The 72,089-nt window shown below is 31.0% G+C and overlaps 1 protein-coding gene and 1 long non-coding RNA gene across 2 annotated transcripts; one reads left to right on the top strand and one right to left on the bottom strand.

The window, feature by feature from the left end:
• Positions 1-20,951: 20,951 nt before the first annotated feature.
• On the bottom strand, positions 20,952-37,031 carry LOC149957270 (uncharacterized). Its single transcript, XR_016478197.1, has 5 exons — positions 36,931-37,031; positions 36,790-36,877; positions 30,674-30,796; positions 30,393-30,603; positions 20,952-21,840 (listed from the first exon to the last, which is right to left on the bottom strand). It is a non-coding gene; the product is annotated as an uncharacterized LOC149957270 (long non-coding RNA).
• Positions 37,032-51,920: 14,889 nt separating this feature from the next.
• Positions 51,921-60,618, top strand: LOC149957269 (uncharacterized). The gene is made up of 4 exons (XM_090164761.1): positions 51,921-52,156; positions 57,367-57,516; positions 58,726-59,769; positions 60,167-60,618. The coding sequence occupies exons 1-4, from the start codon at positions 51,964-51,966 to the stop codon at positions 60,280-60,282; spliced, it is 1,503 nt and encodes a 500-aa protein (XP_090020887.1). The 5' UTR covers positions 51,921-51,963; the 3' UTR covers positions 60,283-60,618.
• Positions 60,619-72,089: the final 11,471 nt, after the last annotated feature.

Here is a 72,089-nt window from a genome sequence, read left to right as displayed (position 1 = left end):
TCTCCAAAAATCCAATTTGACCTAAGTTGATTGTTAGTTTTGTTACGGACTTCAATATAAAGTAACGGTAACTGAAGTGAAAATTAATATCCTAGTAGTCCTACCTGAAATTATCGTCTGAATACTTGATAAAATACCGACCGTAAAATACTTTATAAGAGTAAGATACTATTTTGGCGAAAATCAATAATAATTAAAAATATCTTTCGACAATTGTGACTAATTCAGCAACAAAAAGATCTTCAAATATACCGATGTCTGGAATTTCATTACTTACTTCTAACGTCGTTGGTTCTGTTCTACCAAACATTTTATATTATTTATTGATTAAATTCCCAACACTATCAAAACGAGATCCGTCCGTCCTTCGACATTTTTTACTCTCCGAGGGAACTTTGTACCCTAGGAGGGGTTATACAACCACCGTGTCTGTCTGTGGGTCTGTCTGTCAGGCCTGCGAACGCGTTCGCATTTTCGGGGCAAAGGGTAATCACTGCGTACGCAGTTTCTTAGAATCAGGGAAAAGGTTTTTCCAAAAGCGACCTCTATTTGTCATTGGGTGTAGTATAATTTTTTAAACGGCCGGGATTCGAACCCGAGCCCGCTTGCACGACAGGTGAGTGTTCTACCGCAGAACCACGGATACAGTTACGCTTCATTGAAAATTAAAAACTCTTCCGAGGAGAGGTATATTTTGGCTTGTCAACTTGTTTTAAAGTGTACTAGGTGTACACTCTGTTAAAAAAGTCTTTGCCTCTTGAAATGTTTGCGCTTTGTTGCTAATTTCTCGAAATGTATTATAGATAGAAAGATGAAACCAATTTCATTCTTAATATTTTTTCAGTTCCGTCGACCAATTTAAATTTTGCCCGGAAATGACAAATATCATTTTAACAACCTTTAAAATAATAGAGTTACGCCTCTGAAAACGACTTTAATGGATTCAGGGTGGTCAATTTATATTTACGAAGTGTTACTTTTATGTCTCTAAGACCAATAGGTGACGAGTTATAGGCTTTCAAACTTTAAGACGGGAATCAGTTTTGTATAAAATGCTTAACCGGACTTTTCATCAAACACGACTAATTTCCACAGCATTTCAAAACGCCGTGCAAATTTAGCTTCTGAGGGATACGTTAAACAAAAGTAAATGAAAAACCTGCATGCAAAATAGAAATACTCGGGTTTCTTTTCCTCTCGCGGATCAACGCGAAAATTGTTATGCGCAGTGGTTTGTAGCGTTTGGATAAGAAATAACCTTTTATTTTAATACATCCATATCTAAAATGTATCAGAACAAAATTTTATATTTTTCATAATAAATCGAACAATGACCGCGAATAATTTCCAGAAATAAACAGATAAAAGAAATAAACGAGCATTTATTATCCAAACGCCAAGCTCTAGAAATCTTTGCATGACGACACAAACTCGATTTGCATGTAGAATGTAAACAATGATGGTGTAAATTGTTCCCTCTGTTGATTCGTGGAAACCAATATCCCTTTTTGGAGCCATCTTGGATCGTTCCTTCAGATTTTGGGACCGCCAGCAACTCCACTCCATGGGCCTTTTTTTTAATTTACCGTTTAGAAGCGTAAGGTCCTAATTTTGAATGGGCCCCTCCCAGGCTCGTGGCCCCGCCCGCATTGCGGGCTCTGCTCTCCCGTAGCCACGCCACTAGTTCCAATGCGTAGTGTGGAAAACGCCTTTAATTAGTTAGGCCCGTGGACGCATTTCTAGTTGCTTGAAATAAACGCACGGACAAATTATGTTTATTATTTCTGGTGTTTGATAGATATGAAATAGTTAATATTTCCAGGCTCTTCGAATAGATTCCGGGCGGAAAATAATCAATTGGCCCGATCTGACGAAAAGATCAGCGCACCCTTCGCACCAGATATATAGAAAGAATATCTTAATTTATATTATGTTCACAAATACCAGTAAAGCCTGATTTTCATAGTCGAAATCTAGCGAAATATCTGAGCTTACACAGAACCGGAAAACATTTAAGCAAGTTTCGTTTTCGGCTCCATCTAGCATTTTTCCGTTTCCACGGAAATGTTTTTCGCACGACAGATTGGCGGTATTTCGAGTATTGACACCAAAAATGGAAGCGATTACGGTGTATTACCATAAGTTTATAATATTTTTTACATAGTTAAGACACTTCTTATTCTTAACACACAAAAGGTTCACTGAGAGCGAGTCATAAGAGAGACTATAAAACAGGTTTAGGCACCGTTTCGCGCCCGCTCGCTCTTGACTGGGATAGCCTTTAACGGGGCTTCGCTAGGAGGCGATTATCTTACCGTGATGACGTCACTCCGTGAATAACTCTCACTTAAATATTTCCCAAAGAGACACACTTACGTAAAATATTATAAACTTATGGTATTACTAAAACATCAAACCGAGAACCGAGTGGCCCCTGTTGCGAACAAGATGGTAATGGCCGGCACCGCTTGGTAGGCACTACTCACCGCCACACTATTGGCTGTTTACGGCACTCGTGACATGACGTCAAGCGTAAAAATAGCAAATATAGCGTGAATATCAAATTCATATGATATCATTCATTCTGATCAGCGCGTAAAGCTATTATACGGTTAGGCAAAGGAAATATTCAACGTTTTCCACACCCTCATTACTATAAAATTTGAGAAATAGGAAGCGGAATCGGAAAAATAGAATTCCACTTCCGTTAACCACCTAAACAAGGATTAAAAGAAAAACAACTAAAATATTTTCGGAAATTTATTTATTGATTTATGAAAATATTGAAATGAACCTTTAATTTTCTCCTAATAGGGAATTGCGTCACCCCTTCTCCTTAAACATTCCCTTAACCTTCTTCGGAACGAGTTAGTTAAGTTTCGCAGGTGTTGGGGAGTCACACGGTTGAAGGCGGCGATGACCATATTTTTTAGTTCTTCGGCGTGTAAAGGAATCTTTTTCTCCATTAGAGATTGTATAAGCGACCACAGGTTTTTCATCGGATTTAGGTCGGGTGACAAAGCTGGCCACTCTAACAACTCAATTTCTTCATCGGACAAAAATTGCCTTACCACTCTAGCTGTGTGCGCCGGGCAATATCTTGCATGAAATAGACCCTAAATAATCATGGTGAAAATAAAATATTTTTAGTTAATTAAGAGATTACAGAAATACAACCGCTACATTATTACCTGCCAACATTCTCCAAACCATAAATGGCCGCAAGCGAGGGCAACATAGAATAACGCAGGATTTGAATGTAACTTTGCGCGTTGAGACGACCAACTACAGGTCTGAGAATTCCCGGTTGCCCGTCTCCAATACACCCCCAAACGTTGACAGCAAATCATCCACTCCTTTTAGTTCTTGTGGTAAACCTGGTATAAAATGTTCATAAAAAACAGTTAACCGAACTTTTTATGGTTAATCGAAATTTTGCCGGTTAATTTTTTCGTTCCGCCGACCTCTAGCCTTAATTTTTTTCTAAGCAAAGCTGTTTAAAAAGAATAAAAATATAGAAAAACATTTGAAATTAAGCATTTAAAACTTATTTTTACAAAAGGTAAATCAGGAGATTCAATTAGTGCTCGGAATTGTTTATTCATTATCCACAAATTTTCCGATTTATTTAAAAAACGTTGGTAAAAAGAATATAATTTTAACTTATTTAATTATGTTTTTTATGCAACCAAGCATTTATTTGAATAAAAGTGGTATTTATTTAAATAATAGGCTTATTCACTTTCGATTATTTAAACATTTTACATTTTTTATTCAACTATTGGTTATTTAAATAAATATTATTTAAACATCGCCGAGCTTATTTTATTCATGGATAATCTCTTCATTGGGCAAAGATATTAATTTTGAAGCGTTTTTTAAAGTCTACCCCTGAAATTATATTTAATACAAACAATTTATGACTATATCGATGATAATTAAAATTGTAATACTAACCATTCGACTTTTTAGATTTGGGTTGTTTCTTTTGACAATAAGCGTGATCCTTTTTAGCCCGAGGCACGAACGAGGTCCAGATACCGAAGCAGACGAACCCGCTGAAACTTTTCAGACTAAACTTCCACCCCACCTCTCCCACTAGGGATCCCATTAGGGAATCGCATGAGACAACGCATTTCGCGTACGTTTCTACCCCCTGGTCAAATTAATACAATGGCCCCACTGCCGATGGTATGAAACCGCCACGGCTTCGGAATAAGTTGCTGACTGAATGCGCTCGAATGATTCGATAATTTTTACCAAAGAAAACCATCGAGAAGAATAACCTTTAACCGTGGCCATTGATCCGTTAGTAACTTTCGAAAAATGATCATTTCGTTCTTCGTTACAAATTAAACACACTTTATGAAGCTGAGCCTTCAATAAAATAGGATGAAGTGAAAATTCTCAGTGAACTATAAATGAAGCGTACTGATACCATTGAAAGTGGTCAAAGAAATAACTACAGAACCAATTATACAACATTCCTAAAATGTTTAGACACTATAGGACAATACAAAGCCTTATCTATTTCAACTCTTGTGTGAATTTCCTGTGAACTTGGTACTTTGGCTAGATTCTAAAAAAAGGGGTTGGCTTCTTTTAAAGAAATAGAGCTAGACCGGGAATATTTTAAAATAAAATTAGCACTTTTGTTCAATAATTTTAGTATTACCAAAATTAATTAAATTATCTACATAAGCGAGTAATATTAATTTACTTGTGCTGTAGCTTACAAAAAAATGTTGGTTGAATATGGTGTATGTTAGATATATTTTTACTTTCTAATTATTATACACACCGTGTTGACAAAAAAATGCAGTTTTTCTTCTTAATTAAAATGTTAAAAACTAATTGAAATATGTTTCACATTTTTATATGACAAGGCTTAATATTTTCATTATGATGTGTTAAAACTATTCCACTTGAAAAATTAAATTTGGCAAATTTTCCGAAGTAGAGACCTAATATTAGTGTTGTAAGTCGGAAAATTTTCCGCGGAAAATTACCGAGGCCTTTTTTCCGGAAAATATTTTCCGTATTTTTCCGAAAAATATTAAAAACGTTTTCATTCCATGATTTGTCTAATATATTGTTTGCAAATTTAAATAAAGCGGCATTTTCACCTCATTTTTTCTAATCTAAAAGTAAAACTAAACCTATAGACTAGTTTAAACTGGTTGAAATGTAACACTATTAATGTTTTGTAGTATGTTTACTGATATTAGTCATTTTAAATCGATAAAAAGTTTAAAACATTAAAAACCCTTGAAAAGTAATTTATGTTTAAATTTTTTATTTTTCCGATTTGCGGAAAATTTTCCGCATTTTATTTTTCCGGAAAATTAACAACCCTACCTAATATTAACAACTGCTTCCTGACTAATTTACCACCGAGAGAAATTGGTATAGTGATGGGATAAATTTGGATATTTTAAACACTAATTTATGCATAAAGTAAGTTTGGGTAAACCACCTCTCCTAAAATATTTATCAGCTCTAGCATATTAACTTCATCACCTTTTCATAAATATGCTTTTCTCTTCGGTGACATAATTGGTAATTCTGAGCAGAATTGATTGCTTTGAAAGTAACTACTATACGTCTATTATAAATTAATATACGTTTATAAGATTTGACTATAAGAATGTCACTTCCTATTCATTTGCGAACGTTTTACAAGAGAGACGGTTTAGCGGTCCTTAATAGCAAAGATACATTTTTATGCCATAATAGTATACTTATGGTAGTATGCATTGGGAAGAAAAGTGAGTTTATTAAGCCTAATTGCAAAAACGTGGGAAACCTTTGAAAAGGCCTAGCAGATTTATTAATTTTAGGCCAACAGAAACGAATGATACCAACATCCATGTAAATTAGTTAAAAAATGAACAAAAATACCATAGAGTATTTAACCTAACATAGTATTGAGGGATCTATTCATTTAATTATCACCAATAATAATGTTGGCCGATAGCGTTATTTAACCTATACTAATTTAAAAAATATACCGATAGCGATTATTACCAATATCAAGGCGATTTTTACCGATATCAAGTTTAGTGGCGCCATCTGCCTTGTTTTTGAGAATATTAGTTTGAAAATATCGGAATCGGGTAAAATGGGTAATTTAGACTTGAACCGATTATCGGCAAAATTACGATATCGGTAACCGATACCGATCATATCGGTTAAAGCCCATCACTTAAGCCGTGTTCACACTAGACACTTTGGAACCGTTTTTAAACGGTTTCGAAAGATAAAAATGAACATTTTCGGTGTCAACTGTATTAATAGCCATACTATAAATACATTCGATATCAAAATTTTACAATTCGATCTTTTGAAACCGTTTTAAAACGGTTCCAAAGTGTCTAGTGTGAACGCGGCTTAATAGAAATGAAACACTTTTTTTATAAGTAATTACATGTAAAGCGTTCGAAGAATAAATTAATGTCTGTCTTTTCCCTCATGCAGTTCGTGCCTAACATGAACTTATTTAATTATAAAAATCTTACAATCATGGATCGTAACGATTTTAGTGATAATGCAAAGAAATGCATCTACTCCCCTATCATTAACTAACTCTTTAGCCCATCTCTGCACAGATATTGCTAATTAAACCAAGACACTTCAATTTCTTTGGTGAAAAGTCTTATCTCAGCCTACACTCTTTTTGGTTTTTGAGAATAATAACTTATCTTTGGCTAAAATGCATTCTTACCTTGTTTGTGAAACTCGCGTTTTGTCTCGCAGCTTTAGAAACTTGAGGGTGGCCATTACCGGTGATAAGAGGAAAATGTAATAAGAACTTTTTTAAAACAGTTTCCCTTGTGATATTAAAGGGTAAAATATTTTTACATTTAATACTTATATCAAATTTAACTTTGTCAGGTCATTGGTATTCAGCCTCAGCTGCTATAGTTCATTCGTAGCCCCATTATTCCTCGTCCAATACTGGGATCACAAATCTGATACGAACATTATAATTTTATACTTTTTATTTAACTGTTAATATTAATTAAATAGTAAATCACTCATTTTTAATGCGAACCTAACATTAAATGTTTAATATTTTGTTAATTAACTCGCACCCACATCCCTATTGAATTATTATTCTGTTCAATCAGAATCCTTTATTTCGACATAAGTAAACGCAATGAAATCATACCAAATGCGCCAAATAAATGGGCCTCGGGTATTTCCAGCCTGTCAACTCCTAACGCTAATAACAATTGGTTAGTAATAAGAATCTTACACTTAAGATCAAAAGTAAGTTTTTGCACCATTTTCACCATAAGAAATTGCTGATACCAATTGAATGATAATTCAAAAATAACCTCTCTTATCCGTATTTGTTATTTTTTACTGAGGATGATTTGATATTGACACGCACAAAGTCAATAGCTTCAATTATTGTCTGGCAGTTTGTAACTCTTCAAGAAAGAAGTCTGAAAATGTGTAATTATTATTATAAGAAGATGCGGTTTTTCTACCATTATTTCTAAAAAATCTTCCTCTTCCCTAGAGAATGAGACGAGGCCATTGTTTGAAACCCAAACCATCAGCGACCTGGTACCATTATTACAAATGTTAAATTAAAAATACTTCTCAACATGAAAATGTTCATACCAGTTCTTCGTTTATTGAGTAATTTGCATTCTTATTGTAACTCGACCACCTGAATTAAAGGCTTCAAAAGTCGCTTGATGACTTAGGCCTAAGGTAGTGCCTTGGGTATTAGCCTAGCTGATTATTATTATTATTATTATTATTATCCATACCGTCATTTGGTTTGCGCTTTGGAGGTTTCATCGCGACGTATTTACAGGCAATAGTGCCAATGTTTTGAGTCTAATAGTAGTACATTGGCATGAACGCGATTTAAAACTACTAAATTCATCTAAGAATTACACCTTATCTTAATTTTGCAGATGATGAGATAAAACCTCTTCGGCTTGCAAACGAAGATCTTAATTGGATAATAATAAAGCAAGGGTTACAGGCCTCCATTCCTGCACGTCTGAAACCTTCAAATATACCTTCTTCGTAAAAATATGCACTCCACACCTAATTTTTTAACCTCCAGAACGTGTAAATTAAGGTTTAAATATAATCTTTCTCGACATTTTTGCAATTTAACTCACGACACTAGCACACACGTTCGAGAAATATTTTCCACAGATTCACACGCCATTTTGAAATATGGAGTGACCTTTAGTACTCTTTCCGGTTGACCGTGACTTTTTGACAAGCTCACTTCCGTTCGAATTTTCATGATGTTAGTTTTCTTGCTCAAAGACCGAAGGCGCCTCCAAGCTAAAAGTTCTTTTCCCCTGGAATTTCGTCAGAGATATCGCCAAATTCCCGGGTGAAACCTTTCCGCATTTACAATTCTAGAGCCAATTACAATAGGCATGCGTCACGGCTACTTCTGCCTATGAGATTTCTTAACCGCCGGTTAAGCTTAACCACGGTTCACCGGGGACCAGCAGAATCCGGCTGCAAGTGACAAGTCGAAAACTTCCATCCCCGTTCCCCATTTACTATTGTATTACCATTTGGAGTTAGCTATTGGCCGTTAAGAATAAATTGCCATCAGCTTAATTGTAGTTTCTTCAATTGAAGTGTGTAGTGTTTAGTGTATAATTTGTTTTCCCCTTCACTTTCGAGCTTGAAATTCCCGAGACAGTGAATGCAATGACTTATCTCATAGAAAATCGTAAGACATATTTTATGTCTCATATTCCCCGCTTTTAATATTCGAAGAGAATATAACTGTTGTCGTGGTGGCCTAACCATCACGAGAAACGAAGAGAATATTTATATTAAGAAAAACAATAATTAATTATTCCCTTTTTTGGTTTATTTTTTTACATGGTTTTGTTTATGTGGTGTTAAATAAAGGTTTTGTGATTGATTATAAACAGCGTGTCCATTCTGAATTGTGATTTATTATAGACAGCGTTTCAATTCTGAATTGTGATTGATTATAGACAGCGTTTCTATTCTGAATTCGAATCTTTCCTCTTTCTCTTTTATCTTATGTAACCCCCTCTCTCTAATTTGATTCACCCTACGAATGGTCACGACACACATTTTGTCGCCATCTTCCCGCGCTTTGGTAAATTAATCATCTTGAGCAAGTGCTACGAATATATTCCATACCATATTCGCAGAGGCGTTCTGAGTATATGGCACCCAGTTCACAATTTTAAAATGGGTGCCCCCCTTTATACAAAAATGATAAATAGCTTTTATATTTAAAAGTTAGGAGTATTTTTGGCGCCTCTTACATGCAAGATGTACCCCCGGAACCTGGGTCGGTACGGCTCTGATTATTCGTTATCCCGAACCAATTCTGGACGCGTTAGGAATTATCCCGAGAGTATGCATATAATTTAAGTTACTGAGATATAAACATTATATTTGAATGTGTTGAAGTGGCTTTTAAACCTCTTAGTCTAAATTGTTTGTAATTTTTATTGATTTGTATGAATTTTTTAAACTGCAACAGCCATTTAATTAAAATTAAAATGGACAAGCCCTGTGTGGCTTTAATTTATTCGGCATATTAATATGATCTGTCGTTTTCGAATGGTGGATTTAATGTTTTAAATGCCTTTCATTTTCTTAAGTGAAAATGGTTACTTGGTTTAAATGAGGAATTAATTAACGTTGTCCCTTCCGTTTCTAAGGTTGACATTTCTGCACCATTCTTTATGTTTTTTACTTCACTATTTTTAAATGGTTTTCAAACAGTTTATCAAAGAGATTTTGCTACCTGGCATCAGTAACAAAAAGCTCCGGATGTACCAAATAAAACATAGCCAAAACCACTATTTCAATACCCAAAATATCATAATATAGCAAAGCCCACATCTCATCTTATAATTGTCCAGATAGTATAATGTAGCATCTGTATAAAAAATGCGCTGTGCCCTAAAAAGTACGCCAAAAGTATCTAACGCCCCGTACAAGACCATGGACACAGTTCGTAGAGGTTTTCAAGGTACATGTAAATGATTAAATATTTGGAGACAGATGGCGCTTGCTTTATGAAACACGAATTGATACGAAATTCAAATATCACAATAGGCGTAAGTGTGCTGTGGTGACACGCGAATTGGCTAGAAATATAACTTTAAATTAATTTAATTGCAATTAAAATATTTACAATTAAACCCTTAATTACACGTTGCAATTAATATAATAGAAATTTAACCATTAATGGCCAATTACAATTAATTTAATTGAAATTAAACCATTAATCGTCCATGGAAATTAAATTAATTGTAATTAAGTTTAATTGGAATTTAATCATTAATTCCACTTTGCAATTAAATTCATAGCAATTAAAATTAGTTGCAATTCAACCATTAATTCCACATTGCAATTAGTTTATTTGGATTAATACCTGTTAATTAACGTTTTGATTGTTGAAAGTATCAATTAAAACTAACAATCTAGTACCCTATTTAACTTTACGGATATCAGATGAACACAATTTATATATATTTATGCATATGAAATTGCTCTTAGATATATTGCTTCATTAATAAAATTTAGAACTACTCCTTGGTAGGAAACATTACTTTCATAATATCAAAAGTGACATAATTACGAAAAGTGTGACAATCCCTGTATTTTAATATGCTAAAGGTTTAATGAATGCTCGACTCGAGATCGACCACATAACATACTATTTATTTCGCCTTTCTGGATCTTTTTTTAGTCTATGGTAGTATATCGTAGGTAGTTGGCGAAAGCATCTCCACAGAACGACGAAAAATACAAAAATACACTAGGTTTGACAAGTGCTTCTTAGTTCCTCAGTTTCTCACTACGAGGCGTTATTTGTTGGTTTTAACTTCCTTCCCTCCCCAAGGCATACATTCCCTTCCCCCCTCCCAACTTGTATTTCGCTCGTAACTTTCATTAATGAAATAGTTCCGATTGACACACTTTTGGTAATTATGTCAATTTTGATAATATTATTTTTTTATATTTTCTTTGTGTGTCGTTCATATTTCTTTAGTTTGTCGAATGTAACTATAAACTAGCAAAAGTTACAAGTCGCGACGTGTTTGTTTGTTTTGTAGGCGGTTGGCACGGCACGCAGTGCAAAGGGTACTTGCCTTTCGCTCCAGATAGGCCAGATTAATTTTAAGGATACCGCACACTCCAATTGGACAACTAGAGCAAAATGGCGCTCAATCAAACATCATTCTCTCCTCAATACAGTCCAAAAAGATCGCGCCTAGCCGCCTTCCTAAACAAATTAAGAAATGTTGATGATTCATCACAATTTATTGAACGCTAATTGGGCAAAAATAAAGAGAGCAGTAAAATACTTCATAAAGCATATAGCTTACATAATTATGATAGAAGCAAACATTAAAATCCTATATTGACAGCACCTCATAAAATCATTCTGCGTCATTCTCTTTAAATATCATTACAAAATCACCCTAAAAACTGAACCGGATTAACACTAATGGGGTCCCTCTGCCAAGTATAATTTGGGGCCCTTATTTTTCGACTTTTATAATATCTAAACGCAAAACACCAAAAGAATAGGTACATTAGCTCTGAAAACGTTGTAGGGTCACGTCACTTGGTTACTTTCCATCGATCTTACAAAGTCCGTAGCGCGCGCATTTTTTAATTAACGTGGCTCGCGCACAATCGCGAGAGTTTCTTTCGTCTAAGAAATTAGGAATTAGTCCACGCAACCTACGAGGCTCTGAATAAGCCCCAACCTCGGAGGCCACTAAGTTAGCCCCAACCTCGGAGGCCCTGTACCATAGCAACCTTGACACATACCTTAATGCGGCCCTGACTCCGCCCAATTTTTTTTTCAGAAACAAAGTTCCTAAAGTAGTCCAATTTGGCGGGAAACCCCCCATCTGGCAACTCTGTTTCGATCCCACTTACTACGCTACGCATTTTCCATCGCACTACACATTGGTTTGGACGCCACTCTCCAGTCCGCGCCCTTTACAATAATCTGTTTTAATTGTTAGTGTTTAATCAAATGTATTAAAAGATTGAAAATTGATTAGTTGTTACTTGTGAAAAGTCACGCTTAATAATTGGTTGGTTTTTAATTGTGACTACAGTATATAACAATTAATCAATTGTGAATCGTGAGTTTTCACAATCACAATTAATTAATTGTTAATTTTTATAGCCGTGATTAACAATTAATTAATTGTTAAGTTTTAGTTGCCCCAGCAATTAAAATTTGCCCAACACTGGTTTTGTAGAATGTTCTACCATTTTCTCGACTGTAGTTTACATCTGCCCCAATACTAGTTTTGAGTGACGTAGGGTTCGCGACGATTGTATTAATAGTTGTAGACTATAATATTGATGTTCATATTGATTAAATACGGAGCAGCTACAAAAGAGTGAGAAATGGCTCGTTTCAAGGCTTGTTAGGTTAAGGTTAGGTTAGGGTTAGGTTAGGTTAGCAATTTCTGGTTCTTTTGTAGCTGATTCGTAATTAATTACCTTGTTTTCCATTGAAACCAGCCATCTTTAGCCCTTTGTAGCTTCTCCGAATGCACATTCACTGTTTTTCATTGAAATAAAAAAATTATGTTTCTTTTGTAGTTATTTCGTAATTAATTACCCTGTTTTCTATTGAAACAAGCCATTTCTCACTCTTTTTTAGCTGCTCCGTATTTAAATACCCTTTTTTCTATTGAAACAAGCCTTAGTTTAGTCTACAACTATTAATACAATCGTCGCGTACCCTACGTCACCCAAAACTAGTATTGGGGCAGATCATGTATACTACTTCCATTTTCTCATTGTGTTTTCCTCTTTCACCTACCGGTTAAAACGTACATTTTTTAAAAAACATTAAAATATATTACAGAAATTAAGAAAATAAATAGCTCATACGTATACCATGAAAACTGTACCTGTCATTGTGAGAAAATATAAACCTTTTATGGGCAAAATCAGACACCCTCTGTGGTTCAAAAGATTCATCTTTATGAAACGTCACTCATCGGAAAAATCGACGTTTCCAAAACATGAATTTAAGGGGCAGCATTCAGGATTGAAACCGTTGTCAGCGGCTACTACCAAATTTATTATTATTTACGGATATATCACGTTTTCGGTAAAAAAAAACTCTGACCTCCTCAATCTTAACATGGACACTGTATCTCTAACCGGACGGGAGAAGCAGCCTAAAAGAGGTACCAACTCACTGTCCGTTTGCGTCCTACTTCGTATTAGCTGAAATAGTCGGCCGTACTCGATTCGCAGGGCCGTCAAGGTCATTCAAAAGAATGTAAATCCCCATTTCAAACGGAACGTTTTGTCGACCACGTGACGAATTATATGGCCTTGCCAGCCCGAAACTTTCAAAATTCTTGAACCTCCCCCCCCCCCTTTACAGCTTTTCCCGTCCGGTTAGAGATACAGTGTCCATGATCATAATATCAGCACAAATCTTACTTCGATTACGTAACTCTGAAGTTATTTTTATGTACTATAAAAACTACATAAATAATGTTAAAATAAAAAATGAGTACAAAAAAAACATCAGTTCTAAGTTTACGATATGACTCACGGGTTCAATCACGCTATATTTAATTATGTTACAGAATGAATTCCGCGAGTAAAGCTGGACGCAAAGGGATAAATTGCGTTTTTTTCCCGATTCGCTATGGTAAACCCGAGTAATTTGCGTTATTTATTTCGTTGTTAAAACCCAAAGGTTCGCTGTACGGAAATTTTCGTAAAACATAAAGGAACTCGACTACTTTTAAAGTGGCCACCATGGAGAATAATGCATACAGATTTATTTATTTCATGGAGAATTAACTATTTATTATTGACTAGATCAGAGGTTTTGTAAGTTATGGACCGATTATAGATTTTGTGAAAAATGGTTAATAACAATAGCGTAGTCAGGATTTGGTTCGTGTGGGCACACAATAGAGCGTTCTATAAAATCGGTGTGGTGTGCTTTCCCCCATTTGAGTTCGGATGAGGTGAAGGTTTGGCCGGTTTTTTCGTGTTAAAGAAAAATATTTATCTGGCAAACAGTAAGAAATTGAGAGCAGTCGATTTTTAGGAGTAGCGTAGTTGCTAGCCTAGGCTTCACTAATTTCCGGCTTTCCGAGCCGTTTTTCTTATTATAAATGAGTTTTGTAATAAATTTTTGACGGCAAATAAGCAAAATATTAGTCCTAAATCCACGGGTTTTAAAATAAACTTAGATCATGAAAATATCCTTAACCCCAAACATACTTCAACACCTAGGGTGCCTCCTACAACTCCTAAAAGGTACGTCTCTAAAATATTCATATAAAGACAGGACATAAGCCGAATTCTCTTAAACCAAAGAATAACAAAAGTTGTTAGTCCTGCTGACCTAGCTCTATAAGTTTGACCGGTTATGGACCGATTTTATAGAACGCTCTATTGAAGAAAAAAACAATGAACAAAACCATACGTTTTGAGGGAAGGGTCAAATGTACCCCGCCTGACAACGCCTTTTGTTTAAAAGAAATTTATTTATAAGGATATCGTGAAAAAGATCAAACGAAAACTTGACTTGGCTTCAAATTACAGTGTCCCGGTTTTATTAAACTAAGTAATTTATTACACATTTTCAGTTTCATATCTTAGGATAATCCAATTTTTGCTCTGGCTCTGAATATTTATGGAGTCGTTTTCGGTTCCAGCCTTGGAGATGGATCTGCGGAGCACTCAAATTAACACCCTCGAGCCATTTTTCTTCTTTTATGGACTTTTGCCATATTTGGTAACTTTCAGAAAATTTCTATTAGTCGGGTCAATTGTAACCACTTTCCCTTTCCGGTAATTTGCTAACCAGTTAATTACATAATTTTCCACCACACCTGTAAGTCTCTCCTGGTCATTGAGCTCATTATCGTTTGTTTTAACAATGATTAATGGCGGCTTAAGCCAGCTAAATTATCGTATTAGTTCTTCGAAAATAAATAATACAAACCATGTGTGTAATATATTGTTTCTTGTGGTTCAATCTACTGATGACTGCATTAATAATGGTTTTATTAATAATATTAAATTATTAAAATCTTTAATTTTTATTTGATAAAATTGTGGAAAATATTCCCTTTATGTTGTAACTAGTACCATGTTTTGATATTAATTACTCCTTTAACCCCCACAATTAATTTTATTTGGGTTTTTGAAAGCTCTACTATCGGGCAGAGCTACTAATCAACCTTTGGTCATAGATTTGGTTACTACGTTACTAATGATAACGATAATACCGTTACAATGTAACTTAAGGAAGTAAATATTTTTAGCTGATTAACTAATTTCCTTCCTCTCTTTGAATGCTTTCACCATAGTAAATAATAATCATCTTATGGTCATTATGTTACTAAGGAAAACTATTAAATCGCATCTTACACCAAGTAAGTGAACGTTACAATCTTTGCGACTAATATTCTTCCTACATTTGAGTGCATTAAGTTTCCCATAAAAAAAAGATGTCGACCTTTAGTTATTATCTTACTTATGATAAGAATAAGACCGTGGCATTACAATAACCAATGGCAATAGACATGACTAGGAGTTCGCTGCCGAGCGCTTTTCCCGAGGGAGAAGTCACTTTACTAATTAGGTGTAAAATTCGTAGGTAATCACCGGAACCCGCCGATATATTATAAGAAATCAGTAGAGATCACCGAATGTTTGTGTACCTTATTTCCTACCACCAAGACTTACTGGTGAGTCGTTGTTAACATCGTATGTTCCTTATGCACAACGCAGCACCCCCACATTTTAGCCTTCGGGTTAGAGCTAATCTTGATGCCGTGTTTCCTCAGAGTTGAATAATTCGAGGCGGAACTGTTGCACGGCCAGCCAGATCCCCTGATTTGTGCCCATGCGATTTTTATTCACAAGGGCCGTATCAAGGACTTGGTATACAAGTCTGAAGTTCCAGACGTTGAAGGCGTACGTCAACGCATAATTGACGCCGGCGAAACCCCAGAAATCTGTCGTCGTGTTCGAGAATCTTTCCGAAGACGCTTCCAAGCTTGCCTACACGCCAAGTGGGTCATTTCGAACAACGTTTGTAAATACAATGATCAATGTAAAGTTTTTGGGTAACAGTATACATGTATCCTCTGATAAACCATTAAACAAAGCAATGATGTTTTAACTGTGTCTCTTCGTAATTTAAATCACCTGGTTATTATTTTAAATCGTAACGATAGCATACTTCTAGATGCTTGTAGAAATTTTTATTCGCTTATCTCATATGACGTTTGTACTCCTTGTTACACAAAGAACACGAATTTCTACCCACACCCAACTTTTAGTCTTGGGGACATCTTGAAAAATTGGTAAATTAACAGTGTAATGATTTGAATTTTTAGTAAAGCGTTAATCGGACAAATATGATTTTTGACTTCTGTAATAATATTATAAATAATAATAATTATACAAATCGGCTTAACTAAAAACCAGCAATAACCATTTGATGATAAAATAATTAAATTAAAGTAGAAAGGAAATACTTTTGCCTCAATTAAAAGATAAAAACTATCATTTAACTAACAAGTAAATTAACACGCTCCAAAATAGTTCTTTCCGTAACAGTGCCACTACGAACCACTCTAAAATCAGCTACAATTCAAAATTATACGAATGATATAAAAACACTCTACCGTCAAAGTGGAAGACGCTGACTTGAATGTAAATTTTAACGGGCGCGCTATTGACAGGAAAGATCAGAGATCGGGCCACTGGTCGAAGCTTGGCATTTCCCTTTTACTTATTGTTGAACACGTTCTTATCAAATTCCAAAAAATTTTGTTATCCAGAAATTAAGTATGATGTTTCCCTTCATAAAAGAGAAAAATAAATATGACCTAAATTAAATTTGAAGATGTAGAGTATTTGACTTTTTTTTCAGATCACCAATATTCTTAACGTAAAATCCCTAATCAAACTTCACAATCCCTTTAAGAAGCTCTTTTACTGTGAACAGGAATCTATACCTCTACTTGGAATGCTTGTAGCGGTAGATTTTCGTCTTGATGTAATGACGGTTTTTTTGACGTCACTATATGCTAACTAAACTAACAACAACGTGAGATGTGATGTGATGTTGTTCCGGCTTTTGTCACTGTTATTATCATATACAGGGTGTTACGGGTAAAAATGCTAAAAACGAAATAACGTGTTCTTTGGGTCATATTGAGTAGAAAATGTCTAACGAACATGGATCCCAAAATACATTGCTTCCGAGTAATTGGCCCTCAAAAATCGACCTTCAAAAATCGACCTTCAAAACGGTGAAAAACTTGCTAATGTGCAGTTTCTTTTGTTCCCTGGACCCAATTCTTTCCTTTTAATAAGCATTTGCTTTATCGAAAAAGATAAGCAAACGATCAATAGTATCAAAAGTACGTTATTAAATTAAATCAAAACGGAGGCGCTTGAGAGCCAACGTTGTTTATATTAAAGTTTAATTGAATTAATTTTTTTTATTCTTCAACAGTACGTAAAACAAGTAAGAATTTCAAAAGATGTTCGAAATGACCACCTTCGGCTTCGATGCACGCGTTTGGCCGTCGTAAAAATGATTGTTGATGATTGGAAGATTCCAATCGTGTTACGAATAGTAGCACATGTATCAAGTATTATTTGTCGTAGGTTGGCGATATTGCAACTTCGGTCTTGTAAAGCAAGTCTTTAAGGTGTCCCCAGAGATAGAAGTCGGGAAAGTTGAAATCGGGAGACCAAGCGGGCCATGCAACTGGGTCCCATTCACCAATCCATCTGAAAGGAAACTCCTCATGAAGGTGAGCTCTTACTTCGCGGCTAAAGTGTGGTGGAGTCCCATCTTGCAAAAAAACACATGTGTCTCACCGGTGCTAGTGACACATCATCCAATAATTCTGGTAAAATATCTTGTAAAAATCGTAGGTACTCCTCACCATTTAGCTGGGGAGGGGGAGAAATACAGGTCCAAATATGTTAGTAACAATTCCGCACTAGACATTAAGGCTAATTTGTTGTTGATGTGATCAAACAGTTGTCGTGTGAGGGTTTATTAACTCCACTGATGCCTATTCTGCAGATTGAAAATGCTGTCGCGAGAAAAATTGTTGTAGCTGGGAACTCTGGACCTTCAGCAATTCTATGCACCATCCACTGGCAAACCTCAACTCGCCTAGGAAAGTCTGCTTCGTTCAGGGACTGGACCTTTTGCAGATGATAAGAGTGATACTGATGGCCAGGAATTATTCGCAAATGGAAAATGTCCCTCCCCTTTGTTAATAGTAGCTGAGATCACTTTTGAAAATTGTAAGTACCATAACTAGACGTTTCACGTTCATTTAAATTCATAAAAAAGGGACGGAGAAGAGGATTTTAAATTTGGTTGTCAAAAGGTATTCAGATAAACTTCAATAAACCAGGGGAGGAACATTTTCCCAACGCCAGTCATTTTGAAGACTTTGAACTTTTAAAAACCGAATGGTTGATTTTGAAGTATAAAATTAGGCGCTGCTAGGGAAAATATATTACTTTGCATCAAATTTGGATACCAGCTATGGCGAATTTCACTAACTCCGAATATGCGGATATGCATTTGATGTACGGGCGGGCAGTAAATTAAGAGGACAGGTTTTCGATACCATTCCACAGTGCATTTTATTTCTCCCTGCGTATCAATCAGCTCGAGAGATCTAATCTAATGCGGTTGATATTGTTACGTAATTTTTTGCGCTTTATATTTTAGTAATTTTTAATTTTGGTTTTTTAATTCAATAAAAACTATCAACTGATATTTAGTATATCATATTTAATCTATAAAAACTCGAAAAAATACTATTTGGCGTAAAAATTTACTTCGTGTTTATCTCTTTTCTTTTTTCGAACAGTATCGTCCACTCTTACGATACTTGTTTTTTTTTTTTCAAATAACCTTGGACGACTCCCTTAGTGTGATTGGTTTACGGGGGTTAAAAAACAGGCTTTTTACCGATCCTCTAAAATCTACTATCCATGATTGGATCAATAGGTCTTCGAGAATAATATTAAAACGTAAAAATATTTCTAAGAATGATTTTTATATATTCTAGTATAACATGAATAAATTCGTGATACAATTAACACCTCTACCACACTAGCGACTTTTCTGGCATTCTTAAGACTTTGTTTGACACAAACAGAACTAATAAAAGTAACTTTATAGATAAGAGGAACTCACACGCACGCCAAATGAGCATCGCATTGTGTTTTAGCGTGATGTTGGTCATTAATTGACTAAGAGCTTTCTTTGAATAGCTATAGTTGAGCTTATGATTCAGTTTTGTGACCATGTTAAATGCAGACCGAGGGTTCGTCGTTCGAAATTTTAGAAACATAGTAGGTTTGCGATGCCACTCACGATGGTCAACTCCACCGTTATAAAAGTGGCCACTATGGTAAGTTGCTTGAACCATTTAGAGATTGAAGCAACGCGGGATTAATGATATATCAACTCTGTTTATATATGCTTTTTAAATATTATTTATTTGTACTGCAAAACCGACAAAAAAGTTTAAAATGTAGAAACCAGAGAAAATCATTATAATTGATTAGATAACGGTTTTGTTTTCCAAGAATCCCCTAAATGTTTTTACTTCCAAGTCTGTAACCAGATAACTTTCCTAGCATCATCGAATTCTGTTGTTAGATGTCGATAGAACATTTGTTCGATAAATGTTTTTAAGAAAGTCAATAAAATAAAACCTATTTTGAAAAATTTTCCCCATCAGGGAGGTCGTTTACTAACCACTATAGAATTGTGTCAAACAGTTCAAAAAAGTTTCGAAGTTTTTATTTCTGTTGTGTTGATTGTCACTGCCTCCAATTCCACCATCTCTCCTTTGCCCCTGAGTCGTATCCTACGAAAGTACATCTAGTCCCGGGGCTATTAAGATTAAGTTTTAAGCTCTATCACTGGTTTAATAATCACGTTATTTGAAATTCTATAGAGGCTGTATATGGCTTCATATTTATTATTTGTTTCAAATTTTGTTTTGCAGTATAAGTGGATCAACCCGATTAGCGTAGAATCCAATGTTGTTTCCTCCATTGCGAGTTATGATTTAGAATTTTTTAAACTTCTCTTACGAAAGTTACAATATAAGTAAGTGTGGCTTTCGTTTTGCACGTGAACCATTATCTAATATCAAACACATTCAACATTTTACAATCAATTCTTTCATTTTAATTGAATACAAATTTCCTTTTTTATTGATAATTTTATAATTTATCATTACTTTCCGTATTTAAGATGTATGGTAATTAAGTTTATTACGCTTACGTTCAAAATTTTAATTATCTACGAGTAAATAGTTCAAGAAAAAAAAGGGGTTCAGAATTGGCTTAAAAACTTGAACGTGAACCGTGGAGTGAGAAATTCCAGGCTGTTATATAAAACGGTTTTCATGGGGCGAAAACATTTTTTTGATTAAAAATCGATTTGGTCTTAGTTAATTTTCAACCAAAAATATAGACCCCTTTTCAATGGCATTCTATCACATTCAACTCTTCGTTTATTTGTGTTTCCATTTCGACATAAACAATAAGACTTATTTTAATTTCAGTTACGAACCAATCATTCCAAAAGATATGGAATTTGGAAGAAAATTAAAGGATAATAATTGGTCAGGTTTGATTGGGCTCATTCAAAAAAATGTAAGCTTCCTTTTTATTCAGACGTCTGATCCTAATGCCTGCAAAATAAAGACACAAAATCACGACTATTTAAGAGATTCAAGGGTTAGTAATCTAGGAAGTGATGTAGGAGAAGGAAGAGTTTTTAATTTTATCTATTGTTTTCTTGAAACGATATAATTGTCTTTAGGCTCATATTAACTATGTAATGAAGACTAAAACTCGGTCCAGAAGTGTGATTTTAACCCGTCTGTTGTTTTACAAATGCAAAAAAAATTGATTTCACAAAATAATTAAAAACCAAAGAATTATTTGTAAACAATATTATCAAGAATATATAGTTACCCAAAATGCGTAGTTATGGTTATTGTTACTTACAATTTTGGTAAATTGATTAAATTTAAATTAAATTTCTACAGCACTGTGATTTTGCGTTGAACACCATCTCCGCCAATGCTGAAAGGGCGGAAGTAGCTTATTTTTCCGCTTCCTATTTCGACGACACCATTTCATTCTTCGTAAGAAAACACGCCAACTACGAACATCCTGGTTTCATTTTCCTCTCGCCGTTCACGCTTCAAGTAGGACAGAAATAAACCACCTAGATGATATACCTTCCATTATAGGTCCCTTGCCACCTTGGCTACCGTACTCTCATGGGTGTTTTCTCAAAACATATTTAAACCTAAGACAAGGAGTGCTCAAAAATAAAATTAAAATGAATTCTGAAGAAAGAAATTATTTTAATGTCGAAATGAACCCGTTAAAGAATTTTTGTTATTTAACGATTTAAAGGAAAAGTTTGGTTCCAAGTTTTCTAGCGCTAAAGCTATAATTTTCACTCTTAAGAAGAAAATACAATAGAAGAAATTTTTTAACGAACCTTAATGATTAGTTATAAATTAAATTAAATTCATTAACGCGGAAATTTGGGTGCCGCCATTACCGATTTCAAAAAAAATTATCGATCAGTCCCCGAAGACACCACGCACGAAACTATAGAGCCTACTCTCTCTTGTTCTATCCGAATAGAGATAAAAGCAGGCTTACCGTTGTACATGCTGTGTTTTCAACGTGATTCTCTCTTTGTGGTCGCATGACTCACAGACTCCTCAATCGTTGGCGGGAGTTTGTTTTAGACTGGCCAATAAAAATACAAGATTATAAATCGTCTGCTGTGTTTCTTAAGCCTATAGCAGTCTCTCTCTAATTTTTTGCAATTATATTTAATAAATCTTAAATGCTTCATTTAAATCCCCATGAAGTGGAACCGGAATATACAGAAAAATAACTCAGGGAAATAGAAAATCAACGAAGAAATGAGATAGTTAGTAATGCCCAAATTCAAATCAATTTAGAGGAAATCAAAAAACTGCACTTGTGGGAAATGTGTCCCTGAATGGGTTGACCTAAGAGATATTTCAGTTGGAAGGATGTAAGGAGAGGGTTCATCTGTTGCAAACAAATTGGGAAGGTTATTGAGTACTAAAATGAATCTGATGGAGCTGAACCAGCTCAGTGTGTAACTAATGACATGCGTGCTATGGGCGCCACTTATAGGAGCTATTTGCACGCTCGTCAAAGACAATTACCGGAAAATTTTACAAACAGGTAGGTAATTTTATATTCAAATTTACATGTAACTTTAACTAATTATATTTTATATTTTAGAACATATCGTTAAACAGCTTATCGAACGTATACGCATCTCAGTTTTCAGAAGCTCGAGATAGGTATTCGCAACGCTGTCCCACTTTGCACAATTCTTGACATACGAAAAAACTTTCCTGAAGATGATGTAAATGCATATACAAGCTACGAAACTGGAGTGGAAATAGAGAGATTTAGGGCTATTTAATAAGTTTTATACGCTACCAATATTTTTATGATATTATGATGATGATTTATAAGATATTCTGATTCTGAATATCTATTTAATCACTAATAGTTTGTGATAGAAATGTTGTGATAGTAGTAAGTTATTGGGTTATTCAGCGTTAATGAATTTAATTTAATTTATAACTAATTATTAAGGTTCGTTAAAAAATTTTCTTCACTTGTATTTTCTTTTTAAGAGTGTAAATTATAGTTTTAGCGCTAGAAAACTTGGAAGTTGGAACCAAACTTTTCCTTTAAGTTTTTTTTAAATACCTGTTTTAAAGGTCAATCTCACCATTCTAAAGGTCGGTATTGATTTTTTTAAATCGAATTCACCATCATCAAATTTGATAAAAATACAATTTATGTAAGGGGGGAAATTGGAAAATCTTTTAAATTTTCGAACCTAATCTTGAAGATTGTGCTATGGACCCTCAAAAATTGTGATGTTGATCGTTAAAATGATTTTTTTTTGAAAATAAAGTTAGAATAATTAATAAAAAATGGAGAGAATAATTAAGGCGATTTAAGACCTTAAAATAGGAAATTTGGACTTCCCTGGTATAGGCGATGTTTTTCTTAAAATAACTTTGACCACAGTTCGTAATTATCTTAATTGAATGTAAAAACAAATTTGGTACTTAGAGATTTTAATGTTTCGGTCAACATAAGAAGGGTAATTCCAAATAAATAAACAAACTTTATTGAAAGATGGCTAATTTATTTTGGAAGATAAAACAAAGATGTCATAAAAGTAAATTGTGAGCTAGCTAATATTAAAAAATATTTAAAACAAAATAAATTCCAGGATGGGAAATTGATCAAACTTGGTGACAGAACATAAAATTTATTTTTTATTTTAATAATCAACTAGGCTAATACCCAAGGCCTAAGTCATCAAGTGACTATTAAAGCCATTAGATCAGGTGGCGATTTATACGCGTAGAAGGGTTGTGGCTAGCCCGTCATGCCTCGCTAGCCAACAGCTAAATAAACTTAATATTACCTTAAACCTTAAAAAGATTTAATTGGAAATGGTCAACTTTAAAGGTTTGCCCTGTCTTTGTATATTGAGCTATAAAGCTGTAAGCAATATACTTTGCACGATATACAGATCACATCCACGATCTGTAAACTATGATGGAGGACTTACTGTGAAATAATCGGTTACAGGAATCCATACCAGGAGTCTCCCGTCCATACCTATACTTGGAATGCTTATCTTGCCGTATCGCGTATGGTAAGATCACTCTGACGGCTCCCATATCACGTTGTTTTTGTTTGTTAACAAAAAAACCGACAGCCACTTCGAAACGAAAATCTGCCACGATAAGCATTCCAAGTAGAGGTATTGATTGCTGTCGCTTAACAAAGAACAGCCGATATTTCAATATACAGGGTGTTTTTTATTTCTCGAAAAACTGATTTTTTTCAAAAACTATGTTTTCTAGAAAGTTGAAATTTGTACTGTACATTATACGTGCCTTATAGCACCTAGCAGTTAAAATTAAAATTTTCAAAAATCGTGAAAATATTCTTCGATTTAGACGCAATTTTGTAGAAAGTGTCCCCCGGCACGTATAATGTACAGTACAAATTTCAACTTTCTAGAAAACATACATCCAGCAACTAGGTAAATTCTCGTTTTGTGTTAGCACGTTAATTGCCAAAACTACCAACTTTAATTTAACAGACGATGAGTAATTTTGGATTTTCGTATCACACATACCTCTAGTAATTACAAAACTATTGTTTTGATAGAATGTCCAAATTTATTAATTAATTATCCTATAGTATCGCAAAAATGACTATTATTAAATTATTATTTTTAAACACTAGGAATTTGATAAACTGTTAAAATATTCTAACCAAGTCCTACTCATAATGTTATAATACAGTAGTATTATATTCTTAAATAATTTTATGCTTCCACTATTTAAATTCATAAATGGGCTTTCAATTAATTATTTGAAATCAGATGTGATCGAGTTCTAGGGCTTTAATAAAAGGGCTTTTAAAAATTATTAAAACTGAATTTAAAGATAATTTAACATTGAGTAGACGCGCATTTAATTATTTTACAAAGGTTTTATTGAAATTTATTTACATTTTAAGCTGACTGATAAATAAACTTATAAAAATATGTAAAAAAAAATTCCAACTTCTTTTTAGACTGGTTTAAAATCGAAAGGTATTTTTTTGTATTAGGTTAATTTTAGCAATGTTTATATTTTAAATATATATATAAGCTTCGCTTCTGTCACCTTTTAACAAGTTACTTCACAAAATTATTACGACAAGTTATCCCACGATGTTTCGCATGGGTAACCGTATCCATCTTTCAAAATGGTGACTCAAACCCATTGAAAAATCCAGACTTCTTTCATTTAATTTCTACGGATAATTGACTAGGAATCGCTTTCCTGTTGTTTGCGTTAAAAATAATTTACCTATCAGGGAAATTAATCATTTACACCCCAAAGACGGAAGTTCCCAATTATATCTCATTTCTCTATACATAAAAAGGGCACAAATTTGAATGATGTCACCTCACCATTTTAAGTACAATTTATATATTGTTTGATCAGTTTCGACTTATTTTCCATGATTTACTGGAATTTCAAAGGGTCGTTTTGGACGGACCATCTACAAAATCATTATAGAGACACTCTTTTACTCAAAAGAGTGGTCTTAAGTAAACTAAATAAAAAATTCAATTAATTAAAAAAATTGTAATGCACACCAAAAATAAGATTATGCATACTCTATCAATCCGATTAGAGAGGGCTTAAGAAATCGAGGAATAAACTGACCTAAATTAGCCGTTGAGGGCTCCTTTTTACGAAGGAATTTCCTCCACGTTTCTACTGGTCTTCCTAGAACTGTGAAATTTAGTTGACATCCAGCCCAGCTTGATAATTTGAACGATCATTCTTTTCAACCTATCTGTAGACCATTCAGGGTACCTGCGGGGTTGTTTGTAACAGACTTGCTTCCCTTTCATTCAGTTTAATAGTAAATGTACGTTTGCGGGAAAATAATTTACCCTTACGAACGAAGTGGGGAGAGCTACTAGATTATCTTCATTCTTGTGTAGCCAGCTTTTATTTTTATGATCATAATTTATTAGCAGAAATGAAACCAACGCCTGACATCCTTGTAACATTTGTTTTTAGGAATGGGTCTATTTTGCGCTATGTTTGTCTTTTTTTGGACTCTTTTACTTGGGATTGAATAAGAGAAAATCTACAGGGAACAATCTAAAATTTACCGGTGAGACTTTTAAATACATCACAATTACGAGTCCGCAAGAACGAATGGAAGCAAATGACGATAAACCAAAGGGAACTTTACCTTTTATGATATTTTTACTCTTATTTTAAATTATGTGGACTGAGCAAATTCCAGGGATAAATCACTATTTCGATTTAGGCAAACAGTCAAATCGATTGATAACATTTCAATGAACGTTTATACTATCATAAAAAAATTTTACTTCCGTTAACTAATAAATATAAATTAATTCTAATATGTATTACGGATACGTTTTTTGATTCAAGAATCAAACTGCGTATAGGAATCATCGGATGGATGCATGGGAAAATAACGATTGGAGGAAATGTACGCATACTATTTTGAGCAGTTTTGTTTAAATGAAATAAAAGTCAGTGGCGGAATATTCCTTTATAAAGTTTCAATTAATTAAGCTTAAATTTCAAACCAATCTAAATTTATCCATGAATTAAAGAAGTGTGTAATATCATGACGTTCACCAAAACAATTAAAATAAAATAAAAAAATATTATCCATAAAACATTTTGTTGGGCGCTAGAGTAAACAAAACTCTGTACCAATTGGTAGAACAAATAATTACCGCTGCTTCATCTCAAATCAAATTTTACGGTCCACACCAAAGACTGACTCTGATTTTTTTATTTACACCTACAGGGATTTTGAACCTTGGAAATAAAAAAATAAATTTTGACACTTGCCCTACGTTCGGAGTTGGCCAGTTGAAAATTTGTTGGTTTCTTCTGGCTTTAGCCATCAAGACAATATACAGTTGTAAGCTAACAGCCGAAACTAGCTTCAAACCAAGAGAACCACCCATAAACACCATTCGAGACTTGGATTTGGCAGTTCTAAAACAAAACCATTTTCTAGGTGGAAAAATTGGCAACTCGGAATCAGAGATCATCAAAGTAAGTGAATACATATTAGGCGAAACGCCACGCGCAATTATCGCTCGAAGTGGCTAATATCTCCAAAGCTTCATAAAATTAGCTAGCCAAATTAGTTCTTACCACACGACCGTTAATTATTGGTCAATATCATATCATTCTAGGTTAGTCTACTCTTCAACTACCTTGCTGGTAAAATAGGCATCATACCGACAGAGACAACTTTCTTTTACAACTGCTTTTGTGGTAAAAAGCCAAAATAAAATACAAATTAGAAATATTAATTGTTGCTCTAACATCAAAATAGAGAGCGTTATTTGTAGAGGATTATTTCAAAATTATGTTCATTAGTGTGTGAGGTGAAATAATAACTGCTCGCTATTCTTGGAGCGAGATAAAAGTAACGTCGCGTCGTACCAAAGACGATTATATATATACAGGGTGTCCACTAAAAAATGAACCAGGGCGAATATATCAAAATATGTTTTAGGTACGATTTGGAAATTTTCAAGTCGTATACATGATATAGGGGGAAACCTACTGCGAAAATGTCGATGACCGTGAACCAGGTCTTCAAGGTCATCCAAAAACTAACCCGAGAACCGTAAGGGTTAGAAATTTGGTTCCAATTAGACACGTGTTCCACGTGACTTTTTAAGTACAAATAGCTTTGACCTGATCGGATTTGACCAATAGGAAGCCGAGAAATGCTAGATGAAAAACAAGAAGGTTGTTTAGTTGATAACGTGTCGAAAGCGAGGTTCGGGAGCTGATAACTCTAAAGATACTCGAGTTAGAGTACTGAAATTTGCTACACATCCTCACCAGGATTGAGGGTCTATAGTTTAAAAATATCGATGACCTTGAACCATGTCCTCAAGGTCATCCAAAAACTAACTCGAGAACCGTAAGTGTTAGAAAGTTGATTCCAATTAGAAAAGTGTTCCACGTCACATTGTAGGTCTAATTAGTTTTGATTCGATCAAATTTGACCAATAGGAAGTCGAGGAACTGTTTTTCAAAATCACAAAGGTCATTAAAATGAAAAATGAAAAAAAACGCACATAACTCGAAACCAATTCGTGTTACATCGAAATTTGCTAGACAAACTTATTAAGGTGGTCGTCATGACAACAACATTGAAAAATATTTTCAAATGTCATTTTATTTTACGCTAAGCCTAATATTCATTTGAAGTTTATTTTTGTAAGTACAAATAATAAAGTTATGTATACTATACGAGAAAAGGGCGAAATGGTTCGGTTATTTTATGAATATGGGAGAAATGCGCGCTTAGCAGCGGCAATTTTGCTAACACTTACGGTTCTCGCGTTAGTATTTGGATGACCTTGAAGACATGGTTCAAGGTCATTGAAATTACTAAACTAAAGACCCTCAATCCTGATGAGTATGTGTAGCAAATTTCAGTACTCTAACACGAGTATCTTTATAGTTATCAGCTCCCGAACCTCGCTTTCGACACGTTATCAACTTAACGACCTTCTGGTTTTTCATCTAGCATTTCTCGGCTTCCTATTGGTCAAATCCGATCAGGTCAAAGCTATTTGTACTTAAAAAGCCACGTGGAACACGTGTCTATTTGGAACCAAATTTCTTACCCTTACGGTTCTCGGGTTAGTTTTTGGATGACCTTGAAGACCTGGTTCACGGTCATCGACATTTTCGCAGTAGGTTTCCCCCTATATCATGTATACGACTTGAAAATTTCCAAATCGTACCTAAAACATATTTTGAGATATTCGCCCTGGTTCATTTTTTATATATATAGATTTGGCGAAGCAGCCAAATCTCCAAGAAACGCGAGTAGAAAAGTGCTCAACCCCTAGAGGTCGGCGTTTGGATAAGAATTAATCACTTCATTTTTTTTAATCCACAACCGACGATTATCCGAAAAATATAATTATTTTTTGCATGTTAAATCCCTTTCTATCCGTGGATAATATCTATAAATAAACAGTTAACCGCAATTTCTATGGTTTATCGATATTTTGGCAGTTAATTTATCTGTTTTGCCCACCTCTATTAACCCCTTTTTTAATTTAGCTTATCTCCTAATAATTCAGTGTATTTATCCCCTTTGTTGGAGATGGACATCCATCGAATACTGTCGAACATTTATTTTCCATTAAAGTTTTTTTGTAATTAATGAAGCAGTTTCATTTATGTACAATATTTAACTCCTGTCTAACCAAAAGCTCTCCCACAAACACCCACATTTTTTGCGCAAATTCACTCCCCATTGGTTAAAGGGTTTTTCACTTTCCATAAATCCTCTTGAGGTTATCGGAAATAGTGAGTGTAGTGAGCTGATGGTTGGCATGGCATGAAAGGCTTTCCACCACCCTCCTACGCACTCTAACAAGGCCCAAGGTTGTGCCTTGGTGCAGATAATAAAAACGTACTAAACTAAACGACAGCGTGCAGCTTCTACGCGCGTTTTCTTAAAACTCTCTTAATTTGTGGCCTAGGCATAGAGCTCGAATTAGGCCCTATGACTCCGAAGTCCACTGAAATGAGTTGTCCTTTTAAAAAAGCAATGGGGAAAAATTTAACATAACACTTTTGTTCGTTTTACCTGGCTACTCTAACAAGGGCTACTTTAGTAACTGGGAAAAGCAAAACGCAACAGAAGCCACATTAAAACCAGAAGAGGGCCATTTTTTAAACAGGGGTGTTTTGTATTTTAATTTTGTGTCCTTTAAATTGTCTTAAAACTATTTCTGATTAACATTAATTATTGAAAAGTGGCTTAATTTTTTTTTTAAATTCACAATATATTTATTTAAAAAATCCAACGTTTCGGAGGAACTGTTCCTCCTTCTTCAGGGATTTGTACAAGTCTGACAGTACAATGGTAAAACTTTGGGACGAAAAAATATTGAAATAATGATTTATTTACATAAGAATATACAACTATATTTTATTTGGCAGAATATGGCCGTATTCTCTATTCTCGCAAGAAAAACCTTTCGATATCATTATCCGAAAACCGAAGATATTTTTAAATGCATCGTGGATAAAGGAATGGCGTATCCGATTATGGCCAAGAAATTTAAACATCTCATACTTAAGAAAAATCTATTGGGCAAAGTTAGGATGGTTCCGGAAAAATTGTTTTTAAAAACCACCGTCATCGCTTTCAACAAACATTTCGGAAATATCGAATGTTTCAATATTATGTAAGATACGTTTTCAATTTATCCTTTGTGGTTTTAACACAAGGATATTTCATATTTTTCTGTGTTTGTATTCTTTAAGAAGGTCTTGCTGTTGCAATGGTTTACAATTGATTAAGAACTACCTTGGTTTAACGATAAATAAAAATTATTTTATTTTGTAGGCAGTTTAATAAGGCTAATAATAGGTCAAAAGTAAACCTTTTGTTGAACCGGATAAACTGGAGACCAAAATTTATAGAATATCGCTAGCGGAAAAGTGCCTTAATCAGTAAATATTCGTAAATGATTCTGAGTAATAACAAACATAATCTAAATTATAGGTCATAAGGGAATCAGAGTGACAGTAAATTTTTTTGAAGAGTAGGACTTGTAATTTTTATAACTATTATGTTTATAATGCTAGCCATTAGTTTTTGAATATTTAGATACTTACCACTATTTTTGTGGTTCTTTGTATTCATGACAGAATTAATCGTTTTCGAGCTTTCGGTATTCTGAACAAATGGGACGCGGAATTGATGAGAAACTTTACCTCTGGCGAAAAACGGCACGAGTTGGGTTCAACCTTAAAGTTGGATCTCATAAACGCTAAACATCTATTCAGAATATTTTATATTTTCATGGTCATTTCGTTTTTGGCATTTCTGATTTTCGTCATGGAATTAAAACGTAATTATAACATTTTATTGATACAAATTGGAATTTAACACTTACATTCTAAATCAGAGATTAGGAAATATTTTAACACAAGGTGTATTCAACCTCGGATTCATCATAGACCAAGAAACAATATACAATATCCGGCCTACTGTCTCCAGTAGTGCGTTACGGTGGCGCCTTTAATGAAATTTCAATTTTTTTTGAGCATTTGGTTGTCTCTCTCTCTCTCTCTCTCTCTCTCTCTCTCTCTCTCTCTCTCTCTCTCTCTCTTTGTGTTAGCTGCTTTACATTTCATAATTTTATTTTTAAACAAAGTTAAGCATCTATTAACAAATAGGGTGGTGGCTTGTAATTCCGGACACTTTTTAAAAATCGATTGAAACATAACCCAATAATTAATTTGAAATAAATACTTTATAGCGTATTCCATAGTTTGAACTTTCGCGCGTCTTTTAAACCTATTTCGAGTGAAAATCATCTGATATTTATATTTCTATGACCTTTTTCCTGAAGCTAGTACCCGCTTCTAATTCCGGACACTCGCTTCTAATTCCGACCTAGAGGGTTTTAATTCCGACCACTGGCTTCTAATTTCCGACACGTATTAAAATATAATACACGATATAGATAATTAATATAAATGTAAAAAATATTTAAATATTTTAATAATTACAGATTAAAAAATATATTATAAATTATAAATAAAAATATATATAAGAAGTTGCAAATTAAAAAATTATAATGCAAAAAATATAAAAATATAATAAAATTACATATATAAATATTTTATTAAATATAAATATGAATATTTTTATAAACATAAATATAAATATTTTAATAAATATAAATATTTTAATAAATATAAATATAAATATTTTAATAAATAAAAAAATAAATATAAATATTTTAATAAACATAAATATAAATATAAATATTTTAATAAATATAATTATAAATATTTTAATAAATATAAATATAAATATTTTAATAAATATAAATATAAATATTTTAATAAATATAAATATTTTACTAAATATAAATATTTTAATAAATATAAATATTTTAATAAATATAAATATTTTAATAAATATAAATATAAATATTTTAATAAATATAAATATTTTAATAAATATAAATATTTTAATAAATATAAATATTTTAATAAATATAAATATTTTAATAAATATAAATATTTTAATACACATAAATATAAATATTTTAATAAATATAAATATTTTAATACATATAAATATAAATATTTTAATAAATATAAATATAAATATTTTAATAAATATAAATATAAATATTTTAATAAATATTTTAATAAATATAAATATTTTAATAAAAATAAATATAAATATTTTAATAAATATAAATATAAATATAAATATTTTAATAAATATAAATATAAATATAAATATTTTAATAAATATAAATATAAATATTTTAATAAATATAAATATAAATATTTTAATAAATATAAATATAAATATTTTAATAAATATAAATATAAATATTTTAATAAATATAAATATAAATATTTTAATAAATATAAATATAAATATTTTAATAAATATAAATATAAATATTTTAATAAATATAAATATAAATATTTTAATAAATATAAATATAAATATTTTAATAAATATAAATATAAATATAAATATTTTAATAAATATAAATATAAATATTTTAATAAACATAAATATAAATATTTTAATAAATATAAATACATATTTTAATAAATATAAATATTAATATTTTAATATAAATATAAATATTTTAATAAATATAAATATAAATATAAATATTTTAATAAATATAAATATAAATATTTTAATAAATATAAATATAAATATTTTAATAAATATAAATATAAATATAAATATTTTAATAAATATAAATATAAATATAAATATTTTAATAAATATAAATATAAATATTTTAATAAATATAAATATAAATATTTTAATAAATATAAATATAAATATTTTAATAAATATAAATATAAATATAAATATTTTAATAAATATAAATATAAATATTTAAATAAATATAAATATAAATATTTTAATAAATATAAATATATATATTTTAATAAATATAAATATAAATATTTTAATAAATATAAATATAAATATTTTAATAAATATAAATATAAATATTTTAATAAATATAAATATAAATATTTTAATAAATATAAATATAAATATTTTAATAAATATAAATATAAATATTTTAATAAATATAAATATAAATATTTTAATAAATATAAATATAAATATTTTAATAAATATAAATATAAATATAAATATTTTAATAAATATAAATATAAATATTTTAATAAATATAAATATAAATATTTTAATAAATATAAATATAAATATTTTAATAAATATAAATATAAATATTTTAATAAATATAAATATAAATATTTTAATAAATATAAATATAAATATTTTAATAAATATAAATATAAATATTTTAATAAACATAAATAAATATTTTAATAAATATAAATATTAATATTTTAATATAAATATAAATATTTTAATAAATATAAATATAAATATAAATATTTTAATAAATATAAATATAAATATTTTAATAAATATAAATATAAATATTTTAATAAATATAAATATAAATATTTTAATAAATATAAATATAAATATTTTAATAAATATAAATATAAATATTTTAATAAATATAAATATAAATATTTTAATAAATATAAATATAAATATTTTAATAAACATAAATATAAATATAAATATTTTAATAAATATAAATATAAATATTTTAATAAACATAAATAAATATTTTAATAAATATAAATATTAATATTTTAATATAAATATAAATATTTTAATAAATATAAATATAAATATAAATATTTTAATAAATATAAATATAAATATTTTAATAAATATAAATATAAATATTTTAATAAATATAAATATAAATATTTTAATAAATATAAATATAAATATTTTAATAAATATAAATATAAATATTTTAATAAATATAAATATAAATATAAATATTTTAATAAATATAAATATAAATATTTTAATAAATATAAATATAAATATAAATATTTTAATAAATATAAATATAAATATAAATATTTTAATAAATATAAATATAAATATAAATATTTTAATAAATATAAATATATATATTTTAATAAATATAAATATAAATATTTTAATAAATATAAATATAAATATTTTAATAAATATAAATATAAATATTTTAATAAATATAAATATAAATATAAATATTTTAATAAATATAAATATAAATATAAATATTTTAATAAATATAAATATATATATTTTAATAAATATAAATATAAATATTTTAATAAATATAAATATAAATATTTTAATAAATATAAATATAAATATAAATATTTTAATAAATATAAATATAAAAATTTTAATAAATATAAATATAAATATTTTAATAAATATAAATATTAATATTTTAATAAATATAAATATTAATATTTTAATAAATATAAATATTAATATTTTAATATAAATATAAATATTTTAATATAAATATAAATATTTTAATATAAATATAAATATTTTAATAAATATAAATATAAATATTTTAATAAATATAAATATTTTAATAAATATAAATATTTTAATAAATATAAATATTTTAATTAATATAAATATTAATATTTTAATAAATATAAATATAAATATTTTAATAAATATAGATATAAATATTTTAATAAATATAAATATAAATATTTTAATAAATATAAATATTAATATTTTAATAAATATAAATATTAATATTTTAATAAATATAAATATAAATATTTTAATAAATATAAATATAAATATTTTAATAAATATAAATATAAATATTTTAATAAATATAAATATAAATATTTTAAAAAATATAAATATAAATATTTTAATAAATATAAATATAAATATTTTAATAAATATAAATATAAATATTTTAATAAATATAAATATAAATATTTTAATAAATATAAATATAAATATTTTAATAAATATAAATATAAATATTTTAATAAATATAAATATAAATATTTTAATAAATATAAATATAAATATAAATATTTTAATAAATATAAATATAAATATTTTAATAAACATAAATATAAATATTTTAATAAATATAAATAAATATTTTAATAAATATAAATATTAATATTTTAATATAAATATAAATATTTTAATAAATATAAATATAAATATTTTAATAAATATAAATATAAATATAAATATTTTAATAAATATAAATATAAATATTTTAATAAATATAAATATAAATATTTTAATAAATATAAATATAAATATTTTAATAAATATAAATATAAATATTTTAATAAATATAAATATAAATATTTTAATAAATATAAATATAAATATTTTAATAAATATAAATATAAATATTTTAATAAATATAAATATAAATATAAATATTTTAATAAATATAAATATAAATATAAATATTTTAATAAATATAAATATAAATATTTTAATAAATATAAATATAAATATTTTAATAAATATAAATATAAATATTTTAATAAATATAAATATAAATATTTTAATAAATATAAATATAAATATAAATATTTTAATAAATATAAATATAAATATAAATATTTTAATAAATATAAATATATATATTTTAATAAATATAAATATAAATATTTTAATAAATATAAATATAAATATTTTAATAAATATAAATATAAATATTTTAATAAATATAAATATAAAAATTTTAATATAAATATAAATATTTTAATATAAATATAAATATTTTAATATAAATATAAATATTTTAATAAATATAAATATAAATATTTTAATAAATATAAATATTTTAATAAATATAAATATTTTAATAAATATAAATATTTTAATTAATATAAATATTAATATTTTAATAAATATAAATATAAATATTTTAATAAATATAGATATAAATATTTTAATAAATATAAATATAAATATTTTAATAAATATAAATATTAATATTTTAATAAATATAAATATTAATATTTTAATAAATATAAATATAAATATTTTAATAAATATAAATATAAATATTTTAATAAATATAAATATAAATATTTTAATAAATATAAATATAAATATTTTAATAAATATAAATATTAATATTTTAATAAATATAAATATTAATATTTTAATAAATATAAATATTAATATTTTAATAAATATAAATATTAATATTTACAAATTTAGTTCTTAGCTTATTTGTCGTTTTTTTTACTCTCGCTCCGACAATGGCTCCGTCATCAGATAGATGTTTAAAATGTACCAAACATTTTTATGGCAAACAACGCCGTGTTCCATGCGGAACATGTGGTAGGCGTGTACATCGTGATTGCGTTTCTCACTTAACTGATGCGGAATTCGACAATCTCTGGGATGGATCTTATCCTAAACACAGTCTTTTCACCTGTTCCTCGTGTAAATCAAAGAAAAAAAAGAAGGAACAAAAGTTGAAACACGCTATGAACACCTCTGAAACTTCTATCTCTTCAAATCCTGGGGGCGCTAATAGTTATCAAAATCTGAACGAGTCTGTAAACTCCAGCTATACCCTACCTAAGGGGTTTGTTCAGGGACCAGAAATGGATGCCCTGAATGATATCTTTAACGATTTCCTCAAAACCGACAGCTTAACTCGCGACAAGCGGTCGATCATCGACTCATCACATTCTAACTTAATACTACTAGTGGACCTTGTCAGAGACCTACATGACACGGTATCGTCTCTTGCCGCTGATAATGCGACATCGAAAGCTACTATTGGCAATCTCGTTTCTGAAATAACCGACTTAAGATCTGAAATAGCTAGTCTGAAAAGTAACAACACTACTTCCTGCACTACCGTTCCTCTGGCGCCATTTCAAGAACCTCATTCTTTTGCTGGATGTCTTACTTCAACCAACACCCAGCAACCATCCTTTAGCTCAGACAACACCAATGCGCAGACCTCGCGTAATACATTGACGAATGCGCTAAAAGCCGACCCAGTCATTCCTCGGCAACACAGCGCCATTATCAAAAAAACCTGTTCGTGATAGCTACAAAGGAACCAAAACGGAATCTAAACTGAAGGCATCTACCACTCACCTGAAACCCACTAGGATGGCACTCTTTGTGACCAGGCTATCTCCAGAAACTACTGAAGGTGCCATTGCGGATTTTTTCCTAGACGAAACTGAACTAAAATCGATTAAATGTACAAAGCTCAAAACTAAATTTAATTCTTACGCGTCTTTCCATGTCAGTGCTGATATTTCAGAATTTTCTAAGTTACAAGACCCTGAAAACTGGCCAAAAAATTGTCTGTTCAAGGTGTTTCAGGGTAGACTGCGCGATGAACACGTTTATTCCCAGAGCCCTATTATTCATTAATCTATGTCTAAAACTATTACTATTGGTTACCAAAATACGGGTGGTCTCAGGACTAAATCTACTACTTTCTTTCAAAACGTTAATCTAACCTCTCTCGATATCATCTGCATAACCGAAACCTGGTTTAATTCTAGCCACTTGAACTCTGACTATTTTCCCAGCCACTTCAACATATTTAGATAATGAATCGACAAGCGAAAGATAAAAAGTATTGAAACCAAAAGCGGCAAAACGAAAACTGGCAACTAAAGATTTGGACTCTGAAAATTTTGAAAAAAAAAAAAAAACCCCAATAGAGAAGAAGTTGGCTAAATTTCGTCACATTTAACACAACAATATGCAAATTTTTACCTGCGTTCATAGAGTGAATATTTATACTTCAGATGTAATAATATTAATAGAAATTAATATATTAATAGAAATTAATATATTAATAGAAATTAATATATTAATAGAAATTAATATATTAATAGAAATTAATATATTAATAGAAATTAATATATTAATAGAAATTAATATATTAATAGAAATTAATATATTAATAGAAATTAATATATTAATAGAAATTAATATATTAATAGAAATTAATATATTAATAGAAATTAATATATTAATAGAAATTAATATAGTAATAGAAATTAATATATTAATAGAAATTAATATATTAATAGAAATTAATATATTAATAGAAATTAATATATTAATAGAAATTAATTTATTAATAGAAATTAATATATTAATAGAAATTAATTTATTAATAGAAATTAATTTATTAATAGAAATTAATTTATTAATAGAAATTAATTTATTAATAGAAATTAATTTATTAATAGAAATTAATTTATTAATAGAAATTAATTTATTAATAGAAATTAATTTATTAATAGAAATTAATTTATTAATAGAAATTAATATATTAATAGAAATTAATATATTAATAGAAATTAATATATTAATAGAAATTAATTTATTAATAGAAATTAATTTATTAATAGAAATTAATTTATTAATAGAAATTAATTTATTAATAGAAATTAATTTATTAATAGAAATTAATATATTAATAGAAATTAATATATTAATAGAAATTAATATATTTATAGAAATTAATATATTTATAGAAATTAATATATTTATAGAAATTAATATATTAATAGAAATTAATATATTAATAGAAATTAATATATTAATAGAAATTAATATATTAATAGAAATTAATATATTAATAGAAATTAATATATTAATAGAAATTAATATATTAATAGAAATTAATATATTTCTACATAAATTTGGGAAATTAAAAAAGTTTATTACTAATGTATTCTTCTACAATGTGTTACCAAAAAAGTATTTTTCAAATCTAAAACTTTATATTGTGATAAACAAAATGATAATTATTAAATACTATTTCCAGCAACTTTCTTTCTTTTGAATTGCCTGTTCATATTTCCCACCTTTCTAGTAACAACTGTCTTGTAAGACTAACTAGCAGACGATCTTCAGAATTAAAAGTTTTTCCTTTTTAAACACATATGGCAGCACACGCCGTACCAAAATCCAGTCCATAGGAATTTAATATTAAGTGTCCCCTCCAGTTCTAATCCTCCTTGGTAGAGCGAACGACAAATTTCCAACTTCGCGCGTTATCTGAAGGGCGACGTTTTAGGGTTAAGGAGAGGCCTATTTCTAGCCGTGTTTGGGAAAAAATGAGGGGGCGAAAGGGAGGTGAAATAACGCGTCGTCCGCTCTTAAAGTGCGGGAAAACTTGTGGTTGTATTATTACGGATATAATAACGTTCTAAACAGTCTTGATTAATATCGTTTAATTTAATTTTATTCTCTATAAATTGCAAATGAACGAGTGAACTTTCAAGGTGTCCGGAATTAGCTGCTACATAAAGGTTTTTATAATTACTTTAAAATAACTTAATTCTAGGACAAAATGACCCCGCGTGTGTTAGTTTTGTAAGGAAAAAGTTGAATTTTTAGCAGAAATAAAGGTTTTTATCACCCATTGACTGTGGACGAGATGAGAGCTTATTTCGAGAGGCGCATGGGGCGGCATTCCTACAAATTGGCATTAACTTAATCGGGTGTTTTAGGCCTCTCGTTTAATAACAATAATATAATATCATGAACGTTTTACTCGATTTTAAAATTGTGTTCTACGTAAAGCCTGGTTCCCGGGGCTTAAAATACATCCTTTTAAGGAGGCGTACAGCCATGAAAATTAAAAAAAATAAATGTAAACAAAAGCGTCCGAAATTACGCGCCACCACCCTACATCGTTTTGAAATTTTAATTCATTTAAACCTCTTATTTTCAGACCTGCCTATAATGCAATAATCAGTTGATCATGCGTTATTTTAATTATAAGGACTTTGTCGTCATCTTTAATTTGTGAATCTTTCAAAATGCCGAAAACTAAGAACTGTTTTTCTCAAGGTTCCAAAGCGACAGTCGCCACGGTTAAAAAAGAGCACATGCAAAATGTTTTCTTTGTCCCATTTCTAATGCCAAAAAGAGTATTACATTAATGTATTCGTTGGCTTCATTGTCTTGACCGCTCAGACTTAAGAATCCGATGAATTAGCTCTAGCAGTTTGATTTTTTTAAAGCATTTCGAAATAGAAGGACCAAGAATAGCATTTTCTGAATGTATTTAACGATTTGGCTAGCATTTTTTATTTCAGATAAGGTGGAAGACTGTTCAGTTCACTAAAAGACAATTAAACAACCCATTTTTGAACTACATGTTGGAACTTCTGATGGAATTTAAGCATGTTTTTGAAATTGTAGACCAATATTGATAAATTGGAGTTATTACTCGCTTTGAAACTACCATTAACTTGGTGCCTTAACTTTACCCCGAATGAAATACTCATTTTTAAAGTTAAATCTGAAACCTACAAGATTGTCCTCAAATGAACTATTTTCAATAGACTGGCCTTGGAATTAAACGAACAAAATGAGATTAGTACTACTCATGGTTTTAAGGATAGATTCTTAGATTTCCCATCTGAAGTCTTATCAAAAACCAATCTCTTAGAATGTGTTGTACAACTTAAGATTTATTTGGATGAATTCGAATTTTCTAACTGGTTGGGATACAATTGGGGGCCGAATAAAACATCTTGTGTTCTTAGCAACGTCCCAGGATATTGATAAATACAGGAAGTATAAATTTAAATACTTTAAATTTATATTAATATTTTAAATTTAAGGCGAAAAGATGGAATATTTTTAGGATACTTAAGTATAAACGCAAACGTTTTTGCTTCAATATTTTCGGTAGTTTATCACGGTTGACATAAATAAGCTAGCTTTATTGCGAGTTTCAGTAATGGTTGCGTATGCAGATTTTATATGATCGACTACACGGTAATCGCAACTAAAACTAATGAAAAAGACGTTGTTCTTCGTACAGTGCCAAGGCATCATTATCACTTGGAAAATATAGGAAAATTCGTGGCTTCAATTAAATAAAACAATTAACTCCGGACCCCATGCACAATTTAAAAGAAGGGGTCATTCTTTCAGTAACTAAAGAGGTCGTTAAAAACTGCGTTTCTACAAAAAAGCTTACAATTAAAGTTTTCAATCACAAAATACTAAACTTTAAATTCTAATAAACGGTGGAAAACAAGCCCCTTTATCACAATATAATTTTAAAAGATCGGCTTGTGAAACATATTGCATCTTTAGACTTCTACCGTCTATTTTTCACGATTACGTTCCGATTAACGACAACGAAACGTGGAATGTTGACTTTTAATTGTGAGAACTATGCAATTATATATTAATTGAAGAAATGTATTTGGGGAAAAATATAAACGCCGAAATATCACTTTTCACTTCGCGAGAAGCATATTTTTGTATGGTCATATAAGTCATGTATCTGGTATGAAATTTTAAAGTCAACGTAATTAATTCAAAACAATATATCTCACGTCACGTTATTTTGTAAATATTACTTAAACGCTAAACGAACGACATCAATTCTATCAATGCTAAAAAACAATGGAAACAAATAGTGCAGGTGTACAGGGTACGTCATCTAGTCGACAAGTAAAAAAATAGGCCTACCATTTAGCTTCCACACTCTCGTGATCGGGTTTCCTGATATGCCTCGTGAACCGCGTTCTGTATGATAATATTATGATCAAGTTTGGATGCTACTGTTATTAATAAAAAAACTTCGTGATAAGTCAATGTTATATTTTTGAGCTATGGCGTAATTAATAAAATATTTCACTGTCAAAATGTAATTAAGTAATTTTTCTTCTACTAGAGCGGAAATTTTTATCACGACGAAAAAACTAGTAGAAGGTTTGATTACGACGTTTTCACCCGTTGAAGTATTTACGGTGTTATAAGAAAAACTGCCAAATAGCTTACATCACTGGGATGATTAAGAGGAAAATTTACGTAATATATCCTGTTGATTCTTTTAAATAATGAAACAACCTATTCGATTATGGCACACAACTGTTGCGTACTTGTGGGAAAACGATTTGTATTTATTTTGTTTCAAACAAAAGGGGACTAAAAAAACATCGCCGCCAATGTTTTCTTGGCGCGCTGACGACGGTTTATAATATTTTTAACAAGGCTTCCAGGTTTTCCTTTAATATTAGTCTCTTTGCAGCTTAACAAAAAGTTACTTCTTTTTTATCACTTTCAATTATTACTTTGGTAGTGCAAATAAAGGAGAGTTTATTTTCTACGAAATTTCATATCAACGACGCACCACGCCGACGCCGCCGATAAATTTTGGTTCTACGACAAAGAAGTTGACGCATGACGGTGGCACTGCCGCGCCGCCGCCGCCGAGGAAAAATCCCCGGATCACCGTCACCGGTCAAAATTTCCAATACATTAGTTGCTAAAAATACGACATTCCATCGTCTTTTTTACTATACAGTTTTTTTGCGAACGTTTTGTGAAACAATACTTAAAATATTCAATTCATTTAATTTTAATGACATCTAAATATTTAATTTTAACAACCTACATTGCATTTGAATTATATGAGGTTAAGGGTAAAAGTTAGTGTAGGGAGCTGTTGGCTCGCGTTGTATGAAGGGCTTGCCACCACCCTCCTACGCATTGTAACCCGGCCACCTGAATTAATGGCTTTAAAAGTCACTTGATGACTAAGGCCTAAGGTGGTACCTTGGGTATTAGCCTAGCTGATTATTGTCCACAATAATCAGATGAGATAGTCTAACCGTTATCTATCAGGCACTTTTGAATAGATATAAAATGAATACCTGAGGGAATACTCTTTGCTATTTCATCAACTGATAATTAGGATCCACCCAAAAACCATTCGGTTAAAAATTGCAAGGTCCTTTAAACAAAAACGTCACGTCCTATATTACTCTAGGCCATAAAAGTAGTGAAATCAAATAACGGGCAAGATCTGTAATTATATTCCCATAAACGTCATAAACTGGACTTATTTATCAACAAGTGATGTGCTCTGAAGTAATATGCTAGACCTTGCGCGTCCTAAGTGCTTTACTGAGTTAAAATCCTTTGTACAACCATAAAACATTTCAAAGAGAATGGCTAATATAAGAATCGCATTGTATCAAATATATTGTTTAGATCGAAATATATTATCTTCTTTGTTTAAATTTACTATTTTTCCTTAAACCTTAATTAAATACAGCAGACAAGTTGTTGGCTGCAGTTATTACGTCACTGCAGTCAACAACTTGTCTGCTTTCAGTAATTTGCCAAATTCAAAAGAGTAAATCTAAACAGAGTAGATAATATATTTCGATCTAAACAATATATGCACCTATAAATAAAATAAACAAGCCGGGCCACGTTTTGCGAGAACGAAAGAAAACTCTAAGGTCGGGAGGTTGAAATGGTCCCGTGATTAGGTAATGCTGACATCTACATTGTTTTTAGGAACTAATTCTTGATATTTATGCTTGCCTTTCGTCCGCTACGTTGTAAATTTTATGATTTGTTCACTCTTTATACATTCTTAAGTAATTTTTTATCTTATATTGACCTTTTTCTTTAATTAACTTGGTAAATTATTAAACTAATATTGTATCATTAGAATCGTTACAGCTAAGCTAAGAAAACTTGTCTCTTCTAATATTAGCCACTCTCTTTGAGATGTTTTATGGTTGTACAAAAGATTTTAACTCAGTAAAACACTTAGGACGAGCAAGTTCTAGCATATTACTTCAGAGCACATCACTTGTTGATAAATAAGTCCAGTTTATGACGTTTATGGGAATATAATTACAGATCTTGCCCGTTATTTGATTTCACTACTTTTATGGCTTAGAGTAATATAGGACGTGACGTTTTTGTTTAAAGGACCTTGTAATGTTTAACCGAATGGGTTTTGGGTGGATTTTACACCTTTTTGTTTATAACAATAAAAGTGAAGTTATTATAAAACAAAATTGGAAATTGAACTTTTACCTTTTTGGAATATTGAGAACTGCCTAGCTCTTTCGCCAACATTGTGTACGTTTAGATCTTGAAAACGTGACGTTATTATGCTCTTTAATTCATTTTTTAATGTTAATAAATAGGCTTGTACGATTGTTATTAAACTTTACACGTTTTGAACTGTGTTTATAACACATTGGCATGGTTTACCGCCCTCTGGTGGCAAACTGCCCAATAGGGATGCAACGGTTCCACTTTTTTGGACTATCTCGGTTCCGGATCCGGTTCCGGTTCTTAAATTTTTGCTTTATCGGTTTCGGTTACGGTTCCGGATCTTAAAATTTTAATTTTTCGGTTCCGGTTCTCAAAATTTAGAACCAATCGGTTCCGGTTCCTATACGGTTCCAGTGTGTTTAGTATTAATTAATGTTAAATACACAAGCAATTCTAATGAAGTTAAAGATAAATAAAATCCGTCAAATTTATTTATTTAGAATATAAAATTTGTTTTGATAAATTATATTTAAAAAATAGTAGCTTTCTCAGTGACGTAGCTATGGGTTCTGGGTCCTCCCGCGAAACTGTTTTTGGGGCCCCTTATAATCATTAAGGCCGAGTCGCGATTATCGTCATCTAGAGTTAGGGCTAACATGTATCGCCCTCTACAATTAGATTCAACACGTACATGTACTTACATGTTAAATATATAAAACGGTTAAAAATGGCTTCAAGCCGTAAGTGAAATGATTAATATAAATCACGGCAATCAGCGTCTGGAGCATTAAAAACAAAGGTTCTGGTAGAACTCGGAAGTCTGTAGTTCAGACTCCCAAGTCCGACCAGAATCGCGATCTGGATGACTTAATGTAAAATAATAAAAAAAAATATTGCTACTATTCTCTCGTAGGGAACTCATGTAAGCGCGTTATTTGTTTATTCATTAAAGTGGGGTAAAAATGAAATCTTCTGTTTAAAAATTATCACGGTTACATCGTTTCAAGATGGAGGGGGGGGGATGATGTACTTTCAAGTTTTGGGGAGACATTGCCTTCCCTTCCGCTCCTCATTTCAGGGGCGTAGGAACGTTTTAGAAGTTGGATGGGGCAAAAAGAAATTAAACGGGGGTCTAGGAGCTTAGCCCCCGAACGATGTAGAGTGAGAAATAGGTCGCGAATGTCATTAAGGCATTTACAGTAACAACAGTTATCATACGAAGTGTATTTTAGTCTTTAGAGTCGTTTATGAATTTAAGATATACAAATCCACAATAGTAAAATGAGAATGGTTTTGAATTTTTAAAATGAATGCATGTGTTACTGTTTGAATACTATGTAAATTGGCGGGAAAAGACACAGTTGAGCTTCTATAAGCTGTATAAACTTTTAAATTGAAAATTTGAGTTTTTAAAGATTTCAACTGACCAAAAAATTGAAGGTGGAATAACATTAGTAGCAAAATTTTAGGGAGGGGCATTGCCCCCCTGGTTCCTACGCCCCTGCCTCATTTCATTGAAAAATATAAAGACGGGATTTCTATGACATCGTTTTGATTTCAGTGGAGTTTATCGTTCTAAATGGAGTCCATATTATTTCGTTCAATAAGCATTGTCATTTGTGAAATGTAAGCAAATGCATAAGTTGAAATTTCAGATTTTCTAGACAAAAACTACCCAGGCCAGCGATTACATTATGCAAACGAATTAGCCTTACCTTCAAACTTTAGAAACACAACTTAGTTATTAATTTACAAGGTTTAACGATCTGCTATAAAACACGTGCCTCGATACTTTTCAAATTTAGGTGTTTTACTTTCATTATGTACGTTGTTTGGATATTTATGCGCAGGTTTTGTGGTTGTATTTAGAAAGTTTTGGGCGCCCCTGTTGAAACATAAAGAAATATTTGAAGCATGTAAAACATTAACTTGGGGGGCTAAATAATTGATCGGGAGGCACACTTTTAGCAGTAGACGGCAAATATTTTTAGTGGTCTTTGCTACATTTGTGAAATTGTGTCGAGTTTTCCGACTGAAGAGAACAAAACCAACTATCGCGGATTTCCGGATTATGCCAGTTTTTAAAGCAAACATTTGGAGGACGAGCCCATTTTCAATTAAGAATACGTAGAGTTATCACATAGAGTTATCTGAGGTAGGATAAAGATGAGCTTATATGAAAAACTAATAGTAAATTAGGAAGTTTAATTACTAAATTTCAACATGCGCTAAATGTTGGTAAATAAAGTTATGAAAAACTCGGTTCCGGTTCCGGTGTCGGTTATCATTTTATTACAAATATCGGTTCCGGTTCCAGACACGGTTTTAAAATTTTTATAATATCGGTTCCAGTTTCGGTTCCGGTTCCTAGAAGTTACTCGGTTCTTCTCGGTTTCGGTTCCGGTTCCGGTTATCCGTTGCATCACTACTGCCCAACCTGACACTGGCGAGACACTTTGAGCTCACTGCACCTCTTTCACTTAGAAACAACCTATAAATCAGTAGCATTCGAATGTTTAATCTATTTCTGTAATTTTATTCCCATAAACGTCATAAACTGGACTTATTTATCGACAAGCTCTATGGCGGACAACCACCACCCGGACACTCGCCAGACTATTGTTGTCGAACTCAGTGCCCCTTTTTTCCTTCAATCCACCTATAAATATGTTGCATACATAGTTTTCAAGTATATCCGTCATAGCGGGCATTTTAACCTTTAAGACTATTTTTTCGAACACAGCGCCACGTTTTCACCTAGAATCAACCTTCAAACCTTTAGCATTAATTTTTTAGTACTTCTTATGTGTTTATTACTCCATGGTTTCATTACCGACTCGTTAAAATGTACATTTGTCGCCGTAGCTCAACGTCATTTTTTATTTAATTCCTTTACTAATGGCAGCACCGGCTACGGAACTAATAATCGAGAGTAAGGGTCCGAGTAGTAAAGGGAGAAAGCCACCATTTTGAATTAGAATTTTTCTTCGGTATGTCCCATTTATTCCAATTTTACCTTCTCCCAAAGTTATCAGTTCTCCCAAAAACATGGTGTCCCATTTGTCCCAATTCCATTTCTCCGAACCGGAGTTCATTTAACCCAAAAATATGTATTCCCATTTTTCCCAACGATCAAGTTTCCCAAACAAATTGATTCCCATTTCTCCCAACGATCAATATTCCCAAAAATATGGATTCCCCTTTCTCCCAATCATTATTTTCCAAATATATGGTAACTGCGCGGTTTTAGATCTCATCGGTTTACCGTTTTGTGAATATGTGAATTGACTTGGCGTTAGGTTAGGTTAGGTTAGTAGGAATATCCTAATTGTAGTAATATAAAGAATTACTTGGACTTATTTCATGTAATATATATTTTTATGGTAGGTTCAGAGATAATTTTGGGACAAATGGGATTTGGGATTACTATTTTGGGACAAATGGGATTTGGGATAACTATTTTGGGACAAATGGGATTGGGACAAATGGGATTGGGAGAAATGGGAATTGGGAGAAATGGGATTGGGAGACATTGGAATTGGGAGAACTATTTTGGGCGAAATGGGGGTAAACCTTTTCTTCTTTTTGAAAGCGGAATATTCTGGGAAACACGGCGTATCGAATTTCGGTGTTTCTTCAATCGTTTCAACTGATCGTCTGTGAGGGAAATATGGCCCCGCACGATATTTATACAACACTCAACTATCGCTTTTGTCGCATCCTTGTTCGCTAATTTAATGGCGGCATTCCGTTGGCCACCGTTACAAGATCTCAAATATTTCAAAAAGTCTAAGTGCTCGTGCACTCTCTTCTTCATTGCCCTTGAACTACTGAGCTGTCTTCGTTAACAGTTTCCGTATCGTTAAATATACGATTGCTTACCAAAAGCGCTTAACCTTTACTCTTATATTTTTTCAAAGTCTATTTAACGGCAAAAACCCACGTATTTCTTGATTGTTTCGTATTATAATTAGCGTTCGCCATCATTTAACGAAAGTCATCGGGTTTTTCCATTTCAAAATACGCGGAAGATTTAACCGAGGCTTAATGCTGGGCAAGATTCACCGTGTAAAAATTTTCGTTCCATTAAAGATACATTGTGAACGAACCATGAATGAAAAGTTATGAAACTAGCTTTTAAATAAAGATATTCCGCGGAACTTATGGAGCCACCACACGGAAACCGACATGTGGAAGGCTACAATTCGAGATTATCCACTAAAAATTAACAAAGTCCGTTAGATGAAGCGATGCAACAATATATTTCCACTCTAATCCTTAGTACAATCATATCTTTGTTAGAATTCTTGTTTCGCATTGTTTGAATGCTCAAATAAAAGTAATGTGCTGAAACAGTGTTTTGAAACGCATTATGTTACGCTAGAACCAGACTCACGTGATTTAGATTAATAATTATCAACAAGGCACCACCTTATTTAGCGAATTTAGATGCCATTAATTCCGGTGGCCGGGTTATACGGCGTAGGGGGTGGTGGCAAGATCTTCATGCCATGGTAATAAACCGCTTCCTACACATTATTGTTAACCTCAACAAACCTTTATACAAGGGGAAAACAAAGAAGCCCTTTTATCAGATAATTAAAAAAATACGCATCTAAGTAGCTTACAATTTTCAGCCAGTGCGACAAGCTGGGATAAAACACGGTTTCAATTGCTGCGAGGTGAAAGTGCTTACCATGATATTTCATTTGTCAATTATTTATCTAGAAAACAATTATTTAAAAGGGTCTTAAAGACCAAAGTTAATTTACCTTTTCTACTATTGTTATTGCTCTGGACATGTGCATTCGCAGGCTTTCGCTCATTTTACCGTCTCGGAATAAATATAGCGCGGAGTAAATTACGTCATTCAGGGATTTAGTTTAAGCTACTCTAAGGCATTGATTCTGGAAATAACTATTTCTCAATAGTGTGTTTTTACATGAAGCGGCTATTGGTTGTAAATTAAGTTCTATTGCTAAGTTATAACTCTGCGCTCTGAATTGGTCGACACACCTTTCCAATAAAATGGAAATCCGTGGCAAACATTATTGGAACTTAGAATTTTACTACTTTTTAAGTAATCTATTAATAATATTAATTTAATTTCAAACTGTACATTAAATAATTTTTTCAATTGTATGAATAAATGTACTAACCTGTGGTAATTATTATATTCACCTGCAGGAATTATAAACGAAAAATATCCATTAGGCCTTGTAGTGTTAAAGCATTTTGAAACTAAAATTATTCTTGTTCAAAACTTTTGCCGTATGTTTTATCTTTCAAAGTGTTTAGTTTATGAATTTAACCGCTGTTATGGCTTTATGAAATAGCAACACCTCTGTGTATAACACTGTAAGAAATAAGTATAAATAATTTACAATCTACAATTATCAAAACACTGCGCTACTCTGAGATCACGCGCGGAATACAGATCTAATGAAGTTTGATAAATTTATTTGTCCAAATTTTGAAATGCAAAGTGAATTACTAATCTTTACCGGAAGAAAATACTTAATATTTAACGTGAGAACTTACCTGCTAGTTAAGGCATTTTACACGTGAAACTTTAATCTAGAAAATTTAATATAATTGAATAGGTAGTGTTCTGGCCAAACATAAACCAAACACCATTTTAATAATATCTATTATTTATTCAAACAATAACGAAAACTATTTTAGCTTAGAAATTGGAAATCATATTGTTTTAATCGATAATTTTGCCAACTTCACGATCAAAAGTGACAATGAAATTTAATTATTGAACCATGGACTAGAAAAATTTGAATCTACATATTAAGCCATGCTTTCAACGCTTTGATTTTTTTCAATTTGACTAAGGCTATTTTTGCCGTAGAAACCCAAATTTCAGAAGGCTCAGTTGTGCCCTTTATGACATTTTGACTTATACACTAATTGGCATTCCAAAGAATCTTTTGAATAATATGAATTATGAACTTTCGATTTATTTCAAAACAATTAGGCTTGCTGCCAGGTCGGGTCTAACCTTACCCGACCTTTCTGTTTTGGGTCAGGTTAAGTTCAGGTAAGCAGGGTGTTTTGAATTGCTCTGACTGGGCATTTTTTTCAGAAACTGCAAGTGATAGAGTTTCAGGGTGTTATTTCTAGTGTGGGATAGCTTTAAATCCTAAATTTCAGAAAAATCGTAAATACTTTCGGGTTTTTGTACAAAATATTTTTTCACGAGTAGGTGCTAGAAAAAACGTTTCAATGAGAAAGTTGTAGAGTGCTGTCGAAAATGTTCAAAGAAATTGGTTTCATTGGAAAAGAACACTTTTTCTCGAAGATATGAGCTGATAAAAAACAAGCTGTCAATATGGGCCAAAAGCCTTGTCGTTTTTGTAACAAAATGAAAGAAATGTCTGAAAGATTTAATTGATCATTTAATTCGAATAAACATAAGAATTTTACCAGTGAGGTTCAATGATACCTCCGTTTGCCGCGATACATGTTTGGGCGCGATGAAGCATGTTTTGAAACGAGCGCCTGATCATATCAGGAGTGACAAGTTCGAAGGCTGCAATGATTCAGTGACGGGTTTTAGGTAAGGTCTGTTTGAGTTACGGGAAAGGTCTGTTTTGGGTCGGGTTCAGCTAAGGCGACAAGCTCCATTTCAAATTCTAGACACAAGAAGAAATTTGCATTTCTTTTTTAATATTAAAAAATTTCATAAATCCTTAAAAAATTGATGGTTTTAAAATTATTGAATTAATTTGACTTGATTTGGCAAAATTTAACAAAGTTTCAAGGTATTTCCCGATAATGTTTTTAAACCCTTCCTTAATCAATTTATTTAAGAAATCATAGAAGAAGTAAATTGAATAATAATAATAATCAGCACCATCGTAGGCCTAAGTCATCAAGCGACTTTTGAAGCCATTAATTCGGGTGGCCGGGTTAAAATGCGTAGGAGGGTGGTGGCAAGACCTTTATGCCACGCGAGCCAACAGCTTCCTACACTTTCTAACGTTTTCTTTTAAATTGAAGGTTTTATCATATCAAGAAATTTTAATATTTTTAGTGCTGAATAAAACAGATAGCTGCTTTTGTACCTATGTTAAATTCTGGTCGAAACTTTAACTTAACTTATATATTTTATTGTACAAAATTTTGTATTCCAGAATAGTAGAACACTAATTCTTCTATGGTATAATTAAATAATAAAGTTTATTTAAAAAAATAAGTTAACTCTTTTACAATAATTTTTTTTTCTTTTATTGAGTTATTATTATCATTTATTAAATCGTTTTCCTCAAAAAAAGTGTTTTTTGACTTGCTTTTCTTTCAATTTTAGGCAGCTATATCAAAAACGTACAACTTTTCATGCACGATAAAATTAATTGCTATAAATATCTCACACTACCTTGTTATGCTCAATGACAAGTTTATAAGACTTCCTTTTCACAAGTCCGACTCGTAACCTATTTTTCTTTACGCGCGTAGAAATGTTAGTGCGACCCAAAGCGGGAGAATGCTCCGTTATGTGCAAATGTAAACTAATTTTAAGAATTTAACAGTTACATTAAAGATTTTCTGTTTATTACTAGTTATTAATGTCTTCTTTAAAAGTTTCCTTTAACTGAAAATCGTTTTATAATTAAAACGTTCGATCGGCAGTCGGGCTTTTGATTTTCGAAATTTTCGTTTAACGAGCATAAAATAAAAAGGAAAGCATAGAGCTTTTCTTCTTGACTTCAAAAGACTAGTTAAGCCCATACTAGAAAACAAGAACGGGGAAAGTGTACAGTCAGTGCAGTAAAGGTTTATCCAACACGTTTTGTAGCGCCAGATTAACAGATTAATTGACGGCAGGAAAAATACTCTGTATCTTATTTATTTTTAGATTCCGAACCTTTACAATGTTTAGTCGGTAAATTTGCAACAACTACGTTGATCAAACCCTACGTTTTTTAAATGTTGACTTAATTAACTTTGAGATACACGCGATTCGAAGTACTGCGAGCAGGCTAACAGATGATTTGATAAGCAGTGTTTATTTTCACAGCCGCTGACATTAACATTTAATGAATTTAGTTTTATTTTGCATACACAAGAAATATATTCAAAGGACTATCTCGAATAAAAAGCCAGTAGTTTATCAACTTCATCGTCACTGTTAGTACTAAGTCTAATTCCCGAAGGTCATTTAGAAAACCAGAAAAAACCTAGCTTGGTCTAGAGGATTTTGGGACGTTGCTCCATTAGCACACATTGGCGTCTGTGGTAAAAAGGACAATATTTGATAAGATAAGCCAAAACCGGGAGATAAATTAACTGAAAGGAAACGTTTTTTAGAATGACCGTATATCTTTATAAATATGGTGTTTTTAAAATAAAAGCTGGTAAAGTCTAAAGAACAATAAGATATTTTTACTTTTTGAACGAAGCGAGTGGATATTATAGAAACATTGAAGTTACAAACTAAGTGCAACTGTGGAGAGTTTAATGGGTTCGTTTGTGCGCTATTTATCGAGCCACTGGAGCGATCTGACTCGATGTCTGTTAATATATTTGTTATGTGGTGGTTTCAATTCATCTTCCGGTGTAACGCTGGTATTAATGTACGAATCATTGGGAGTTTCCAGAAGGGATGCTTCGATACCTATTACAGCCGGAAATATGTGTCAAATTTGTCTAGGTAAGTTATGAATATAAGGTTATGTTTTTTATGTATGAACGCATTACTTATTTTCCAACCTAATTATAATAAGGAAAAGAGTTTATCCATTTTTTCTGGTTGAATATAAGCGCGGGACAACCAACTACACCATTCAAATTTAAAAATCAGAATCTCGTATTTCAGCGCAGTATAAAACAAGTTGGAAAGCTTTCCAAAATAAACCTCTCCTCGGGAGAGTTTTCCCTTGGGCGTAGTGACTAATGGACACGGATCTTAACGATATACCACCGTATTCAGTTCGTCGGCCTAAAAATGTAATCCCAGTCGAGTCCTGAACCGACCAGTATAATATGTTTTGTTATAATTAAATAAATATTAAACAAATTTCAATATCAATACAACAAAAAACCAACTTAAGACCTAAGACCTTTGTATATGAACAAAGCAACAAAAATTAGAAATATAAAATTCCTAATTAACCATTATTAGAACGCTCATGAAAACGCAAAAATTAAAAAAAAATTAATACAACGCTCACTAAAGTAAAATATATACGTGCGAGAAACTATTTTAATGAGAATAACCAATAGGAAAATATATCATATTAACCCAATCGACCAGGCTTCAGAGCCAAAATAACCAATAGGAAAATATATCATATTAATCCAATCGACCAGGCTTCAGAGCCAAAATAACCAATAGGAAAATATATCATATTAACCCAATCGACCAGGCTTCAGAGCCAAAATAACCAATAGGAAAATATATAATAATAACCCAATCGACGGGGCTTCAGAGTCAAAATAACCAATAGGAAAATATATAATAATAACCCAATCGACCAGGCTTCAGAGCCAAAATAACCAATAGGAAAATATATAATAATAACCCAATCGACCAGGCTTCAGAGCCAAAATAACCAATAGGAAAATATATAATAATAACCCAATCGACTAGGCTTCAGAGCCAAAATAACCAATAGGAAAATATATAATAATAACCCAATCGACCAGGCTTCAGAGCCAAAATAACCAATAGGAAAATATATCATATTAACCCAATCGACCAGGCTTCAGAGCCAAAATAACCAATAGGAAAATATATCATATTAACCCAATCGACCAGGCTTCAGAGCCAAAATAACCAATAGGAAAATATATAATAATAACCCAATCGACCAGGCTTCAGAGCCAAAATAACCAATAGGAAAATATATAATAATAACCCAATCGACCAGGCTTCAGAGCCAAAATAACCAATAGGAAAATATATAATAATAACCCAATCGACCAGGCTTCAGAGCCAAAATAACCAATAGGAAAATATATAATAATAACCCAAACGACCAGGCTTCAGAGCCAAAATAACCAATAGGAAAATATATAATAATAACCCAATCGACCAGGCTTCAGATTCAAAATAACCAATAGGAAAATATATAATATTAACCCAATCGACCAGGCTTCAGAGCCAACATAACCAATAGGAAAATATATCATATTAACCCAATCGACCAGGCTTCAGAGCCAAAATAACCAATAGGAAAATATATCATATTAACCCAATCGACCAGGCTTCAGAGCCAAAATAACCAATAGAAAAATATATAATAATAACCCAATCGACCAGGCTTCAGAGCCAAAATAACCAATAGGAAAATATATAATAATAACCCAATCGACCAGGCTTCAGAGCCAAAATAACCAATAGGAAAATATATAATAATAACCCAATCGACCAGGCTTCAGATTCAAAATAACCAATAGGAAAATATATAATATTAACCCAATCGACCAGGCTTCAGAGCCAACATAACCAATAGGAAAATATATCATATTAACCCAATCGACCAGGCTTCAGAGCCAAAATAACCAATAGGAAAATATATCATATTAACCCAATCGACCAGGCTTCAGAGCCAAAATAACCAATAGAAAAATATATAATAATAACCCAATCGACCAGGCTTCAGAGCCAAAATAACCAATAGGAAAATATATCATATTAACCCAATCGACCAGGCTTCAGAGCCAAAATAACCAATAGGAAAATATATCATATTAACCAAATCGACCAGGCTTCAGAGCCAAAATAACCAATAGGAAAATATATAATATTAACCCAATCGACCAGGCTTCAGAGCCAAAATAACCAATAGGAAAATATATCATATTAACCCAATCGACCAGGCTTCAGAGCCAAAATAACCAATAGGAAAATATATAATATTAACCCAATCGACCAGGCTTCAGAGCCAACATAACCAATAGGAAAATATATCATATTAACCCAATCGACCAGGCTTCAGAGCCAAAATAACCAATAGGAAAATATATCATATTAACCCAATCGACCAGGCTTCAGAGCCAAAATAACCAATAGAAAAATATATAATAATAACCCAATCGACCAGGCTTCAGAGCCAAAATAACCAATAGAAAAATATATCATATTAACCCAATCGACAGGGCTTCAGAGCCAAAATAACCAATAGGAAAATATATAATATTAACCCAATCGACCAGGCTTCAGAGCCAACATAACCAATAGGAAAAATTATAATAATACGTATATGTTTTTTTATGGACGAAGGCATTACGTATTTGCCAACCCAAATAAAATCAGGAAAAGAGTTCATCAATTTAAGATAATTCATTGGAAATTATGGTTGAATATAAGAGCGTGACAACCAGCTACATTATTCAAATTTAAAAATCAGAATCTCGTATTGCTGCGTAGTATAAAATAATAATACCCCGACCACCTGAATTAATGGCTTCAAAAGTCGCTTGATGACTTAGGCCTGAGGTCGTGCCTTGGGTATTAGCCTAGCTGATTATTATTATTATATAATAAAACTGTGCATGTCAGTGAATTATGAAATACCCTTATGTACGCTGATATGATAACGCATATGGTCGTCAATGAAAATTGGATGAGCCGTAAATAATTTAAAATAACCCTGATTACACAGCTATAATTTATAATTGTGCAGTCACGGAAAATTTCACTGCTTATTTAATTAGATGTTACCAAATATGAACTAATTATAGAGATAATTAGAGAAATGGTTCATTACAAACACAGCTTCAAGGTTAATTGTTTAAGATATACGCAGGGCCCGTTTAAAGTCAAACTGTTAAGTATTCTTTAATAAATAAACATTAAAGTTTTTAATGAATTCTACGCACAGTCCAACAGCACAAAACGACAAACGTCAATTTTTTTTAACATATTTCGAAAATGACGTCACGTTTTCGAACGCTCGTCTTTTCTAAAGAGCTTTCCCAAAAACAACTGTATTCATGAAACTAATTTGCCGTGCATAATCTGCGACTAGATAAGATTATTCGTCGTTAATCAACAAGCCCCTTCTTTGCAAATATTATCATCCGATAATTTTATATTCAGCAAAAACTAAGACCGCCGGGTTGAAGTTTACATTTCGAAGATTGTGACGGATTTAAACTAACAACAACTGGGATGATATATTTTATTTTGTAAATTCAACACTGGATTTTTTTACCAAATAGAAGTTCTGAAAGCCATTACTTCGGGTGTTATAAGACATAAAATTAACTTAACTGATTTAAAGACATTGGCCAAGCAACGAACAAAATTTCATATACTTTTAGAAACTTTAGGAAAGAATGTCTTCCATTTTCCAAGATGGTGTCAAAATTCCACTTAAAATAAAAAATAAACTATTTCAACAGTAAAAATTAAAGAATCTGGTATTAAAAGTATTTATTATGTACCTATAGAAGGCTCCCGTCTCTTTCCAAGTAAATATTTATTAACACGTATACAAATCTTACCAATTTCCGCTAAAGTTGAATAGCCTTAAGGCCCATTTTCATGCTCGCTGATAGCGGATAAAAATTGTCACAATTCGCATCCGCCACTCGCAAGCGTGAAAATAGGGCTACAATATCTGTTTGAAACAGATCGACGCGGAAAGTGAAAAAGTGTGTAGCGGAAGCGGCTTTTGTCGATTTTTACCCGCTACCAGCGCGCATGAAAATGGGGCTTTAGATTAAGAAATTTTCAATTTGTTTTTATCTCTTACTCAAAGATGCGGTGAAATGGAATCTTTCAAGTTTTTCTATTGGCCTTCGAAAACTTGAGCTGCGAATACAACACGAAGCGAGAATCGCCCGGAAATATTATTTATGGAACAGCCGTCTCTTTGGAATCTCTCTGAAGAGTGCAAGTTAACAATCTGTTTTGAAGACCCATATCACAAGTGTTTTTTTTTGCGCGTTTATGAAAAACAAATGTGTTGACAAAGCTGATTACGTTAACATAAACCCTTTTTGAAAGATTTTAGAAAAAAATCATAATTTGTAATCATCGAATGGCTTAGTTTGTGCATGACTTTTCAAGACCAAGGTGTTAACTGATTCAGTGTCTGCTTTTAAATGCATTTACTTCTGGATCCAACGCGTCATCGGGCGTCACGCTAGTTTTAATTCACGAGACTTTGGGAGTTTCTCGTAAAGACGCTTCGATACCGATCGCTGCGGGAAATCTGGGCTTCTTTTTCTTCAGCGAGTTATTTAAGTTGAGGTTATATTTTTTAACCATACATTATTGTAATTATATATTTAATTTTATATATCGTTTATATTCTTAGGTAATAATTATTTTAATATTTTAAAGATTTTTGTTTATTTTAATAATTTTATCATTTATTAATTACAAAATTATTTTTCTTATAATTCGTTAATTAATGTTTTATTGTTTATAATATAATACAACACTTTATTATTTAATAAAATATTTTTATTAAATACTATCTTTTTATTTGATAATATAAATTATCATTCAATATTACTTATTATTATTTATTTTTATGAAATATATTTTTAGTAATATAAGTTATCAATAAATATTTCTTGTTTTTAAATAATATAGGTTATGAATAATTATTAATTTTTAAAGGATATTGGTTACCATTAAATATTACTTATCTTAAAATAATATAAGTTAGCATTAAATATTATTTATTTTTAAATAATACAATATTTAATTTTATTAATTATAATTTTTATTTAATTACACCAAACATCATTCAATATTACTAAATTTAATTTTATATTATAGTATATTAAATCATTAAGATTTTTATTACATCTTGACAGATTAATAATTAAAAAAATAATTATTCATTTAAAGTGTTGGTACGTATTATTTGATAATGAGTTACTTTTAAACTATCTTTATAGGTATTCTCTCGGGTACATTGCTGAACGTTTTAAAAGTCAGAAGAGCATTGACTTTTTCGGTGGCATTGGGTGCCCTTGGATCGTTCCTCTTATTTGTGAAGCCATTTTCTGCCGAGCTTTCATATATTTCAATTTGTATGGGTCTGAAATGTAAGTGGCTTTACGTTAAATTATAAATACACTCAATTATATTAAAGCACAAAAGTTGTTTCAAAGTCGTTTATATATCATACATAATAGTTGCACATATTGAAAATGATATCAGCTAGCTAGGCTAATACCCAAGGCACCACCTTAGACCTAAGTCATCAAGCGGTTTTAAAGCCAATAATTTAGGTGGCCGGGTTACAATGCGTGAGGGTGGTAGCTATAAAAAGCTATTCCCATTTAAAATCCTCTTCCGAGTAACTTGATTAACGAATAAAAGATGGCCTAAGTCTTGTTACATTTGTTACAAGGCACAATTTTGAAATAAGTGCACCCACAGAAAAAAATTATTTTAAGCACTTTGCACTCAAGCTCCCACATACAAATCATGATGATAATTGACATAAATAAATCAGCCGTTTTCTGTCCAATCGTTAGTCCTTAATTGGAAAATATTTTAAAATTGGGTTGCCGTAATCTTTTAAAAGTAAAATAGGATGTTCTTACGAATGACGGTGGTTGAGGTACTTACGTCCTGGTGTTACTCTATATTAGTATTTTAAGTGGGGAAATTATTTAATTAAAATGTTTATTTTACAAGCCCTTTCCAGCTCTTTATTCAAATTAGTGGCAGACATTAAATTTAACATAACTCTAATCTAATAAAATTTCACAAAGATTTATCTTGCGAACTATATTTTCGACTAAGGCTGAAAATTCTTCATAGTTAACTAGATCTCGAGTAGACCATGTATGAATATTTGTAACATATATCGTTTAAGCTCTTAGGACAGGTCTTATGATACGCAAAGTAATTTCCAGACATTAATTATAAAATGTATGGGATTATAATGAACGTAAATATTTTCCAAACAAAAACTAACTAATTGGATGGCGATTTATACAATATTAAAATAGATAAAATATGGTCTCAGTTGTTAGTCCTATTGAGAAAACTATCGTCCTTAAAAAGATCTAAGCCGGATAAATTTTTTTTTAATACAACTGCATTTGTAGAAGTAGAATTCATATTCGAAAATATATCCTTTATATATTTTAATATTCAACTCTTTTATCTTTATTTTAAGTTGATGTGGTGTTTTGTCCCATCTTCTTTTCTTTGTTTGTCCAATGCAATTTCTGATGGAAGTGCAAGTGATACTATTCGAAAACTTTTCAGATTAACTTACTATTTTCGGTCTTTTGTTGCAGGTGCTGGATTGACACACGTTTTCCCGATTATAATGCAGCACTTGAGCATGGACTCCGACGAACATCGTGCTAAAGTGTACTTTCTACTTCTGACCGGATACTCACTGTCGGCAATTGCATTTCCTTTGATATTGGAAGCCACAGCTTTTCATTTTGGGCTGAGAGGAGCGTGGCTCATTGAATGCGCAATTTACGTTCAAACTTTCGTTCTGATTTGCTCTTTGAGAAGTAACTCTAACAAATCAAAATCAAACGCATCATGTGAAAACAGGGTGGCAGAAAGTAAATCAAACGAACAAATTCGATTTCTAAATAACAAGTCCGCTCGGGAACTTGTTCTCCGAACTGATCACGAATCAGAGAACGATCAAGTGTCATTATCAAACGCCAAAACTGATAATAAAATTGATCGCAGTACTGATGATAAATCAAAAGAATCATTACAAAATAACAAGAGTGAGTATCAGATTGAGCCCAGCACTTATCAGGAATCAAAGGAAAAACAAGTACAGTTGTCGCAGAAAAAATTGAAAATTGATTCAGTTGCTGAATATGAAAGAAATCCATTGAAATTGCACATATCGGAGATTTGGAATGTTGTAAAAAGGCCTATTTTTCACGTAATTTTGTTGCTCAATACGTGCTTGATGGCTACGTATATAATATTTTACACCATCGTTGTGGACCTGAGTCGCGACCGGCAAGTTGGAAAGACCATTTCACTGGGAATTATGAGCTTAATGTACGCCGTCGAATTTGTGGGATATTTTTTCGGAACCATTATTATCGATAAAACACTCATCCCACATTTAAGATTAGCGTGGATTTTCTATCTTTTCATGTCGTTATGGCTAATCATAGTCTCTCTGATTCAAGGATTCGCGTTAGTGATTGTTACGTTATTAGTTGGTTTTTCTTTGGGAGTTCTTTCGATATTGATCAAAGTAATTTTACCAATCTTGGGAAATAAAAACATTGCCTTCGCTTTCGGATCCACGAACGCCTCATCAGGGATTATCATCATTCTGTTGCCAGTACTTATTGGTAAGTTCCAAATAGGTTAATTTTCATTTTATTTGATATTGATAGAGATCTATAGTGCTCGAAATATATTTGCCGATTCACTAGAAATTTAAAACTTTGTACTTTCTTCAACTATGAGATATTTTATTTTAATTATTTGGTGATAAAAAAAATTAAGAAACAAAAGTTTAAAAATATAATTGAAAAAATACTACAGCTAGTTTGTCACAGTATTTTATTTAAAAATTTTAAATAAAATTTCGCAATAGCATGAAGTATTTGACGTATTTAAATTTTAGTAATGATATTTATTTTATTATTTAGTTTTATTTATTATTATTTATTTATAAAATAGAAATACAACAAATAAATAATAATTAAAATCACTTTATTTATTAATGATATTTCATTCTTAAAGGCTATTTCCGAGACCAGCTGGGCGACTACAAATACATCACTTTTCTTTTGGCCGGTTTCAACACTCTCACCGCCGCCGTAGCTGCTTTTTACGATTTTACCAAAGCCCAAAGATAATATTTTATAGACAATTATTTCTCATTCATTTTAATCTTGCATTGTATTTGATGAACCTATCCACACTATCATAAAATAAAACAATTTTAGTATATTTTACGTCAAATGTTGTTTGGGTTTATGGAAGACATGGCCCCAATGATCCAGGATTATTATTGGCCAAACAAGTCAAGTCAGTTAAGCTCAGAACAACGTTTGATTTCATTATGCGATTTTCTTTAAGATCTCTTCCATTAAAAAGTAAGGACACACTTGAAATTAATAAAGTAAAATTTTTCGTGTTTCTCTCAATGTCAGCAGACAAGTGAATGACATATTCGCAGGTTTATTGTTCTAGCTGATGGCATTCACACAAACGCAGCTCTATTGATTTTTTGTTATATTTCAAACGTTTTGCGTAGATTATTATATTGTAGAAAATAATATTCCAATCTCATATTATCTCAATGTTTCTTAAACAATACTTTAGTAATAAGATCTGCGCAAGCACTGGGGCTGAGGATCAATCTATATTAAATTAATTTAATTAATTTACATTAATATTATACTTTAAATGTAACGTATATTTTATATTAAATGCCTCGCATATTTTATTGCTGAAGTTCAAGCCTTTTAAACAAAAAAATATAAAGAGGAAATAATTTTGAGGTGTATATGATTTGAGTTTATTTTACTTTCAATACAATTATATTTCAATATAAATTATGGTTTAATTAAAATTAAAAGAAAACAGACTGAGATAATTGCATAATAACTTAAGCACAATTATAATCAGTAAGGTTTGATATCCTATGTTTAAAGGATTTAAGTCTATTTGATCGATTCCCAAAAGATCGAGCGGTCCTATTTCGTCGATTGTACCTTTTGATCGAAATATTCCGTAAATATTCCAACTACACTTGTTTTTGGCATTAGGTCAAATTAAAGAAACTAAACTGGTACAATAAATACTTTTTAATTCGATCTAATGAAAGAAATGACAAAAGGAATTCGTTCAAATGGAATTTCGATCAATTGCAACGTCGATTACACATTTGTCGATCAAATAGACCAACACCATTTAAAGTCATCTGGGCATTTTTTCATTGTTTTTATTTGACATAAATTAAATTTTAATATTTCATAAATAAAATAATAAACCAAAAAAATTAAGTATTATCTCTTTACCACAGTTGTTCTAGTAGGATAAGAAACATATGTACAAATTAAGCTTTAAATAAATATATAATTAACCTCATAATTAATAAAATTTTCTCAGCTGCATTTTCAATCCTGGATGTTACGTTTTCACATAAGAAATCTGGAATTATTTACATTGTCAATTATTTCACTTACTTATGACTCTTTGTAGAATGCCTAGAAATGGTATTTCATGATAAGATGAAGTCCTTAGAAAAATAACCGAAGTGGAATACTTCCCCCAAAGGGGTTTAGTATGAACTTCTGGTATTAGCTATGAACAACTTTACCTGTTGTTTTTAACTATGAAAGCTCACCTAAATTTTGTATTACATTAATGGAAACACGCTATTCTAAGAATTTCATATTATTTAATTGAGCTTATTAATTAATATATTTCAGTTTACTTATTGACCATTATCAACAGCCATTATTATAAGGAAGTATTTTAGGGGTACATATTTGTTAAAAACCGAAAAGAGCTCAATTTTATGTAACATAATTAAACGAATGTAATGTGTTAGGAACATATGTTAAATAATTACCGGTAATACCTTTGTATACCAAATGGTACGAAAGGCAGCTAACATTCATTGTCTGGGCCTTAGGAACACAAATTGATAGTTTGAAAGCGAGGGCACGATATCAGTTTTCGTTTGATAGATATATTTTGCCTTTCTATGCCTAAGCTTGATTTTAAAATACTAAAACTCAAAAATAAAAAAACGCGTAGGCGCGGTATGGTGTTGCCCCAAATTCACTTAAAATTTAATTTGACCAAATGTTAATAAATTGTAAGCCAAATGGAACCTAATTTAAGAAATATATGTAAGCTCGAAGTTAAAGTCAAAATCACCAAAAGCATTAAATCGGTCAAATTACCAAAATGACGTCGCCCGAATATCACCAAATATTTTTTTAACATATCAAGGGTTTCTAATTCCTGGTATTTTGAGGTATCATTTACCATTTTTTATTCGTTTACAAACATTATAAAGTAGTGCTCGTACCAAAGAGTACACTGAGAGAAAAACCTTCGGTTGAAAGTACAGAAAATTTATGGCAACCCCTGATGCCATAAAAGTTATGTTAAATGTACTGAAAAGTCTGCACGTTGCGCGTACAGCAGAGTTCTGTAACATTTACATTTTTATCAATAATGCTCAGTACAGAAAAGTTTATGTTAATTCTACAGTTTTCAACTACGTTTCAAATCTGTATTTTTACAGAAATAGCTATATAATTTACAGTTTTATAAACGTTCAAAGCTGTATTTGATACAGAATCAACTGTGAATTTCACTGTTCCAATATACATTCAAAATCTGTAACTTTAACAGAAATAGCTGTGAGTTTTAAAGTTTTAATTTACTTTCTAAAACTGTATTTTCAACTGAATCTACTAAATTTTACAGTTTTATTCTATAATAAATCTGTATTTTAGCTGTATTTGTAGCACAATCAACTGTAAATTTTACAGTTTTATTCTACAATAAATCTGTATTTTAGCTGTATTTGTAGCACAATCAACTGTAAATTTTACAGTTTTATTCTACGATAAATCTGTATTTAAGCTGTATTTGTAGCAGAACCAACTGTAAATTTAAGTTTCAATATACACTTAAGCTGTATTACAAACAGATGCAACTGTTTTAATCTAAACTTTAACCCTGTATTTGAAATTGCATAATTGTTAAATTTAAAGTTTTAACTTAAGCCCCAAACGGTATTTGAAATAGAGTAAACTGTGAAAATTAAATTTTTACCTTAGCTCTAAAACTGTTTTTGAAACAGAATAAACTATTAATTTTAAAGGTTTTATTTACACCAAAATACCTTTTATTTAATTAGTAAAGAAAAATGTATTGTTGATAGTTCTGTGTTAAGAATATTTTAATATAAATGAAATAATGAAAATGTTCATACCAAATATACCTTACAGTATATTTAACCGGTTTAAATATAAGTTTTACTATTTTAGTTTAAAAAATCTCTACTTATAACTACAATATAGTAACATCTAATGTTTTTTCGAGGATTAGCTTGATTTGAATTTTATTTTCCATAATTAAAGATATTTAGATATCTTATAATAAACTTGACTTAAAGATAAAGTGAAGGATGTAAAGTTTGTTTGCAAATTTAAACAGCCATGATTTCCATTCTTTTAAATTTATTGAAGCTACTTTAAAACTATATGCCATCGAATTGAAACATTTTGTTAGTTAACAGCAATATTTTTGGATTTACATCGTCTTCTTCACTCTGAGGATTAATTCGGGCTATGCACCTATATTAATCAAAGAAATATTTTTGTTCTTATAATTTTGCAAGTAAAATACATAAAAATTTCAAAATAATATACCGTTGAAAAAATTCCAAAGAAACTCCAACTTTCTCTGGATATTTTAGGTTTAGAACGTAGTATACTCCAAAAAAAATGAAAAGCCCAGTAATAAGATCGGATGGTTGGATATGACCATTGATTATTTTTTTGTCAATGGAAATCAAATACTTTGACGCATTACCAAGGCTTTGCCCTTTACAATATAAATATATTAGAAACAAGTAATTAATCAATTTTTTTAAATAAATTACCTATTACAACGAGACACGGATGTAAAGGCACTTTCTTTTCGATTTCACTTAGGTTTGTTCCACCCTAAAAATTAAAAAAAAATGTCAAAAAAGGAAGCTTTGGCTAGTTAATAATTGCTATGTACCTCAAAAATTGGAAATATATCTTTTGGGTCCTCTCTAAAATGGTCCATTATTAGTGCTACAACTGCGGCAACAAAAGCTTGGTTTCTGTCTGTATGGTGTTCATTTTTCAAAGCTCCAAGAATTTTTTGAACGGATTTCTTTTTACTTCTTGTAAAAAATGCTAAAATTTGGCCATTTTTTTCTGTAAAAAACTTGATGAACGTGAGTAAAATATCTTTGCCTAAGAGACATTTTAAGTGAACATCGATTCCAAAACCCTCAAAAAGAAATGGCCAGTTCGATTTTAATAGATCCACAGGTATTGATTCTTGTATATTACGCCTTTGAAGTAAATAGCTTTCTTTTAGCATTATTTGTGAAGTTTCAATATCATAATCATTTGTCAAAAACATGTTCTTAATTTTATCCCGAAGTTCTTGATATTTTTCTTCGTCCAAACTACTTAAATCAGCAGTAAAAGAGGTATCTGGAAACATTTCGCATGGTTTTTTTTCTGATTAAAGCCTCTTCAGTTGACTTTCTTTTTATAGCTGGCATGAGATTCAATTCACGGCGAGACATATTATCAAGTCGGTTATAGAGTTTTTGAAGAAAACTTCCATAACCTGATCCTGCTTTTTCATCAAATATCTTATCGGCAATGGCGTGTGGGTATTTCTTCACAAAAATCTCTGCTATTGTTCTCATATTACTGCGACTTGGCCGAGGATATTTTTTTAGAATGTCGGTGATTAAATATTCAATTACTTGTGGTTTTATGGATTCGGTTATTTTCTTATTGTTTTCTAAACTTTTTTCAACATGTTTTGGAAAAATGGAACCCGTTATTTTGTAGCTTTCAATCCATTTGTCACACCTAATTATACCAAATTTAATATTTGCAGTACGTGGAGAATGAAGTCCCTGATCAACTTCACATTGATCAGCAGAGCTCGTGATCGCGTCCGATTGAGAGAATCCAGGAACTGCTTTGATTTCACCTAAAAAAATAATTTTAACTATAAAAACTTTTCAGTGTTTTCAATGAAATCCATTCTATTTTGATTACGTTCAAAATTGTGATTTTCAAAGTGTTCAGGGTAGGAAATGTTTTTTTTACAAATTATAGTAGAGTTCATAGCTTGCATTTCAAGTCTAGTTTTCACTAGGTTAGAAACGCCACGACCGCTGGCGTCAGCATCGACTTCTTCCGTCAACGTTTGCCGTCGCCGCGTTTTCGGCCTGAGTGAAAACCAGCCTTTAGAATTAAATTTTTATCACCTTCAATTTGAGATTTTCCCAATTTAAGCAATTTCCTTTTGTGAATCGGTTTTAACTCGTCAATGGATTTCAAATCATCTTCGGTTAAATCCTTCAAATCATTTACGCCATCAACACCAAGTTCATTAAGTTTAATAACTATTTTTTGAATTATTTCTTTAGATAAAGATGATAAAACATCCGAAACGCATTTCCTTAAAGCTTCCAGGGGTGACAAGGATTTATTTTCATTATCTTTCTCAAATCTTTGAACATCTTGCAATCCTGGATTTTCAGACTTTTATCCTGAAATAAATAAAAATTATTAATTATTTTTTATAATTTTTAATTTTAAATAAACAATATTAGTTTTCAAATCTTAATATTTAGCTACATGTATTCAGATGGGTATATTAATTAAATTGGTGGATTTATAAACCAATTAGTATTTATTGAGAATGCAACACAAAAATTCAACTACCGGTAATATACATCGTGTTTCAATGTTATGAGCATTTTTCCAGAAATTTGGTAACAGTGTAGGGGGTAATAATCAGCCATGTCAAAATTACTTACTAGTTCGTTACAAGGCAAATCCAAAAGTTCGTACACATGCAAACATGGTAAAAAGTTTGATTTATAAAAAGCAATTATGTGATATACTATGGTTTGGTCTTTAATGACGTTAGTTATTATTCGCCCTAAAATCATAAAATGGTCGTAACTTTTGTAGATTAAAAATGTTCCTTTCTCATAGTTCGTTCCATTCAATTTCAACTTTGCTGTGCAAATTGTGTTATAGTTATTAAAACCTTGTTTTTTAGCTTCTTTTTGAATTGATTCTTCAAAATTTTCTAGATTGAAATGGGTCGATAACTTAATTTCTAATCGAGGTGGAAATGGTGAGCCAGCAGAGAAATAAGCTTGTTGAAACTGATGTTTCTCTGCTAGTGTTTTTGTTATGTTTATAAAATATTTGGTATTACTGGCAATTTTTTGTAAACACTATGTTTGCTTTCAAACCGCAAAGTCCATAGTCTTATCAATGGTCCAAATTGCAATATCAATTCTGGATAGTGATATGTAACAAAGTGATGTTGGCTTTTAATTTATATTCTGGAAATAACTTTAAGAGACCTTTTTTGTACTCTGATAACAAAAACGATAATGCCTCTACACCATTTTTTGATATCTATGTGATTTAATAGAAGAAACAATTCCCACACTGGATCACAAAAATTTAGAATTTTGTCTTTAACAATGAGAGAGCAAAAACGCAAAAGACACCAGATTTGTGAAGCGTCCCAGTAATTTTTTTATTTGATTGATTAACAGCGCAAGGCTTATTTCCCCTTTCAGTTCCATGAAACTCGAATTCTGAGACTAACCAGTTATAGTTATTCCATGAAAACCATTTTTTCTGGTTTATGAAATAGGTCAAAAACAAATGTATGTCATAGGCAACTACGCCTTCAAATAAATCGTGAGCGATACACGGTGCCAATGCGGGAGAACAAACGTTAAATGGCGAGTTTCCTTGAACGCCATTAAACGATTTTAAGTCCGAGTTATCTCTAAGCTTGGTAACTGCTTCATTGTAATTTTCTTTAGTCCTCCGATCAAAAATTTCATTTTGTTTTATATTTTCTGCTCTCGCCAAACAAAATCGACATATAAACCCTTTAGAGAAACAGCATTGAAACTCGCCAATTTCATGGTGACCAAGATTATCTCCAAGGAGGCTAATCAAATGGACTTTCAAAGTAGTACCGTCACTTAAACTAATTCCCTGATTTTCGAGTGTCTTAAGTTCGTCAATTAGAATTTTTAAGCTGTTTTTCAGGCCATGATTTTTATGGTGTTTTTGTTTACACAATGATATTAGTTAAATATGATTAACTGTTGGTCTATACTCGGGTGGTATGTTTACAAGATTATAGTACATCCCTAATATTTTATGAGTGCTTTTAGCTGATCCTAATGGATTGACAGTTTCAAAAGCGTCTTGGAAAATTAGCAATTGAAGAGACCTAATTTCGCCAAACAAAAAGGATTTACAAAATATTTTTCCGTAGGAAGGTTTGGGATACGTTAAGACGTTTAAAACTTCTTTGTTGGAGAGAAGAGCTGTTAGAGATTCCTTAATCGGCACGTAATGCAAAAAACACTTTTTCAAATTAGTATAGCCCAAAAAAACGGGAATTGGTGCAACATAATGGAACTCTTCTTTGAAATAGTCATGACGTCGATGAATGGATTTCATTTCGTCATGAGACTTTTCAAAAAAAAAATACTTAGAACAACTTCCTAAAATTTCATTTATGACACATTCTTCAATTCCAGCAGTTTTCATATCCTCATTAATTTTCGACATTAACAAATCAATTTCTAACGACTGCAAATTTGATATTTCGTCGGCAATAATCTGTATAGTATTACTTGGAACATATTTCACTGCTTGTAATTTAAAAAAAAAAGAGTCCAAGGTTTCTCTTTTATAACTCAGCTATTTTTGACTTATTTTGGTCATACTTATTTTCAACGAACTGTTTATCGGTCCTATCGGATAAATTTAAACCTTTCATTAAAGAGTCTTCAACCACTGAATCAACCAACAAAGAATCCGTGATTTCTGCTTTTTCTACAAAATCTTAAGAAAATTCGCCTAAATTTTCATTTGTAGTTTGAAATTTGTTTTGATTAGTCTGTTTCGTATTGTGCTTTCTTGTGATGTGACTTTTAAAAGATCTTAATACAGTATAACTGGCTTTTTTACAGTTCTTGCAAAATGGGCATGATATCCCAGTTTTGTTTTTGATATGAGTTTTTAGATGCGAAATAAGAAGAGTCGAGTTATTAAACATTAGCTTACAGTTTTTAACATTGCAAGTGTGATATTCTAAATCACTTATGTTGCGCGCAGCTAAAAAGTTAAAATTATTTTTCTGATTGGTATTATCTTTATGAATGCGATGAGCGTGACTTTTAAAAGAATTGTAGTTTCCGTATGATTTACCGCAATTTGAAATTGTACATTTATATTGAATATGAGATTCATGTTTGTGGAAAGCTAAATGCTTTACATATTCATGATATAAATTGGTGAAAAAACAATTTGGGACTGGGCAAATGAAGGCCTTTTCACGAATCTGAAAAAAATATATATTCCCCAACAGTTAAAAAATATTTGCGCAAAAGAAGACAAATGAAAATATCAGAGAAACTACACCAGCAAATTCGAATTATTAAATTGATTACATCGCAATCTTTCTTTTGACTAAAATTACGCTACAATAAATTATTTAGCTTTCCCTTACTAATTAGGTTAATATTAATAGTAAACCACTGCGATTGCTACTCGCTCCGCTCAATTCTTAGTTGAAAATGATGATTTAGGCATGGTAAAATTAATGGGATTCAGACTATAAATATATATATATATATATATTATGCTTAACCTTATATCTTCTATTAGATCTTTTCAAAATAAAAAATAAATATAGAAAACTTACATTTTCATCACTTATGATGTTAGAATTAATCGTCTTTTTCAAATTTCAATTTCAAGGCAGAATAGGATGAGCTCTAAACAAGATACAATAATTATTCCAAATACCAAAGAATATATAAATTCCTAATAAAATTATATGTAAATATAATTATATCAAATGAAGAAACGTAACATTTCAAACTCTGAAACCTAATAAATTTAAGGGCCAAAACCTAATTATTTCAGACCCGCAACCTTATTATTTCACATGCCGAAACATAATAATAGTGAAGTTTATTATTTTAACCATAATTTTATGAGCGCGCTTAAGAAATAATAAAATTTATTTTACTATCTTTTTCTGGCAATAAAAATGGCTAAGGACCGCTTACATCGATGTTTTTAAATATCCAAAAAAAATCATTTTAAACATTATATCCTTAAATATGTTGGTAGCATGATTAGTACATGGATTAAACACTAAAGGATGTTTCACGAGCGTAAAAATCGGAAAATACCGTGTGCCCTCGCCACCTCGCGGCGTTCTACTGCAAAACCGGATATTAGTTTTTATTTTCTTACTACCCGGGGGCAAATAGACGCATGTGCTTGTTGGATTATTATTGATATCTCATCCATGGATTAAACACTATTTTAAAATATGAACTCGTCATTTTCATCTTTAACTTACAACACTTTGGGAATATCTCCACCAAATGTCACTAATTGCAATCCAGTGAAGTTATCTTTTTCAGGTAATTATGTTTTATTAACTGAATTAAATATTTCACTAAGGCTTAACTGTATCCAATACATTGCTTGCATGCATTCTCCCTTCTTAAAGTTTATCTTTTAAATTTTAAAACTTAATTAGATGATGATGATGATGATGGTAGTGACTTGGACCATTTTTTTGAAATTCAACATCCTCCAGCTTTTCACAATGTTCGTAAACCGACATTAGTATTACGAACTAATTCAGATCTGTACGAGTCAATTTGAAATGATATGATAAGTAATGTACTCTAACCTACATGTATGCTTTTAAATCAAAAGGAATATTTCCAAGTCTGATGTAACCAAAAAAAGAAAATTGAAGAAACAACCACTGGATAAGATTAATGGTATAGTTGCGGAAGGTACGATATCTGTTTAATGAACCATAGCTTCACTGTTCAATCCAAGAAATCACTGTATATTTTCTGTTGTCTGTTATTAGAGAACTATGAAACTATGTTTCAGACCTCATGGAATGAGGCAACCGCTCTAGTCAGAGAACTTTTGAATTTTCCTTGCGAAGAAAAAAAGATGACATGCTTGGAATGGACTTCTAATTTAAAAGAGAGTAGTGAAATATACAAACAGTTGAAAGTCAAGTTAAAAGATGTTTTCACAACATCTAGTCGGGATAAAATTTATGTGTCATTCAAAGAAACCATAACTACATTAAACTCCGGAAGATTATTGAAAATCTCTGAAGGATATAGTTTAGAGTTTATATCAATAAAAAATGGGCATTAACTTTTACCAATTTACTACATTTCAGAGCGAAGATATGTCTGAAACTGATATTATTTTGGGATTAAATTATTTATTACCAGAACTTTTCAACTGTGGAAGAAATTACACTCGTGAAAGCATCTTGAACAACATTAACGTCATGAACGTGGAGCCAATCGCTGAAGATAATGATAGCCTCTATTATGTTGTTGGATATATTCTTTGCAAATTGCAAAATCATACAAACCCAGACTACAACAAACTAGGCCGGGCACTCTGTGAAACAAATTTGGAAAATGTTCCAGATGAGTACAAAAATTGGACTACATTACAAGACAGGGGTGCTTTAAAATACCCGACAATCGAAGCTATGGAACTGTTTCATTTAATTCAAAGGAACGTTGGGAAGTTTTATGGTCAAACGTATTTCAAAAACAAGAAAATTAGGGCCACTCAAGCAGTCATGGAAGATACTTTTCTGCAAGACCGATATACACGCTTATGTTGCACTGTTGAAGTAAGCAAAGAGTGTGCAAATAGCATAATGCATATCTTCTTGAGAAAGTATTTAAATACAATGGGAAAAGGACATACTAACAAACTGCTAAATAATTTCCGAATGAATGAAAGAGTGAAACAAATGTCTTCAAAAGTAAAGTCAGATGAGAAGAGAAAACAAAAACTGAAGGAAGAAGTTAAACAACACCTTTTAGGCGAATACAAAATAATGATTTAATTTTGATCAATTTTATTATTTAGTGAGACAAAGCCTTTCTGTGATGTTATGGAGGTGCAATATGAATAAATGTATGCCAAATATTTGCAAAGCTACTTCGAGTTAGTGTTTCCACCAGTTATTTTTAGTTTAATATTTCCCTCGTCTAATCGCTTCAGCTTCATACTGTTTCTAGCGTATTGATTTAGGGTAGGTTTAGAACCTGCCATACAAGCTTGACGGTGTTTGGAGAACAAATGCTCAAGAGGATCTTGATTGAAATGGTTGGTCAATATGAACTTTGCTCCTTTTTCCAACAAAAATGGTATCAATTCCAGAATGCAATTTGCTAAAGTAAAGCAAAATAAATCATTTTTTCATTTCATTCTAATACGAAAATGCTACTTACTAGTCTGGCGCAATCCAGATAAAGTTTCTGTACTGAGCATCATTTTCTTTTGCTCAGAGATCTTTATTGGTTGTGAAAGAGCATACATTTCCCATTCGTTTAGGTATGGCAAAAATTCTTCTTCGAGCCACTGAAAGTGAAAATATAAAAAAATCAGTACCTTCCCCTGCTCTGCTTCTAGTTACTTGAAAGTTACCTTCAATCGACAATCATTTTTGGATTGAAATGGACAGAGATTTGGATTACGCTTTTGGATTCCCTCAGAACAACTCCCAACATTTAAAATATCAAACCATTTATTAAATTTTTCAATGAATCTAACTAGTTCTGGGCATTTACCAACGCATTCTGATTTTAGAGCATTTGCAACACTTTGAGAAAGTACTTGTGTGGCATATTTGACTTTCATGCGGTTTCTTAATGATATATGTTCATCAGTTAATTTATATAATCTCTTTAAGTTTCCGCACTTCTTTTGCTCTGTCTGGTAAAGTTGTTTAATTGTATCCCATAAAAGTTTCTCTCCATTGATTTCCATTAAGCGGCACGTGC

This window comes from Leiobunum rupestre, chromosome 2, assembly GCF_980474605.1.
Source record: "Leiobunum rupestre chromosome 2, qqLeiRupe1.1.hap1, whole genome shotgun sequence".
Lineage (NCBI taxonomy): Eukaryota > Metazoa > Arthropoda > Arachnida > Opiliones > Sclerosomatidae > Leiobunum > Leiobunum rupestre.
This window is presented reverse-complemented; position numbering and strand designations above follow the sequence as displayed.

Excerpts from the sequence above, each read along its gene's own strand:
- LOC149957269 (XM_090164761.1), top strand. The coding sequence starts at position 51,964 with ATGGGTTCGTTTGTGCGCTATTTATCGAGCCACTGGAGCGATCTGACT. Across the intron at positions 57,517-58,725 it reads AATTTGTATGGGTCTGAAAT|GTGCTGGATTGACACACGTT; the intron begins GTAAGTGGCTTT and ends CTTTTGTTGCAG. Across the intron at positions 59,770-60,166 it reads TCTGTTGCCAGTACTTATTG|GCTATTTCCGAGACCAGCTG; the intron begins GTAAGTTCCAAA and ends TCATTCTTAAAG.